Below are 59,376 nucleotides of genomic sequence, written 5' to 3'. Positions count from 1 at the left end.
GAGGAAGTATACAAAAAATGACCGATCTTGAATCTTGGTTCAAATGTCCTACTTTATTGCATGGCGAATTTTATATAACAATCACTGACTGTCTGGAACCTACTCTTGACGATATTGAGTTTAGAAAAACTGCTGTGGTTAACTTGAGTAGTATAACGTACAACAAGACACCTGTTCTCTCTTATTATTCCGAGTGGTTGAAATTAGTCAGAGTTGTAACCTGGTTTAGAAGGTTCATCGAATTCCTGATGGTACTTCGTTTACCGAGTTGTGAAGGATCCGTTCATCTAGGATGCTTAAAGGTCAAAGAGCTTGAAATTGCCAAGCGTAAGATTTTATTGATGGTTCAGAGAGAAGTGTATGGAGAATTACTTAGTGAATTTAAAAACAGCAGTAAAGTAGTAAGCCATGGTGATCTGAAAGGTTTATCATTGATAATTCTTGATGGGTTACTCTACGTTAGAGGTCGACTAAGATACTCAGGTTTCCCAAATGCTTTTAAACATTCAGTAATTTTACCCAGTCGACACTTAGTGACGGAAATGATAATTAGACATTGTCATAAAGAACAAGGACACATAGGAAGATCATTAGAAAAAGGGTATGGATGTGTGTTTACTTGTTTGCAAACATGGGCAGTACATATTGAAATGATGTGTAGTTTGATTACTGATTCATTTTTAATGGCTCTATTACGTTCTATTGGAAGGAGAAGGAAACCTCCAGAGATTTACAGTGACAGTGCGTCAAGCTTCGTGGGGACAGTTTCTGAGTTAAGCAAGTTTGTGCAGCAGTCGAATCAGAAGATAAACATTGAATTGTCAGCGAGGTCCTCATCCAACAGCATGGGTGGAGTTTGGGGAAGAGTGATTAGGTCTATATCACGACTGTTATTGTTGATCACCAGAGAGCAGGTGAAGCAGGTCTCCTTGAAGCTTTGGATTAGTCTTTGTTGTTATTAATGTAGTTAGGTCGAGTAGGCGTACTGTTGTAAGTCCTACTCGTTCCTATGGTGTGATATGTTATATAATGAACCATGACCGTAGGCATCAAGGTAGCTTGTGTGGTATGGAGAGATTTTCGGGGCCGGTGTAAGATCCATTTCGAAGGTTTTCTGTGTGGGTGAAAATCCTTCCATGTATATACTTGTACTTTGTTCCTATTGATCCCCTTAGTTGTACGTTGTTGTATTTTGATTACATTTGAATTGCTAATACTTGTATTTTTTTATTATAGTTTTTGTTTTCTTACGCATTCACTAAGTTTGTGTTTCTTCCTGAACTTCATCTGTGTTGTTTTACTTGACACTTGTTCTTGGCGGTAGCCATATTGATTTGCTCCTCCTTTTGTGTGTGTTCTATCCAGTCAGGATAGAATAACGTTCATTTGTTTTGACTGGTAATTTTCCCTCATCTTCTATCAACTTCTTTATTTACTGTAATTTACTGTAATTTAGATTTGATTGATTGAACAATTATTGGTTGAATAGCCGGGTGGTAATATTTGTTTAGGTAACGATTTACATTTAAATTTATGATGAATTATAGAACCGCTATTTACCCAATTACTTGCTTTGATTTCGACGGGAAAGGGCGCGTGTCTAAAGTCCCCGGTCGGCTATTCTTCAACATCCAAACCGAAGTTTGGATTTTACACCGATCTCGTTTAACCATATCTTTTGTTCTTCAGTCTTCCCTGTTTGAACCTTTATTATATGATTTTGATTAAAGACTTATCTTTTGTTACCTAATTTTCAATTGCATGTTGCCGAATCACTGACAGTAGGGTCGTGTTTGACTAAGCTCAAGGCCACGTCGTGGTTCAGTGCGTGATTGTTAACTTCTTGATTGTCTGCTTGTGAGGATTGCTGGAATCCCTGCGGATAGATATTTGATCCCATCTTGTTGGTAATATTTGTATTGATTCTCAGGTATCAAACCCCTTAGTATTAACTGTGTCTTTCATTGTTGAGCGCGCTACTTTGCGTTAGGGAAACTTCTGACTGTATAGCACAGGCTGTACCGTTTGAGGTATTTTGTATTTTTGATGTAATTCGTTCTGCTTTCTTAATTAGAACCGTTTATATTGAGCACAGAGTTTGTGTTTTGATATAATATAATACGAGTATCTCAAAAACGCGTTGTGAGCTATACAGAGGAACGTGGTCTGGTCTAATCGAATAAATTTGGGTTTGTCAGTCCGTTGTTCCAACCGACTATTGGTCGTTCGGTCGCTACACACTCTCTGGACTTCACTATTTTCCACCATCCAAATCTACTTTTGTAGCATCAATTTTCAAACCACAAGATCATTTTTAGCTTTACTTTTGGCTTGCCTATTGTCAGGTGACGATTTGTACCTACATCAACTCTTACCAGATCTTCAACCGGTGAAACTGTTGTGGTTTTTACTGAGCTATAGAATCAGAACACAATAATTACCAGGCTGTGTAGAATGAAAATTGATTAGAAATTTGTGAATTTATCCGAATAGCACAGATTAGATAAACAGGACTCTGAAAACGTTTTAATCAATACCATGCAACCAATATCTTCATAAAACAGTCGTCTTACAATTTTCGCCTAACACAAATTTTCATCATTATTTATATAACGGATGCCTTTGGATCCTGGTATATTAAGCCCAACGCTTTCCCGAGACTGATCGAGATTCTCTAAAACTTCAGTAGTAGTCTTAAACAAGCTTTCCCAGCTGCCTTTCAACTGATTACTGAGAGGTACCAAAGAGCTTGGTTTTTGCTTCATCTTTGGGGATTGATTTACCAGTAAACTTCTGCACAAAACACGATACTTTAATTTGTTAAATTTAAAGCAATGGCCCCACAATACCCACAGGAGCCGGTCTACTAGAGATTGGCTTGTTACTTAGTGATACCTCCACCAAAATTAGCCACCAAGCGCATGTTGTAAGTGGTGATAGTCCCTCTTTCATTCATTATCTACTGAGTCATGCGATACGGTTATGGTTGGAAACCCCCGAAATAGGAGTTGTGGTATACCACAGACGTCGGAGTGCGATGTCTTTGTGAAAGACGGTCTATCAGAAAGATACCTAACGGGGAACTAAAGTGTGATATTTTCCTGATGTTTGGCGACCATAGTTCAGTGATTGTTGGTGATGAGGACGTGCCTGGCTTATATTTTCGTCTCGGGGTCCATGAAACTAAATCCTATGGGTTAAGATATAGATAAGTATTATGGCTTAACCTCAGGGTTAATCGAGGGCCATTCTGATATGAGAATTATTTAAACCATTTGGAGACCAGAGGGTTCTGACTGTTCACTTTCACAGGATATCAAACGGGAACTCGTATTACATAAAAAAGTAGATCAATCCGTTTGTTTGGGCCTTGATCTTATGTTCGCTAACCAAACAGCTCAAGTTCCTCAGTCATTCACCACATTTCCATTAGGACATGGTACTCATGCAAATGAATTAAACCCTTATTAGCATGGTTTTTTCTGCGGCGCTTGCTTACCACCTAGGCACATATTCATTCTTCTAACTCTAGGGTTAGTCGCTCAAATGATCCGACGACTCAATTATTTTCCTATGTATAACTTCATGTACATTTTAATCTTATTCATCTGGCTCGCTCGTTTGCTTGCTCTTCAGCAATAGCCTTTTCATTCTTGCTTCGTGTGCCTGTGATTTTGGTGACCTGTGTGTGGTAAAATAATAAACGTGATCAACGCTTCATATTCGCCTTCTGATTTACACACCGTTTGGAGTGGTACCTAGTAACGATTAACAGGACGAATAGTATACCAAGTTTAAGCATAGTAACGAATATCGACGACAAAGCCCTCTATGAGGCGTAGAAGGAGTAAAGAAGTAGGTAATACCGGTATAACTTAATTTTGATAGGAGGCAGTTTTGTGGTACTTTGTCAAAGGCCTGACTTAAGTCAATGAATGCTAAGTGTATGGATAGCGTTCAGTCATTTAGCATATGGACATTCACAGGCTATTAATAAGTTTGTGAGACATGAACTACTTGTTCTAAAACCATGCTGCTTTGCAGAAAGAACCTGGTTTTCGTCTGAATAACTAAACAGCACTTGATTAATAATTTCCACAATCTTAGCAACCGCACTGTTTAGGCTTATGGATCAATTTTTCTCAGGTTTTTGTCTTGTAACTCCTCGTGGGGCAGGACTCACTATGTTGTTCTTCCAGTCCCTTGGAAATCCATCTTGGGTTACAGATAGATTAAAATATATTCTCGAAAGTTTTGCAGCGAACTTTGGTAGTTCCTTTAGTAATCTAAGATGTATGTTATTGGGTCCCAGAGAATAGCTCATATAAAGTTTGTTTAACAGGCCAAAGACATCCGGTCCTTTATTGATCACAACATCGCGAGTGTGACGTGAGGGATTATATGAAGCGAAGGGAGAGGCACTTCTACGATATACACATTACGATGATGGCCTGAGAATACCCGAACCTTGTTGCAGTCGTTTTACACTGATGATGTTCCACTATCCTAACGTAGTGCAAGGAGGTCGCGTTAACTCTTTATCTTCTGGTTTACGTAAAAATATAGGCGTTTTCGCGAGTCGTACAAAATTCTTGACAAATTTTTTTTCATAGAATTTTTCAGAGTTGCATAATGCGGACGAACGGATATTTCTAGCTTCCTGATGTTAAGGTTTTGTCTCACCAGTACCTAGTAACATAAGTTTCTCCCACACTCTTCGTTTTCAGGTGTATGGTCCTGCCTAACGAACCATGATATGGAGTTTCCAGCATTCCTTGATATAATTCAGAGTAAATGTGATATTTAAATTTTATGCCTAAATTTATATGAATCTCCCTAGCCGTCTCCATAGAGGATTACGGATCAATCGTCTAATCTACTGAGGATTCTGTGATGCCGAATACATCCACCCTGGTAGAGGCTACTTATACACTTACTTTTGGTTGCTTTTTGAGCATGCTTCAGACGTTTGTGTAGCAGAACCAAAGAACATTCAAATAGCTTCGCCTTGAATCTAGAGCGGTTACTGCATCATACACTACAGAAGCCTTACAACCCGAAAATCTACAGTTCTGAGGTCATTTTGGACGGAATCTAATATTACATTTAGCTATTTATCAGACCACTATCTTTTCATACAGCCAACTAGCGACATGTCTTTTCGAGTAAAAAAATTCCTGATCTCTTTGGTTTATGATCGTTTCGTAGCATTAAATACCTTCTATTCAGAAATTTAAATACCACCTTAAACAGTCCGGCTTTGCTTTCTTTCAAGTCCATCGTTTGATTATCTATTCTAGGGTGTCCCCAGACATACCTTAAGGTGTTAGTTGCTCGAATATACCTTTTACTGACCCAATATCATGCTGAACTCCAGTTTCAGGCACAAAGGTTTAGCCTTTGTCGACTTTGTGGAAGATAAGTGATCTGCCACCATATCCGGCCTATGGCTTCTCAACTAAGATTGAAGAGTCTGGCTTTTCTTTCGTAATGTTAGACGGTGCTTAATTTTCTTTCGCTCCTAACTTCCTCAGTTTTTACTAGGGTTGCAATCGAAGTCGACTTACACCCAGTTTGAGATCCAGAAGAGACCTCGATGACTTGGTTGATCGAGTCTTGTTTTTCATTATTTTTCCTGCTGGAAATAGGTGTGGCCCTACTGTTGGTTTTGGCAGGTGGCAATAGACTTTGAGGACTAGGCAGAGAGGAAACCTTCTCTACCACCCTCTTGCTTGAGTTTTCGTTTCTGCCAGGCCTCTTCGAAGGTGGTCCTTCACCGTTCAGCCCACGTAAGTCAATCATATTTACACTGTATCTAAAGAGCAAGTATCATCTAAATAATCTTCTGAGAGCCAGTGAAATCTCATTTAGCTGTGGGCTTTTGCTTGTTTTCACTAATTTGATAACTTCTGATAATCCGCTCGCTGCACCCAAAAGTGCTACTGGCATAACCACATAAATATGGATGTACTACAACTTTTAGAAGTTGCAGTTGTTAGGTTAATTCACACTCCTTGGTATCAGCCTTTGCATTTATCAGACTATATACCACCGTTCATCGGGTATCGATAAGTCAGGCATTGACAGTTAACTTTTTTGCTCTGCCTAGCCATCACTCAAATATTTTCAGACAATTTGGGGGAAAAGCAAAAAGCGACGAAAGCTTATAACTAAAAAGTTGGGTAAGAAGCAAAGGTGAACCAGGTACCGTTAGGTTTGGGATTTGAGATCATTCATGAAACTGTTATACTGGAAAGAGTGCAAATACAAATCGAAACCTTTGTGAAAGGCTCAAATGGTTCAAATGGTTTTAGATGGAGTAAAAGCTTTCGTTTAACGGGCTTCCTTATCTAGTAGCTGCAGATTACCAATGCCTCCAGGCAGGAACTAAGGTATATTATCGATAAAAGAGGAAAAAAACTTAAATCCTAGCGAGAAAATATCCTTAGTCTCTAAGAACACGTCAGTTTTTCTCTTAAAGGATTCCTGGGAAGTCGCTTAGACTATCTCAGCCGGCAGAGAATCTTAGCATTTGACTACTCTTAAGGAGTAAAAGGTGTATCTACAGTTCGTCCTTCTGTATTATGTCTCCAATTTCCGGGTGTTACTCCTAAAGTTTGTGTTGGGACTAAGCTTAAGTAGGTAGTTAAGTGGACGTCCAGACGTATTTAGGATTCTGCAAGCCATTAGAAAGTCACATTTACAACGCCTTTACTACAATAGGTGAAGGTTCTGTGATTGGAGACTCTCATTATGAAACTTGAATTTGAGTCCCCGAACTGATTTTGTGGCTCGCCGTCTTATACTTTCCAGAGTGTCTATGTCCATTTGAAATGAGGGAGGATGGACTATGTCTCCATACTCTAAATGGGGACCAATGAAACCTTAAACCTTCCCCTTGCGATAAAGAACGGTTGTCTATCTGTCCACTGCAGTCAGTAGGTTGGTTATACAAGAGTGACTTTTTGTGAAGGTTCACTGCGTCGACCTCCTTTGAAAATTGGCGCGATGTAAGCCAGCTTCCGAATTTTCGGTAATATGCCTCAGCCTGGCAAATGTGAGAACATCACTCTAGGCGGTGTTTCCAAGATTGAAGCTGCTTCCCTCAGTATAGCAGAACGAACCATATCCGAATCGGATGAAGTATCTTTGTTTAGGTTCTGTAGTTTCCGGTACACCAAGTCAGCGTTCAGGTTCACTTCGACAAGTCCTGTGAAGTTGTAGATGAGGCTTTTGCCAATACAATTAGTGTGGATCTATTGAAATGTCTGAGAGTACTGTTTAGCCAGAAGATTAGTAGTGCCGCCGTAGTTGTTGATCGGGTCTTTAGGACCTAGCAACTGGGAAACTCAATTTTGGCTTGTCGAATAGAGGCTGCATAACTGAATAAGTTTTACTGATTGGAGACAAACTCGTAGACAGGCTTTATTTGGTACTGAAACCTGTTTTTTCTTATTGTGTTTGTACATATGTCCCTCATTTGTTTGTATTGCATGTTTGCGCCGTTGTTACCAGCTCGTCTGTATTCCGCTCAGTAGTGTCTTTTCTGGCTTGGTAAAGAAAGAGTGCGGTTCTTGATGACTATAGGTTGCTTGTAGATTTTGAGGAGCAATCTGCCACATCATCTAAAGTTAGTACATACATGGTGAAAAACTTAGAATTGATGCGTGACAACTCATAAACACTATGAAAATTGACTAAGTGACAAGATATCCCTGGATAGGCCGCGATATTCGACGTTTACTAAGACAAAGGAAGAAAGGTTTGAATGTTACCATCTGCCTTGGCACGGCAAGTATCATGGAACCCTACAGGTCGGTAGAAATTAAGTGCATAATTAAACTCTGGCAATCTCAGAGAAACGTGTAATGCAGTTGGCACAATCTACACTCAAGAAGCCTGAGAGACTATTCTCATACACAAGTTACAGGAAAAGGATGCCGCGTTGGATTCTGAACCCAATTATGAAAGGGAAAGGATCTGAAATGGTAGATGACGATCAGAATAAAGCAGAGTCTATGGAAAACTATTTTGGGCCAGTTTTTACTTAGGTGTCTCTTCTAGATGAAGAACTAAACCCAAATACAAAGTCAACAGACCGTCTGCTAACTGTAAAATTTAATCGAGACCATGTACTTGAGGCTCTTAGCACTTTAGAAATGAAAAAATCAACAGGCCCGGATGAACTGCACTCCCAAATCCTGAAACAAATCGTACAATATATTGGAGTCCCACTAACTGTGATATTCAACATATCACTTGAACAAGGTGTATTACCTACCAACTAGAAAGACGCAATCGTCACTCTCATACATAAAACCTGACAAAGGCAACTCACATCGAATTACAGACCTGTCGGCTTTACCAGCGTAGTAGACAAAATACTGGAAAAAATATTCGAAAAAACCATTATGACACCTGTGGAAATAAACAACTTGTCAAACAGCGAATAACGTAGTTTCAGAAAGGATTTATCTTGCACAAAAATCCTCCTTACAGCAAAAACCAATTGGTAGAAGCTGCAGACAACAAAAAACCAGTGTGTGTTATCTACATAGACTTCAGCAAAGCATTCGAGAAGGTGCCAACGAATAGACTGCTATTGAAGTTAGAAAATTTTAGCATTGCCGGACCTCTCTTAAAATGGTTTAAGGATTTCCTAGTAGGTCATAGACAAAAAGTAAGAGTAAATTCAAAGCGCTCCACCTGGAGACCAGTAGTTAGTGCAGTACCTCAAAGTTCTGTCCTAGATGCTTCACTTTTTATACTGTATGTAAATTGTCTCAAGTATAGCTGAGTCCCCAATGTTACTATATGCTGACGATGTAAAAATCTGGCGAGAAATAACTGGGGACACATACACGCCCACTTCAAGCAGACTTAAGGATTGTGATTAACGAATAACGTAGGCCATAGGCCTTATTTCCTTATCACACAAATCTGAATCTTCAGATTCAGATTTGCGTAGCAAGGACAGAAGGCCTACGGCCTTTGTTATACCTTTTCTAGTATGCTTCTGTGAGTGTCCAGTCTTCTCTTGAAAGAGTCAATTGAAGGTGCGGACACCACTGCTTCAGGCAGCAGTTTCCAAGTATTGATGACTCGGTGTGAAAACCGGTATGCCACGGGTATTTTGTTCGTCCTTGGCTTTTCTACTCGCCTGCTTTGTCCTCTGAGGTGTCCCGATCTAGTGGGAAGAAAGAGAGATAATAATTTAGGTTCAAGATCATTTCTCAGTATTCTGTACATCAAGATTAGATCTCCTCTTAGTCTGCGATAGGACAGAGTAAAGAGGTTCAGTTTTTCAAGCCGCTCTTTATATGATAAACCCCAGAGTTCCGGAATTGCACGCGTAGCTTCCCTCTGTACTTTTTCTAGTATGTCCGAGTCACCTTTTAAACAGGGGCTTGCAGCCTGAACGCAGTTCTCTAACTTAGTTCTCACTAAGGATGTGTATACTGTGGTGAACATGGTAGTATCAAACTTAGTGAATGTCCTTTTTAAAGCCCAGAGGGTTCGAAACCGCTTAACTGCGACCTCCCGGCAATGGGCCGTCGTCTTAAGATCATCGCTCACTGTCACCCCTAGGTCCTTATGAGACCGGACTGCGGGTAATGATACATCCCCTATGTTGTACGTATTAACCTTTGAATCCCCCAAGTGCATGTAGACACACTTTTCCGAGTTGATAAGCATCAGCCACTCTTTAGACCAGTTTATCATATTATTCAAGTCCGCCTGAAGAGTAAATGCGTCTTTGTCTCCAGTTATTACTCGCCAAATGTTTACATCGTCAGCGTATAATAACATTGGAGACTGTACTATACTTGTAAGAACATTAACGTACATTATAAAAAGTAAAGGACCTAGGATGGAACCTTGGGGTACTCCACTAAGTACTGGTTTCCAGATGGAGCACTTGGAATTTATTCTTACTTTTTGCCTACGAACTGCTAGGAAATCCTTAATCCATTTTAAAAGAGGTCCGGCAATACCAAGGTTTGCCAACTTCAATAGCAGTCTATTAGTTGGCACCTTGTCAAAAGCCTTACTGAAGTCTATGTAGACAACATCAACTGAGTTTCCGTTGTCTAGCGCATTAATCCAGAACACCCTAGCTATAAGGAGGTTCGTTGTACAGGATCTTTCCTAGAGAATAATTATGGAGAGAAGTACACTCTCATATTCGAGAAATACATCTAACAGATAAAATTTATATCTAGAGAAAGACCTATTACTTAATTTCTTACTGATAAAGCCTGTGTTAGTACTTAGTGCTAATGCGTGTAATAGCCACATGTAGTACAAAGGCGCGGGAGTTAATGAGTGGGTGTACATTCAATTAAGAACTGAAGTTATGGCTGACCTTCCTCCTACGCAGGATATTGATGAAACACATGATTACATATCACAAAAAATCGACTCCTCCATAGTTTGGGGGAGATTGCTTCCCTTAGATAGCAGGTTCCCTTCAATTGGTTTGGTGGCTTTCAATAACATTGGCCCTTATCAATATCGTTAGATTTGATCAATGAGTCTTATACATTCGGTCGTGGTGATGACTGCTCCTTCAGATTTGTTCTCGATATGTTTGACGGTTCATCACAGTTCACAACAGTTAGTAAACTCCACTTCAAAATAGTTTTGGTATATAAACTATGTTCTTTACGTCCACTAAGTAATTCATTTACAGGAATCAACGAGTAACAGTCCTCTGGTTTTTATACATGATCTTAGCAGCAATGGAACTTTTGTCAATGGGTCAAAAATTGGACGTGGCAAGAAGCAACCGTTAAATAACAACGATGAAATCTCAGTATCTCTAAAAAATTTAAAATGTTTGATCGTATTTTAACTTACCACTTCACTCTTAGGCTTTATATTTTCTGAATCCAGTTCCGCTCGTGCTCTCTATCCAGCTGAAGTGACAGATAAATATACTGTTTCAAAGCATATCGGACGGTTTGTGTACATTGTATTTGTATATCAACTATAACAGAGGTGCCTATGGGGAAGTTAGGTTGATCTTTGATAAGGAATATTGTGAAAAATACGCAATGAAAATAGTGCAGAAGAAACACTTTTCCTTAGCTTCAAAATTTGGCAAGGTATATTTCCTGATTTATATTTTCTTTTGAAAAATAGCCTTCCACTAGTTCAATCGCTTCTGAAGTGGATATATTAACTCGTTTAAATCACGTAAGTCTGGTGGACTTGGTTTTATAACGTGTTATTTACAACCTTTCCAAAGTTTACTCATAGTTCAAAATTTTTACAATATGCTCATGTATAACCTCATTCATTTATATATGCCATTGGTTGACTAGCTTTAGTAACAGTAATAATAGTCTGTCTCCGGGTTTTCCTTGATGTCTAAGTATTTTTCCTAGCCAGTTATCATTACTAACTTTACATACAAATACAAACCTTTCACACCAGTCTGCCACTGATTTGTTAATCCAAATAACAGTAGTGCTATGTACATTTACTGCTCTCAGCCTTGTGGGATAATGCTTATTAGCTAACATTGTGGTTGTTGGACACTTGTTTAGTTGCTACCTACATATATGCAACTGCATAAATATTTATCCTAGTTTTCGTCATTGAAAGTCAAGTTTGTGGATGATTAATCCATTTAATTTAATGATACAGGATATGGATCAATAGTTTATCAGTGTCTTCTAATTTGATGACGTTAATTGGATCTAGCTATTTGGACAAGTTAACCTCAATGATATTGAAGTCAAATACGGATTAAAATTCGTATTATTAATTACCTGAATACTTAAGTACTGTTTGTTCTTAGCATAAGCTTAATCTTTCAACCAAGTATCCAGACAAGTAAAAACATCTGCGTTATTAAAAAGTCATAGGATTATTACTGTACCCTAAAACGATTCCTGTTACGAAAGACCGATACTTTGAAACTAAAACCTCAATTTATTTAATCCAGACTGGTCAATAACAATCTGTCAGAAAATCTTACGCATTTAATGTTGGACGCTACTTCAAGTTACTTGTGGAATGCACATTTGATTTTGAATCTTGCCCCAAAAGTTAGATCTGTAAAGCCCCTGGTCTTCGATAGTGTTGAACAAACCATCTACATGATAGTGTGAAATGCTAAACTTGGCTTTGAATAGGTTTATATGTACTTCTTGTGAAATATCCCGGTAATTAACGAGTCGTATTATTAGTGTAACGTACACCCATTAAAATCACACTTGTACCAAGTAATACATTGAATTTTCGTTTTTCTTTATTGCAAGTCATATTTTTACTATCTCATGGTTTAAAGGCATGATTTTATTTACATCTTGAATATATTGCAATAGTCGAGAAGGGTATACAACTTTCCAGAGTTATAAGTTATTTCATCTTCTAACAGTTAGATATGTATTTGACATTTACACTGAAATTGTCAGATTCTTCGCGATGTTTAAAATATTCTTCAGGTTTCATTTCGGCCTGGATTTACTGATTGACCAAAGATACATAAAATCAGTCTAATTATGTAAACGTATCAAAATAGAATGTAGGTAAAGCATAGCTGTGGCGCATATATATCTGTGTTTCTTTGTACTAATATTTATGTGTTCAAATATATAATAGGTAAAAGGCATAATATCGGTATATGTACTCTAATACTGTATGGTTGATATACATTCAACTATATTCTGTTCCTAATCTTTTTGCTCAACAGGAAAATTTTGATTGTAAATATACTTTTTTCTCTACTCCAATTTTTCCCGTTAATCTGTTCTTATTAACATTTACTCTTATTCGTAGCCATGTATCATTCAAATCTACGATGTTATAGATACGACAGAAGCGATGTACATGGTTCTTGAGCTGTAAGCAGATCGGTTGTCAAACTCATTTTACATTTCAGTGTTGAAGGTGGTGAACTCTTTAATCGTATTGTCGACCTTGGTCAATTAAATGAATCTGATTCCAAGTTTTTATTTCTTCAAATGGTTATAGCCGTGAAGGTAACCAGTTAATTATATGTACACTCCTGGTGGTATCTTGACGATCTAATTTTGTTTAATTAAATTAAAAATAAAAGGTTTAATGAATGACCAATGTGCAAACTGAAACTGTTTTAGTTTAAGAATGAACTTGAAGTGCTATCACCTCTAATGACAGTTAACGATGTGCATATCTTATATTTTGATAGTTATTTGGCTTAGTTCATTTACTGATAATATTTTCATTCACCTCATCTAAGTCACACAAATCCTATTAAAACGGCACCAAAAATAGTATACGTTACACAATATATGTATGCGAGCCGCATTACTACCCAAGCACAACCAGGTGGTTTTCTTGGGAAATCACTCCCCAAGCCTTTAATCTCAAAGTCTAACCCAAAAAGCAGTTAAGCAATATCACCTATGATAAAAGGGATATATATGTAACAATCTAGTTACTGAATAATGATACAGTAAAACAATAATTCGATAAAATCAGTTCCAACGTTTACAACATTTATCCCGTCATAACAATATCGTCGCTCAGTACGCTATTTGTTCTCCCATGATCCTGGATTCCATCCTCGCCGTTGGTTTGGAATCGGTGTTTTACTCCTCACCTAGACGAATTTTGCTTATCCACCAACCCAGTTTAGTTGCATAATATCCCGGTAATTAACGAGTCGTATTATTAGTGTAACGTACACCCATTAAAATCACACTTGTACCAAGTAATACATTGAATTTTCGTTTTTCTTTATTGCAAGTCATATTTTTACTATCTCATGGTTTAAAGGCATGATTTTATTTACATCTTGAATATATTGCAATAGTCGAGAAGGGTATACAACTTTCCAGAGTTATAAGTTATTTCATCTTCTAACAGTTAGATATGTATTTGACATTTACACTGAAATTGTCAGATTCTTCGCGATGTTTAAAATATTCTTCAGGTTTCATTTCGGCCTGGATTTACTGATTGACCAAAGATACATAAAATCAGTCTAATTATGTAAACGTATCAAAATAGAATGTAGGTAAAGCATAGCTGTGGCGCATATATATCTGTGTTTCTTTGTACTAATATTTATGTGTTCAAATATATAATAGGTAAAAGGCATAATATCGGTATATGTACTCTAATACTGTATGGTTGATATACATTCAACTATATTCTGTTCCTAATCTTTTTGCTCAACAGGAAAATTTTGATTGTAAATATACTTTTTTCTCTACTCCAATTTTTCCCGTTAATCTGTTCTTATTAACATTTACTCTTATTCGTAGCCATGTATCATTCAAATCTACGATGTTATAGATACGACAGAAGCGATGTACATGGTTCTTGAGCTGTAAGCAGATCGGTTGTCAAACTCATTTTACATTTCAGTGTTGAAGGTGGTGAACTCTTTAATCGTATTGTCGACCTTGGTCAATTAAATGAATCTGATTCCAAGTTTTTATTTCTTCAAATGGTTATAGCCGTGAAGGTAACCAGTTAATTATATGTACACTCCTGGTGGTATCTTGACGATCTAATTTTGTTTAATTAAATTAAAAATAAAAGGTTTAATGAATGACCAATGTGCAAACTGAAACTGTTTTAGTTTAAGAATGAACTTGAAGTGCTATCACCTCTAATGACAGTTAACGATGTGCATATCTTATATTTTGATAGTTATTTGGCTTAGTTCATTTACTGATAATATTTTCATTCACCTCATCTAAGTCACACAAATCCTATTAAAACGGCACCAAAAATAGTATACGTTACACAATATATGTATGCGAGCCGCATTACTACCCAAGCACAACCAGGTGGTTTTCTTGGGAAATCACTCCCCAAGCCTTTAATCTCAAAGTCTAACCCAAAAAGCAGTTAAGCAATATCACCTATGATAAAAGGGATATATATGTAACAATCTAGTTACTGAATAATGATACAGTAAAACAATAATTCGATAAAATCAGTTCCAACGTTTACAACATTTATCCCGTCATAACAATATCGTCGCTCAGTACGCTATTTGTTCTCCCATGATCCTGGATTCCATCCTCGCCGTTGGTTTGGAATCGGTGTTTTACTCCTCACCTAGACGAATTTTGCTTATCCACCAACCCAGTTTAGTTGCATAATGTTCTCTTTTCATCCTCTCGTTTCTAAAATCAGCATTCCCCTCCCCTCAAGAAAGCAATGCATAGGGATTCTTTGGGAGATACCATAGAATAATGATCGTATGAGGGCATTTTTTGAGGGGAATGAACTCTCTTCACCGTCGCCTTAACCAGCCCATTTACGAGCAAAAAGGACTTATTTAGAGCACAATACATTTTCTTATATGAGTTGGGTGTTGAATATTCATTTATTCATTTGACACAACTTGTATCCACTAAATTGTTTAAAAGTGAAATGCGACTATACTGCTATTTTTTCACCTGAAATTTCATCGACGAAGATAATCAATGTACTTATCGATATTATGTTGATCAGGTTACTGACTCATGAGTTTGCATAACTCCTGTTTTGTGTTCATTTTTTTATTCTCCTAACTAAATACTTACGGATATCATTATTAACACTAATTGGTTAAATAGTTTTGTGTATATTTGCAAGTATCTTGCCTTTTTTTGTTTATTTGTAATCAACTTTTTACTATGAATGGGTATTGTTACCAAACCGTTTTATATTAATATTATTATTGATAGCTATTCTCACTCTCTTTCTCTTTTCAACCTCCTTTTTACTTCTAAAGTACTTACATGATCATGGAATCACTCACCGTGACTTAAAGGTAACATTGAACTCATTTATATATTTGTTGATTTTTTTTTAGTTATACTACAGTCAAGTAGTTTTTTTCCTAAATATATCATTTGTTCAAGTTTTATGTCTAAAATCACCAAATTTTAGACTTGACATTGTATTTTTACAACTTCTTTGTCCTACTGTTTTCAGTAAGATTCCTATTAATGGCTTTATTCAATATCATATGTTTAGTTCCATATGAAATTTTCAGTTTATTTATTTATTTATTTCAACACATAAATATTGGTACAAGAGGGCACCAAATATATATGCGCCACACCATATTTGTGTATGTGTGGGCTGTGATACTGCCCGGGTGCCCAGACCAAAGCAGGTGGTTTTCTTAGAGGGCCACACCCCGAGCCTTTGACCTAAAGGTCTGATCCACAAGGCAGTGGAGCATCGTGAGGAGATGCAGTCCCATTGTAGCCGGTGACCAACGATTGGTTCATACGCCATTTGTTCCCTCAGGACACTGGAGCCCATGTGCATCATTGGTTTGGGATCCGGTTAAAGCGCCGGATATTCGCTTTTCGTCTTCTCATTTTCGTAGACAACACCCCCGCCACGAGAAGGCAGTGAGTAGGACTTCCCTGGTAGTACTTTGAGTTAATAGCTTGTGAAATGTGCCAGTTAAGTATTGTGATTATCTTGGTTTTAAATTTTTCGGTAAACACAAGTGATTTGAGAGTAAATAAGGAATTTGCGACATCGTTCGATTTTTTACTGTTATTCAATAGTGTACACTGAATGAAAATAACAAACTTTTTGTTCAGTAAACTAGCAAATCGAATAGCGAAAACTGGTATCACCTTGAGCTCACATCTAGGTCAAACCTTAAATATTTTGTTTTAGGGGATTTTAAAGAACAGTCTCTTGAGAGTACTTAATAAGCAAGCTAGAACTTCATTTTCACTTTATGGACGACACTTCTATAATTCTAAAAAGCAACGATGGAATACGGAACATTTTGAATAAGTTTAGCAAAATTCACTTAACAATCTTTTTCCAAAAGGAATGATCAATCTGGTCTATGGGTTACCTGCACTATCTAACATCAATTATATAGATTATTAAGTCTCTTCAGTCATACGTAGTCAACTTAGATATTAAATATCATGCATACTTATGCATCATAAATTATTACGTAAAAATAACACCACTATCTAATACAGTTTTATATTTCTGAACATGTTAAATCCTCATAAAGATAACTATGTTGTTAATTAGACACTCAAGAAAACTGTCAATGATAGCTAACTGTGGTGTTCGTTAATACCTATACAACTGAAATGTTTCGAATATAACACATGATTTAAAACTTCTGTCGTATTGTTAAAACCATAGATAAACTGTCGCTTTGGATAAATTCTTCATGCTTCGCTTATTCGTACAGAGCTCATTCATTGTTCAATGGTCTACCAAATTATTATCCTCATTGATAAAACAGTAAAAAATCGTTCTATACTACTCTGTTAATTCTACTTTTGTTTTATAGCCTGAAAATATTCTCCTCACAAGTAAAGCAAATCGATGTCTTATAAAAGTGACTGATTTCGGTGTATCAAAACTTGTTGATGAAGGGACAATGTTGCGTACATTTTGTGGTACTCCAGACTACTTGGCTCCAGAAGTTCTTAAAACTGCTGGTTGTGGTACATACACATGTGTTATTGATGTATGGTCACTCGGTGTGATTTTGTACATTTGGTAAGTTGTATATATTTGTTGTAAACTCAGGTTACCCTTATCCTCGTGGTGTATTGATTAAAACATATTCTTTTCAGTTACTCGGTTGCCTGTTTGAACCCTGATGATAACCAGCCTACCTCCATACATCATACACAATAATTATTGATAATATATCACCAAATCTTTCTACTATTTCTACTACGAATCAGTCAAAATCTTAAAAACTGAAATGCTAACGACCGTTTAAACTATTTGGAATATTTATGAAAGCTCTATAAATTCTAAATGGGGTTTAAAACAAAGAAAACAGAAGTAGCTTTTCATATTTTAAATAAAAAATACATGTATGTAGTAAATACAACTCTTTACCTAATAACTCATGGTATTAATTCAGACTGTTCTATCCCAATATTTGAAACTATTCTTTTATTTTCAATATAGACTGCATAATTTCACGTATGTGAAGATCATCTAGAGATATTTTAGTTCACCAATTTGACACTAATAATCACAAATCATAAAAACTTGTTTGACAGAACTTACATATTTCATTTTCGACAGTAACCCATCAAAACTATATAGGTTCATCGTTGTCAAGTGGTTTCAAATAGTCCGAAAACCCTGTCTAACAGTTGACACTCGTCAGCTAGGTTTAGCTTCAGTCTTGAGCGAACTGATGTTCATTGTTACATTCAAACCCGCGTAACTGAGCATCACAGACATTACCACTGATATGTTTGGTCTGCAACTGACCTCCTGTAGGACTAGACACATTGCAACTCCATCGGTAGAATTTGGTTGGCATTAAAGAAGATTAGACATACATGAAACTGCCCACTACTTAGTAATCAGTTAATTGTACTTATTGGAATGTTTTGGCTTTTCATGTCAGATTTCCATTCACTAAATGTTCACTTTTAGTTTAAAATTAGTTTTCATAACGCTCTCGCATCTTCTATAAGCTCTCCACACAAGACTTACAATTGTCTCCCAAACCTTAATTAGGGGTGTTTTCACCCCTGGCGTGACTCAGTTTAACAATAAATAACTTCGTTTCCTGTCTCAAGTTATTTTTTCCAAACTTTTAAATTAACAAATGTAACATCATGGGGCTGGTGGTGGCTGTGCATCCAACAGTCGTAGCTGGTAAGAATTTCACAGTTTGGTTGACTGGTTCATCACATCTTCGCATTATGTAGCTCTTAAACGCTACTTTACTCACATAGTATTTTATCACAGTCAATCAGTGATTCGAAGGCACTTACGATCGATTACTAACAATCACCGGTATATAAACTGTCGTTTTTATTCACATTTAGATGATTTTCTAAACACTTATTCGACTGTCTTTTAAGAACACAGAAATAGTGGTAAAAAGGGACAACGAATACATATGCGCCACACACATCACTTGATTTGTGTGTGGGCTGTAATACTGCCTGAGTGTCCAGACCGAAGCAGGGGTTGATTTCTATCTTACATATTATCGACTTTAATAATCAGTAATTTATAAATTGCACAAATCTTTGCGAATTTCGATCACTCATCGGTCAAAACAATACTTCACGGGTTCTAACTCTTCCATCCGAATTCGGTTTGACTAACAGAAATGCTACAGCTCTTCCTACACTCGAACATTGTAGTTCGGAGAAGATTATAATATGAAAACAATATTCAACTAATAAGGTGACATAATATAGCGAAGTTGCATTGACATAGACACGTACAAAGTATTTTTATGCACAATGATAATGTTATCACATCCGTAAGCTCAAGCCAGAACTATGCGTACAAAAGAAGTACGTCCTATGGTTATTGTTACCTTGGTCCTAATTTAGTATTATTATTACAGCATATTTCTCCCTCGACTTATATCTCATATTCTCATTCATTTATTCATAATTACTCATGATATCACAATTCATTATTCTTCATCTCTATTACCTTTAATTACCTACAATGGTTGTAACAAAAACATTTTAATCATCTTACTATATTCACATTATAATTCGTTATTATTTGTATTACGTAATCTAGTATTATAATCTGTCTATTACATCATCTTGGTTATTCCTTATTCCCATTTCCTCACGGAACTAGTAATTGAACAAAACGTTTTCATATATACACGATTATACATAAATATTGGTACAAAAGGGCACCGAATACATATGCGTCATACAAGTCACTTGATCTGTGTGCGCTATGATATTGTCCGGGTGCCCAGACAGAAACAGGTGGTTTTCTTAAGGGACCATACCCCAAGCCTTCCACCTAAAAGTTTGGTCCACATGGCAGTGAAGCAATATCAGGAGGTACAGTCGCATGGTGACGTAATTTAATTAGTGTTCATTTTTATATCCTAAACCTATCCACACATCTTACCATTTTCATTATTGTTACCATTATATTATTACACTTGTTAACTTCTTTTGGGAAATTTATTCAGCATCCACCCCTATCTACTATTAATGTTTAGTTTGTGTTATATTTCTCTTCCATCACTGAATTCTTAAACCACCCCTTCACTCATACGTTTCCACTCACTTGACTCCCTTAAATTATATGAACTCTTCAAATTCTATCCAATTATTACGTAACCCATCTTATCAGTTTTTAATTTCATGAATCTTATATAAACCCTTCATTACCTCTAAATTTATCACACAATTGATCTTATCTGTCTTTGAACTTCACCCAACTATTACATCACTCATCCTTAATGTTTCCTTGATTCTAACACTAAATAACCTCTGACCTACTCTTGCATATATATCATTAATAACCTTTGTCATTCCAATCTTTTGCATTCACTTATGTCGATTGTTTCATACTATTTCTTATCTTATTGTAAAATTCTAATACACATTTGGTTGTAAGCAGTTGATGAGAGACCACGAAATAGAATGCATGGTAATTGTAGAGTATCTGATGAGAAAGAGTATTCTTCGTTCATATTAATTTTGTTTTGTATATAATGGGAATTTCTTCAGCAAATATTAGAAAAGGAATGGTGTATGGGACAAGCTGTGAACCACATATGGAGAAGTTCGAACGCTTCATTTCTATCTGAAATTTTTGCTGATGATGTTGTTCAGAAGAACAATGAAAGCTCCGCGACCAAACCATCCAGCTCGTTCAGAACTTTGCATTCATATTGTCTTTTGTATATTTATAATACATCAATTTAAGGGAAATTACTTACTTACGTCTGTTACTCCCAATAAAGCATGGGTCACCGTTCAGCATTCTCCAATACACTCTGTCCTAGGCCTTCCTTTCTAGTTCTATCCAATTGTCGTTCATTCTTCTCATGTCTATCTCCATTTAAATTAAGGCAAATGACGGATTTTAATTCTTCGAATGTTTACCGTATTTACTAAGCATATCCATTTATGATTCATTGTTTTATCACCTTTTACTAATCATTTCATATATTTACTTCAGTTTAGTGGGATATCCTCCATTCACTAAACAACGTCAAGATTTTGATTTAGAAACTCAAATTATTAATGGTTTATATGACTTTCCCAAAATGTTCTGGCATGGAATAAGTGAAGAAGCTATAAATCTTATTAAACATATGCTTGTTGTCAATCCAGTTGATAGGAGTTCAATTTATGTAAGTTTCAAAGTGTCTGTATTGTGGGAGGTTTTTTTGGAACCATAATAAATGAAATCATAGAATAATACAATTACGTATTGTTTTTTCCACTAAAATTATAACTTTAAAATAAAAGTAGTCTGTCAATCATACGAAACATACAGCCTGATTCATGTTTACAATGTTCCAAGTTGCCACAACATATCAACACAATATGATGACATTATAAAAAAAATCCTAGAGTAACAGATGTGTCAGTGGTAGTAGGAAAGGTTAGTCATAGAGTATGTGATTCGAGATATGGAAGATTCACCGAAGGGAGTTAGAGAATCCTGATTCCAAACCAATGGTGCACATGGGCTCCAGTATGCTAAAGGAAATAATGGTGTACGAACCAGTTGTTGGTCACCGGCTATCATGGGACTGCATTTCCTGATGTTGCCCCACTGCCTTGTGGTTCAGACCTTTGAGTCGAAGGCTCCGGATATGGCCCCCTAAGAAAACCACCTGTTTCGGTTTTGCCACCTAGGCAGTATCTCATCCTTCACACAAATCGAATGATTTATGTGGTTCATATCTGTTTGGTGGCTCCTTGTACCAATGTTTATGTGTTTAAATAAATAAAATAATGTAATTCGAGAAGAAAGAATGCATTTAAGGAATAAATGGTATACAATAATTCTGAAACTCGAGAACTAAGGCTCGATAAAGAGTGCATACACCTCCGCCACAGCAACTGCTTTTCAGTTATGTTGCCCATCCCCAACCATTTGGTTATGGTAATCACGTGGACCTCAACTCGTTACTCTTCATCTATCAACACAGTTCAGTTCAACAGTCAATGACTATATATATATATATATATATATATATATATATATATATATATATATATATATATATATATATACGCGACTAGCGATAACAGGAAGATCTGATGGGATAAACCACTGATTAACATGTAAATAAATATGTTTTCCACCCCTATATTGTCTACATTTTAGTGTCGAATGAATGAATAAATGCAGTACCGTTCCAATGTTTACAGCATTTGACTATGGGCAAAGAGAACTCCCAACTAATCAGTACAAATAATGTTCACCTGATCATATTATTAATGCACCTTTGTAGTTAATTTCCTATATTTTTTTTTAGCAAATTGTGATGTTTATTGAATGCAATTAATTATTTTCAGGATGTTTTAGAAGATCCTTGGCTTATTGATGCTGAAATTCAAAATGAAGTTCAACAATTGATAAGTCATGCAAGTAAAACTACTGTATCTTCTAATCACTCTCAATTAAATGTTTCAAAACAAATCTATCTGTCATCATTATCACAAGGAATTTCATCAAATAATCATTCTCCTGAAACTACCAATCCATTTGATTGTCATTCAAATAAACCTATTGATTTGCTTTGTCCCAATGATGCCCATCCCAGTGTAGATGAACATGCAGCAGATGTCGAAAATGACAGTAACAATTATACTGATGAAAGGAAAGAAAGCAATCAATGTTTTTTAACCGACAAGGTAAGTCTGACATTACTACCATCAAATTCTACAATTTTTATTTTCCATTACTCCATCTATGCAGATAGGGTTTAAAATCAGTTGCAGGATGTTGGCATTTACGATGTATATCCATCCATATTTTGGATTGCTTTGATCAATGAACATCATACAATTCGTCTACCCTAGTTCTCACTTAAACCTGTTTTTGTCTCTGAACTTTAACACCAATTGTCCGAATCTGGTTCCTCTAACACGAGTCCTAATCAGTTGCTTGAATGAGAAGCAAACTTTATTGACTAAAACCGAATAAATATACATCTTTCTCCCTTAGAAATGAGAACATTATTTTCACTCAATAGCGTTCGCTTACCTTTCGGCCTATGCATGATTAGCGAGACGTATCATCTCCACATATTGATTTCATATAAATATTATTTTATTGAGAGTTGAAGTGAAGGTTGTAGGTACATGTATGAATGCCCCCAAGTGCCCTGGTACGGCCGAGAGTGGGGATAATCCGCTCTCCCTCTCGAAATGCTCTCACATGGCCACGCGTATATAACCTCTGCCAGGGAAGTCCTACTCACTACCTTCTCGTGGCGGGGGTGTTGTTTACGAAAAATGGGAGGACGAAAAGCGAATGTCCGGCGCTTTAACCGGATTTCAAACCAATGGTGCACATGGGCTCCAGTATCCTGTGGGAACAAATGGCGTATGAACCAATTGTTAGTCACCGGCTTCCATGGGACTGCATCTCCTTACGATGCTCCACTGCTTTGTGGATCAGATCTTCAGGTCGAAGGCTTGGGGTGTGGCCTCCTAAGAAAACCGCCTGTTTCGGTTTGGGCACCCGGGTAGTATCACAGCCCTCACACATATCAAATGAGATTTGTGTGGCGCATATGTATTTAGTGCCTCCTTGTACTAATATCTATGTGTTAAAATAAATAAATACATGTATAAATAACCATAATTCGGACTGTGCGCCATACTTTATTCACACTATATTTGATGTAACAAGTAATCTTAAAATAATTTTCCTTAAAAGCATTTTGATATTTGAATTCTCAATGTTGTTCTCCCAAATTCTAATCTTCTGAATTCTTCATCTCCCTTTTTTTCTCTTTCCAAATTTATTTCACTGGATTATACTCCTTGAATAACATCTTCAAACCCTAATGTTTCTGATTACTGCTTATACTGTTACTACTTCTACCACTATGGGATTTGAATCGACAACTGCATCTTTGTGCTAATGTGGTATGGCAACTCGAACTGATGTACGTACGTACGAAGTTCCACGTTGCTACTGGCTGAATTCGCAATGTGTTAAGTTAATTATCAGTTGTTTAATTTATGATATCATGCATATAAAACAGTGGGAAATGTTCATTTGTTCATCTATGATTTGGTTGATGTAATGTACTGTGTTACTTACTTATTAAGTAGAATATTTTATCTTCAAATTATGTGTATTTATCGTAAGTTCTACATGAATTCATATCATTTTGTCGGCGGAACAGTTGTATAGTTTGTTATTGAGTCGTAAGTGGTGTAGGAAGTGTATATGCTCAATCTCTGAACTATATTATTCGTGGATTAGGTCGAGTAGCGGAATCCATTGCATGTTTTTCTTCTTATCTGGTGGGACTCGTCAGTTGGATGTACCTACATCTCGGTGTTGACGATTATATTGAAACTCTAATTCAAAACTTGTGTAGTTATAATTGAATAGCTTTTGATATTAGACAAGGGAGAGCTAAGTAATTTTAATCTTTCTGTTATATCCCGATAAGAATAATGAATGGTAATTTTTGGGATCCATTTATGCATCAAGATTATGAGTGTATTTTTATCGTATAATTGTTAAATAACTAAACTGTTCATATTCATATCCCTCTTATCATGAGTTTTGGTTTGACCTATGAACGATTATTATACGATTTATCTTTCTTGAGTTATGGCCTGTCTATTGATTACTATCTCCCTCTTTCACAGCCACAATTAACTAAATCTTGTACAAATGTTATTTTATATTTTATGGTACGATGTGGTCTGTCTGGTTGGTATATAAACCCAGTATGTTTGAAATGCATGATTCATATCACAGAGGCTGAGATTGGTGTTCTGGACTCAACTGGCTGAGCTAGGCGGAAAGCAGGATCAATTAGGACTCTAGGCTGCTCGCGCGTGTTTTATACGTCACTGGTTCGATTGATAGTTCGCTGCTCTCTGATTGGCGGTATCGTTGCGTTATACATTAAACAGGGCACACAGGTTCACAAGTTGTAACACTTTCGATTGGACCAGTGTCTCAGTAGATAAAGCACTAAATTTACAACAATTTTAGGTTTTAAAGTCACTACTGTCACCTACCTAGTTCACACATTCGATAGAGTAGCCCTCACATATAAACAACGGATGACTTGCAGCTGAATACACGAACTTGTAACTGGTAACCGGGTTGCAACAAAACATATACCACAATCTGTCAACCAACATTGATTAATTATTACCAATCAGTAACCAGTGTCATGTTTGTCCAGTCTATTAGTCTGTTAGTCGAATTTTGTCGATCAAGTTGTAATGTAGTGACCAGTGTAAGTGACTGGATTTTACGTGCTCTATGTTTCAGATGTTAGGTGGTTGGAGTTAGTCAGTGGGAAACTCTGTTGGACCTACATTTTGTGTTAGTTGACACTCGTGAGCATGGTGTACCTGGAATCTTGAGGAATCTGGTGCTTCATGTAGGACTGGAACCCAGTGAGTGGTGGTTTGAATAACTCAATGTTAATGTTTCACACTGAAGCTAGGCGACCTACATTCGAATTCATTAGAGAGCACCGATTCCCTCAAAACTACAGATACATCCTTCTGATGTGTCCCGAATAGTATGACAACTAGGTCAAGTAGGATTTCCTGTAGGCTACCTCGAACCACCTACAATCTTTGATATCCTATCTGTTAACTAATCATATCACTGTTCTTGCTCTATATGTAATGCTTGTCTTTTTTTATCTTCCTCTTTCCTATTCAGGCTGTGATCAGAAAACGTCCTACATTAAGTTCACTAGACTCTGTATTAAAATCTCCAAAAGTGCTTATTATCTCTTCCAATGAAAAAGCCATAAATGATCAAGGTGAATCAAAATAAAACAAGAAATGGAAAGAAACTATTCACGAACAACCAACCAACACTCATTAGATTATCATTTTATATTCCTTTCCAAATTCCTTCTATTTAGATTCTTTTTTATTTCTTTCATTATTTTGCTTTCTCATTAATTTTATTTGTCCATATTTTTGGTGCCCTTAAGATATTTCATTAACTTATCAATTAGTGAATAGAACTAATGTCGTTTAATTTCAAGTTTTAATCCAATTCTCATTGTAGATATACCTACTACTACACTTACTACATCGTATTTTGCGCTCTCCCTTATTATAAGTCCTGTCTTATTTCACTAAAATATTATTTTCTGTAAGTCGTTTGTTTATCTACATATTTCGGGGGGCGGGAGAACAAAGTTTTATTCCACGCCTGTTACTAGCCATCGAGGAGCATAGGCCGTCCATTAGCAGTCTCCTTCAAACCCTGTCCTGGGCAATCTTTTTCAATTCTTTCCAGTTGCCATTCATTCTTTTCATATCTGCTTCCATTTCCCGACGTAGTGTGTTCTTCGACCATCCTCTTATCTGCTTCCCTTCAGGATTTCACGTTAGGGCTTGCCTCGTGATGCAGAAAGCTAGAAGTGAGCTAAAATTAGTATATTAAGATATTAGTTACGATAATGATTCTAAAGAATAATGTGTTGAATACGTTCCTATTTCAGAATATTCACATTATCTCTTCAGGTTTCTAGAAAACAAGGTATGCCATTTCATATTTCGTATGTTTTGAAGTAATTAATATGAAGTTTTCTATTGTTCAAATGTAACGAGGAATATATCAACTCCTTCAAAAGTTCAGTAATAACTTGCTGATAAATGTCAAGTAGTACCATACTCATGTCCAGAGTTCCCTGTTGGTTACCGCATAACATCTAACTTTAAAACTTGATTTTTTTTATTGAACTGACGATTAATTTTCTGATTTATTAGTTGAATTCATGACTTGGTTAAAGCTTGGTTGGGGTCCGTGTGACTATCGTAACCAATGGTTGGAGACTGTGGGTGACATGGCACAGAATCGATCACAATGGCGTCGGTGTATACACTCTCTATCTTCCCTTAAACTAAGAGATTAAAATCGCTTCATATATTTCCTTCTATGAACTATTTCTTTCTTTCTGTGCTATATCCTTATATGCAATTTTTCTTTTATATTTTACCACCACTGGAATAACTGCTTCTATGAATCCGGTGTTCATCTTGTTGTGCTAATGAGGTATGGCAACTTGAACCGATTCACGTATGTGCCTGGTCCCACGTTGTAGCTGACTGACTGACTTGGTTAAAGCTAGGCCACCTTGGAAAACCTGGAATGTTTGATTGTCATTATGTAGGCAAATGAAAGAAAAATTCTCAGTATGAATGTACAGTCCATAAGGAACCTTTAAATACACTGACGGTGTGTTATATGCCGATGAGAATAATGGATGGTAACTTTTGGGATCTAGTTCTGGACTAATATGATACATATACTTTTTATTGTGTAATTTTTAAATAAATAAACTATTCATATTCCGCTTATTATAAGCTTTATTTTGACCTATGAACTATTATTATACGATTTACCATTGTTGAATTATGCCCCGTCTATTAATTACTAACTCCCTCATTGACAGCCACATGTGGCTAAATCTTGTACAAATGTTATTTCCTATTTTATGGTACAATGTGGTCTGTCTGGTTGGTATATAAACCCAGTATGTTTGAAATACATGACTGATATCAAGGAGGCTGAGATTGGTGTTCTGGATTCTAACAGGCAGGGTTAGGCAGGAAACAGGACTGATAAGTACTCTAGACTGCTCGTATGAGTTTTATGCATCATTGGTCAGGTCGATAGGTCATTGTTCTCTAGTTGGCGGTATCATTACGTTATATATTATTAGGGCACAAGGTCACTCACCAACAAATACAGGTCAAGACGAACAGCGTACCAGCAGCTCCTGTATCAGTAGTCCTCAACATACACGAGCGGAGAGAAGCAGCATTCTTAAATACAACACAGAAATTACCAACACAATCACACTTGATAGACGAATTCTTAAAAAAGGTGGAACGTTTCACGTTTGTTGTTATCATCATCGATGAGTGGTTCGTTTATTATTGAATCAATATTTACGAATATGTATACACTTTTACTGAATCGATCTACTCGGAATGCCTGAATTCACTTATTGTGACTTGTCTTTTCGTGGTGTATTGTTCAGGAAATTTTTTAACACACTCCATCATTCAGAATGTAGGTATGTTTAATCTATGTGAAGGTTTGACAATAAATAGATGGTTAACTTGTAACAAATAATGCTGATAAGTGCATTATAAATAAATTATGAATCTCAATTGACTTCAATAAATACTGATATACACTGAACAAACTTGATGTTTACAAAAGCTGTGCTATTTTTCTTTGTTGCATATGTAATCATTTATGGGTATTGGTCAATTGGTTGATTAGTCCGATTCCTACCACCCAGTTTACCGCTCACGTTAGTTCATGGGATAAGTCCCATTATCTAAGAGGTATGAGGAGGACGTGTAAGTCGGATTTTACCTCCCTTGATGTTTACAAACAACGTCATATTTGATTTACTTAAAAATTACGTAATTTTGATTCTTTCAGAGATTATCGTGAAAAAAAATATTTCTTCTCAAAGATTCATAGTACTTAAAAAAGGAATCAGAATATGTTGTAATATCAGATGAACCATTCTCAGTTAACTAACACTCTTATGTGTTTAGTAGTGTTTATAACCAACAGATCTTGTCTCGTCATTAGATTGCTCTTTCATATACTTTTAACAATCATCGTAGCGTAAAGTAATGAAAAAGACATTGTTGAGAATGAACTGACTTTATATGATTGTTTCATATGCACTGAAACTTGTCACCTACATATAAAATCTTTTACAGATATAATCTGAGATGGTGGAGAAGATTTGTAGGTCAGATGGATGATTTCGACGGAGTTTTGTTCTTTGAGATAGGTGGTTTGGTTGTGGAGCTTTTGTCTTTCTTCTCCTTCACTTCTACCTGAAGTTTGTGCTGATGATGTCTTTCAGAAGAACGATGAAAGCCAAGCCCCACAATCAAACCATCTATCTCAAAGAAAAAAACTTCATCCAAAACAGATATACTCTGACTTTTGTGTACAGAAGGAAAAGTTTATAACTCCTTACCGTGGTATGATGATTATGGTTTTAATCAAATAATTATCATCTAGATAATTCCCTAAATACTCAAACTGTTAAGTTTGTTCATGTTCTCTATCATTACACTCTTCCCGTCAACTTTATTTTGTGTATTATTTCATACTACTTATTAAGATTCAGTAGTCCTAGAAATTTATACGCAAATATTGTAACGCATGTTTATCGTGTAATATTCTAAAATATTTACACATATTTCTAGCATTTATTGTATTTATCATTATAATTACTTTATCTCAATCATCGTAGCGGTTATTCGAAATCTCGTGTGATCGTTTAATCCTTGTTTAGACTCAACGATTTCGATATTTAAAACAATTAGTCCCTTGTATAAATTCCAATGGAGCAATGAGAAAACGGAGTTGATCTGAGAAATGTGATGTGTTTGTCAAGGCATTTTATATAGTGTTTGCTTTTGGTTCCATTTTTGCTTGTTAATAAACTGTTATCAAGGTCGGACATAGCTATCAGCTGTCATTTGCATTATCGTATATGATAATTATTCTTTATGTCCTCTGCCAGAGAAGTCCTACTCACTGCCTTCTCGTGGCGGTGTTGTCTACGAAAATGAGAGGACGAAAAGCGAATGTCCGGCGCTTTAACCGGATTCCAAACTGATGGTGCACATGAGCTCCAGTATCCTGAGGGAATAAATGGCGTGTGAACCTATCGTTGGTCACCGGCTACCATGGGACTGCATCTCCTCACGATGCTCCATTGCCTTGTGGATCAGACCTTTAGGTCAAAGGCTCGGGGTGTGACCCCCTAAGAAAATCATCTGTTTCGGTTTGGGCACTCGGGCAGTATCACAGCCCTCACACAAATCGAATGATTTATGTGGCGCATGTGTATTTGGTGCGTCCTTGTACTAATGTTTATGTGTTTAAATAAATAAATAATAAATAATTCTTTATGTTGTTACTACAGAAAGACCTTTTCATTTCAGACTTACTGACGCGCTGAGCTTCATGGATACATCACTAGTTGAGGTTTGTAATTAATTTACGTATATTACTCAATAAAGAACCGCTTTCTAGACAATCTGGTGATTCCCGGACTAATTAAAACCCATTGAACACAAGTTGGATAGAAAAGATTCGATTCAGAGGGGGTGTTGTTGTATTGTGATCATGAAAAAGAAAATGCTTCACAGATACACACAAGGATTTACACAGGTGTTGGTCAAAGAAGCACGAAAAGCGCTTACATGATGGGAATTTCATGAATCCAGAATCATTAAAGGATCCTTCAAAACAGAGAAATGGATTACAATGAAGAAGAACTGGACAAGTGGACAAACAGTATTACAAAATTTCAGTGCAGACTTCCTTCAAAATACTGACAAACTCAACCAATGCAAAATAACACTCAGCAACAGGTACAAAGCCTTACAAGATCTACTAAGAGAAGAGGAAACTACCATGGAGAATTACCAGAATAGGATTAAAGAGGCAATAACTTTAACGTGTCAGGAGGTGCTAGGCTGCAACAAGCATCATCACAAGGAATAGATCTCTATCGACACCCTGGACAAGATTTAAGAAAGGAACAACAAGAAGACAGCAACTAACAACAGTCAGTCAAGAACAGAGAAATTCAAGGCACAACTGAATACACAGAAGCAAACAAGCAAGTGAAGTAGAGCATTAGATCCGACAATCAGAAATACGTGGAAGAGTTAGCAAGGAGAGGGGATAAAGCTGTAAGTGAAGGAAATATGAAACAACTATATGACACGATGGAGAAACTGTCAGGGGAATATAGTAAGCCAGAGAGATTGGTCAACGACGAAGAAGGCAAGACGATAACCGAGATTCAAGAACAGAGGAAGGAGTGTGTAGAACACTTTGGGGAACTATTGAATATACCAGCCTTAACGAACCCACAGCACATCTAAACAGCATGCACAGACCCTCCTATAGATATCACTTCATCAACGATAGAAGAAATCAGGATGGACACCAGACAAATGAAGAGTGGGAAATCAGCGGGACCTGACAATATATCAACTGAAGCACTGTAGTGAGACAGAATTAATTGCAAACATGTTTCACACTCTATTCAGGAAGATTTGGGAGGAGGAACAAGTGCCACAGACAAAGTGGTGAGAACGATATTTCATCAAGATACCAAAGGAAAATGGCTTGAGCAAATGTGAAAACTACAGAGGCATCACACCACTAGCAATGCCAGGAAAGGTTTTCAACAGTTTTGTTGAACGAAACGGAAGATTTAGTAGACGCCCGCCTTCAAGATAAAAAATCTGGATCTTATAATCACCTATTATTTCCATCAAAATTATGTAGCCCATCTTCTTATTGCGAGCAATAGCGACGATAACTTTACCTACACTCTTCATCACTAGTTCTTCAACATATACACATGAATATAAACTAAATTGTGTCTTTCTCTTCATTAATGATTTCCAGTTCTGTTTCGAATTATCAAAACGAGCTCACTAAGTATAGTGTGTTTTCAAAAACAACTTGTCGTTAGTTTGGACCTTCCTCTATAATCCTAAAGTCATTTTCAATATCATAGTTGCCGTGATAATTTACTACTCTTTCTGTATGATATCGTTTCTCTCCTTTTACTTACCTACTTACGCCTTTTACTTCCAATAGAATATAGGCCGCCGACAAACATTCTCCAACCCACTCTGTTCTGTGCCTTCCTTTTAGTTGTTTTTAATTATCACTTTTCGACCTTTGATGAGCAAATGTATAAGATTTGAATGTCCTAGTTTCGGATATATACTGTTGAGAAGTCGTATACATGGACGAAATAGCTGACTAGTGCTCTCTGGAATCCATTGATATTCCAACTGAGATCAGTCTATGAAAATTACCATCTACATAACTGTAGTCAGTTAAGTTTATTTTTATTAGTTGTTTGAGATGATTTACGTAAATATATTCCATTACCGTAGATTAATTTCATTCTCAAACCGCATCAATAAAATGGTTATTATCACAAGGGAGTTTGGTGGAGATTTTAGTAATTTAATAGTTGAATTGATGAACCATCACCATCGAAACCTGGAAACACTGGACAGCCGCTTTGTCCTAGTGCGGGACTCCTCAGCAGAGCTCATCCACAACCCCGCCCACAGGATCCAAACCCAAGACTCATCGGTCTTGCACGCGGACGCTTAACCTCTAGACCATTGAGCCGGCCGGTATCCAACGGTGTTAATGTCTAACTTCAACCAATCCGCGAGCGGGATCTTGGATGCGAACTGTTGAAGAGTCCCATACTAGGACGAAACGTCCGTTCAATGCATCCAGGTTTTCCATGATGGTCTAGCTTTAATTAACTCATGAATTCAACTACACAAATGGTTATTTCTTCCATTTAATTTGTCTATTTTGTTCTCATTATTTTTAATGAATATCGTTACTCATTTGTTATTGGTCAACAAACTTGCATATTATCGTTCGATATCCTTTCTTCACTTATTAATCGTTATTTTGTTAATCATTTTAAAGGTTAAAGGTGACTCATTTGTTCCACATTGTCATTAGGGTCAAGGAAATAATAACTATTGCCTTACCATCAAATAGAGTATTAGAGTTATCTTTTGTCATTGTTACTTAGATAGGAAGAATTTGTTAGTTAAACAACATTCTCTAAACTGATTTGACAACCATTTGAAGAAGAAGAAGAAGAAGAAAAAGTTAATTCCATATGGTTGTGCGTGTTTGATTAAAAATTCTTATCCGCTAACAAAAGTTGAATAAATTCAATACTGTAATGTTGTAACTAAACAATACATATCAAGAAATAATTATCTACAAGTGCTTAAGTGGTCGCACGCGAAACCAGTAGGTCCTGGGTTCGAATCTCGCAGGGGGCGAGGTCGTGGATGCGCACTGCTGAAGAGTCCCACAATAAGACGAAACGGCTGTTCAGTGCTTCCAGGTTTTCCGTGGTGGTCTAGCTTCAACTGACTCATAATCTCAACCATTGAAATAACAAGTTATTTATTTTACTTAAACACATAAACATTGTGTTGTGAACAGGGAAATAAGAAGCCCTGACAAACTACGAAAGCTATTTTCTTGGGATGTTATTTCATTTCATTCAAACCTTGTAAAACACTTATATTTATTTTTGTCCCTATTTTATTCTACATAACATGAGCTTTCGTTCTATGTAACATTCACTGCCATACCCTTTTTTGTTCCGAAAATATTGTAATTTAAACATAATATTTTGCATCTTATTTTCTACCCTAATTCCCAGTTTCGGGCATAATTGTATTTTTCCAAATTATCGTACGTTGTGGTCAGGATATTCATTTATTTATTCATGTACGTTTTTGCACTAATCCGAATTCAGAATCCAGGGTACTCAGAGTGTTCCAACTGTCTTGTCTCCTCTCACTTGAGTGCTTGCCAGCTAAATAGTTCTCTCTCTACCCCATCTCGAACTCACGCGTACTAGACTCAAGGTTAAACCGTTCAGCCTATCGCGCCAAGGTCTTAATCTAGACTAGACAGATCAAGTCCAAGTCATAACAAAGTATCGACGGGGTAAAAGCGATTCAAGGTCATAACACATTGGTACAAGGTGGCACCAAATACAGAAGCGCCACATAAATCATTCGATTTATGTGAAGGCTGGAATACTGTCTGAATGCCCGAACCGAAGCAGATGGTTTTCTTAGGAGGCCATACCCGGAGCCTTTGACTTAAAGGTTTAATCCACAACTCAGTGGAACAACGTCTGGACATGCAGTCACATGGTAGCCAATGGCCAACAATAGGTTTGTATGCCATTTTTTCCTTCAGGATACTGGAGACCATGTGCACTATTGATTTGGAATCAGGGTTCTCCAACTCCCCTGTGTGGATCCTCTGTATCCACCAATCCTGTTCAAGCTCCGGACATTCGCTTTTCGTCCTCTCAATTTCGTAAACAACATCCGTGTTACGAGAAGGCAGTGAGTAGGACTTTTTTTGGCAGCGGTTGTATGCATGTGGCCATGTGAGAGCATTTCGGGATGAAGAGCGTACTCTCTCCACCCTCATCCGTACCAGGGCATTTGGGAGTTATCTATAAGTTAAGTTCAGTCATTCATTTGTAATGTTAATAAGAATTTTAGTTCAGAACTATCTAGAAATATTGTGTATTGAATACAACTGAAAATGTATAGCATTGCATACCAACTAATTTGTCTAACAGTTACTATTCGTTATAAGACTTGAATGTTTGACTGCTACTTGTGTCGTTGGTACTCGACAACTGTTCAGTGTTATCGAAGTTTAAGTAGTTATTTAGTTGATGTCAGTCTATGATGAATATCATTTATGATATCTAATTTATTTGAATCATTACAATCTACTACATGAAAATAGCCTTGAACTTCATATATTCCAAGAGTTCCTAGTGTCTATTGAAGTATCAATGTAAAATGGCAAATAACGTAAAAATTTATTTTCATTTTGTGATATTACAACAAACTAACTCCAGTCGACTACTGTTTATTCTTAATGCATCACATACCTGTCTAGTGTTCAGGATATGAGTGGCGAAGACAAACTGTTATTTAGGGCTTGAATATTAGGCAAGGAAGTGATGAGTAATTTTAACTTTCTCATTGAACCGATGTCTCAGTAGATAAAGCACTAAATTTACAACAATTTTAGGTTTTAAAGTCACTACTGTCACCTACCTAGTTCACACATTCGATAGAGTAGCCCTCACATATAAACAACGGATGACTTGCAGCTGAATACACGAACTTGTAACTGGTAACCGGGTTGCAACAAAACATATACCACAATCTGTCAACCAACATTGATTAATTATTACCAATCAGTAACCAGTGTCATGTTTGTCTAGTCTATTAGTCGGCTAGTCGAATTTTGTCGATCAAGTTGTAATGTAGTGACCAGTGTAAGTGACTGGATTTTACGTGCTCTATGTTTCAGATGTTAGGTGGTTGGAGTTAGTCAGTGGGAAACTCTGTTGCACCTACATTTTGTGTTAGTTGACACTCGTGAGCATGGTGTACCTGGAATCTTGAGGAATCTGGTGCTTCATGTAGGACTGGAACCCAGTGAGTGGTGGTTTGAATAACTCAATGTTAATGTTTCACACCGTCAAGCTAGACGATTGATCTTTGGGTTCACTAAAAAAAGGACTAACATATGCCTTCGGTATTTTGTTTCGAAAGTAAATATCTGAAAAAATCTAAGGACTCACAACGAATCAACTGAGTTAAACAGATAGAACTCAAAATTAATAAAATTTGAATAAAGCACATCTCATTATTTTTGCTGGTTATAGAATATTGATATAATTTCTGTTACATAACCTATGATCATTTATAAAGTTATATTCGATCTAATATATATTCATGGTTACTGTGATATGGCAACTCGAACTGATATACATAAGTACGAAGTTCTACATTGTTACTGACTGACTGACTGATGATTACTGACAATTTACAGATTTCATATTCATAGTTTCTTCCATTTTCCTGATGAGAGCAATGATAAACAATTGAACAGAATACTATGAACTCATTTTATTTTGTCAGATTCTCATCAGCTACTTATAATCACAAAAGAAGTTCATTAAGAGTGAGATGGTGGAAAAGATTTGTAGCTCAGGTGGATGATTTTGGTGGAGTTTTGTTCTCTGAGCTGGATGGTTTGGTCGTGTGGAGGTATATATCTTACACTTGTTGGTAGAACATGCTGGCGAAGACACTCATGGAGAAAATATAGTTGTTCTCGAGTGGAAGCCTGCCTTTTGGCGAAATTCTCCCATTTTCGAACAACGAGAAGCGTATTACGCTCATATGATTTTGACCAAACCATCCAGCTCAGAGAACAAAACTCCACCAAAATCATTAAGAGTGAATATCTATGCTACACTGAAGTGTAGATTATCACCAAATTAATATTGTAATAAACAAGAACACAAATGAGGACAATCAAAATCTATGAACCATACTCGATGCTCAATTTTTGTTAAACTATTCATTCTAATTCACTTGATATTGTTTTACTTGAATCTTCCCATTGATTTTTTAGGACTGAAATTGATCAGTCTCTTTGCTTATAATGTTTGTAAATTAAGGCAATATCGAGGCAATCCGCATAGGATGCACATATGCCAATAAGAGACTGATCAATTTCAGTCCTAAAACATCAATGGGAAGATTCAAGTAAGACAATATCAAGTGAATTAAACTTCACCCCATTGCACAAGCAAGTAGCTATCAGGACTCAGTAGCTAAGTGGATAATGCGATGGCATTTGAAGCGAATGGTACTGTGTTCGAATCCCACAAAGAACATCAACTCTGAGATGCAGGTACATCCAGCTGACGAGTCCCAAACAGGACCAAACGCGCGTCCTGGATCCCACTGCTAGTCACTGTCCATCTTTGCTTATTCATTCTAATATTGTTGAATATTCGTATAAACATACAATAAGTAATTCAAAGTAATTAGTCCTTTTTTCTAAATTTCGATAGAACAATGAGAAGATGGAGTTGATCTAATGAAAATATGATGTATTTGCGCTATACATTTCGAACAATCTGGTCCCACATATACTTTTCAGGACATTTTTTGATATGGAAATTAATAAAGGTTAATTCAATAAAAGTACAAGTAAAATAACAAACGGGAGGCGAAAGAATAAGAAATTGTCGCGTCATTCTATGGCCTGGGATAACGCGACAAGTAAAATAACAAACGGGAGGCGAAAGAATTGAATTGACCTTTATTAATTTCCATATCAAAAAATGTCCTGACAAGTATATGTGGGACCAGATTGTTCTAAATGTATAGCGCAAATACACCATATTTTCATCAGATCAACTCCATCTTCTCATTGTTCTATCGAACTAAATAATTCATTTGCAAAATGTTAATCAATCGTTTCAGACTTTATTGTTCCTTCATGTCTACACATCAATCATTTTCTGTTTTCGTTCTCTCTTCTTAGATCTTCTTAATCTTCTTAATGACTGCCTTCTCTAGCTATGAGTGTTGTTTAAGAAATCGAGAGAACGGAAAGCGAATGTCCAATGATTGAACTGGATTAGTCAGTCAGTCAGTAACAACGTAGAACTTCGTACGTACGCACATCAGTTCGAGTTGCCACACCACATTAGCACAGAGATGCAGTTGTCGATTCAAATCCCATAGTGGTAGAGGTAGCAAGAGTATAAGCAGTAATAGGGAAGATTAGGGTATGGAGATGTTATTTAAAGAGTATAATCCAGTGAAATAAATTTGGAAAGAGGAAAAAAGGGACATGAAGAATTCAGAAGATTAGAATTTGGGAGAACACAGAGAGTGGATGCACCTGCGCCATTGCAAACGATTTTGAGCCATGTCATTCAGGGTCTCTAACCATCGGTTGCTATCATCTCGTGGTCCCCAACCAGGTAGTCTACACCTACCAACATGGCTCAGTCCACTTGTCAGTGACTTCATGGACTTGTGCCATGTTTTGGTTTGGCCGCCCCTAGCTTTCTTCCAACCTACTCCTATACCACTGAACATAGCACGTCGAGGCAGTCGGTCGTTGGGCATACGTAACACGTGTCCCAGCCATCTCAACTGATGAAGTTTCACTACTTCATTAATTGATTTGCCATCCTTACCTGGTACCCGTTTCCTAACAACTGTGTTACTTACTCGATGGTCCCATGATATACGAGCAATGTTTCGAAGACACCTATGATCGAATACTAGTATCCTACGGATATCCTCTACTCTTACCGGCCATGTTTCACTGCCATAAAGTAGGACGGAACGAACTGCTGCGCAGTAAACCCGTCCTTTGGTTGATAGACGGATATCTCGCCTACGCCATAAATGACGCAAGTTGGCAAAAGCTAGTCGAGCCTTCTGTATCCGTGCTGAGATTTCGCCACACACCAGACCACAAGGGCTGATGAGACTTCCAAGATAAGTGAAGCGGTCGACACACTCAACTACTTCACTCCCTATCACTAGTTCGAGTGTCGATGTAACCCAATCCTGAAGCAACATTTTGCATTTCGAGGGAGAGAATCGCATCCCGAACATGCTTGCATTGTTGCTTAGAGTGGTCAGAAGACTCATCATTTTGTCAGCGTCTTCGCCAAATAAAACTATGTCATCTGCATATTCTAAGTCAACAAGTGAACCTCCCGGTAGAAGTTCAACCCCTGGAAATTTAGATGACGAGAGTGTTATCTCTAAAAGTATGTCGACCACAAAGTTGAACAAGAATGGGGAGAGTGGACAGCCCTGACGAACACCACTTGAGGTAATCAATTCTAATGACAGTTCGCCATAAGCTCTCACTCTACCAGTTCAGTTGTGTTCGAGTAGAGAGTCTTTATAAGGTTAATGTACTTCTTTGGTACTCCTTTCAGTGACAAACACTGCCATAGAACCTCACGATCAACATAGTCGAATGCCGCCTTAAGGTCGAGAAATACTACCATTGTGGGGCGTCTGAATGTGTGTCTGTGTTCTAGAACCTGACGTAGTGTGAATATCTGATCTATACAACCACGTCCAGGTCGAAAACCGGCCTGGTTTTCTCTAATCTGCTCTTCACGAGCTTTGGTTAGGCGTCAAAGTATTATTGAAGCTAATACTTTAGACACTATATTAGTCAAATTGATTCCTCTGTGATTGTCACAAGAGGACTTTTATCCTTTCTTATAGACTGGCACAATCAGTGATTGAGACCAGTCAGATGAGATTACGTCCAGTTCCCAAATTCTACCTAAGACCTCGGTTAATCTCATTGCTAATACTGGACCACCATCCTTAAAAATCTCAGGAGTAAACCTGTCAGGGCCTGCTGCTCTCCTTCGTTTCAGATTTCCTATGGCTTTTTCAACTTCGTAAAGGGACGGAGGACCTACATTAACTTGCCATTCAGGTTGACTAGAGATCGTGGGAAACCGAAGTGTGGCTGAAGGCCAGTTGAACTGATCCCTAAAGTGTTCTGCCCATCGATCCAATCTCCTGGATTGAGAATGAATAATATGTCCATCTTTCTCTGAGATTGTTTCGCTAACAGTCGGTTTCCTAATACCGGTTTCCCTAACAAGTCTGAACAATTGTCTGCTATTACCTATTGCCACTGCCTTTTCCATCTCTCGTGCTTTCGCTACCCACCACTGTTCGCGATCATTGCGTAGACTTCTTGTCAGCTTGCGCTTAAGCTGACTCCGCTCTTCATTATGTCAGAGCCAGGTGGAATGAGTTTCCGAGCATCTATCAGTGAGATAGATGCTGCTGAGATCCAGTGTTGCTCCCTAACCTTACAGGTTACCTTACTGGCAGATATCACTGCTGTTTCCACAGCTTTTCGGATATCATTCCATGCTGCCTCAGAGTGGGCATCATATACATGGCTGCCTAACTGTTTTCCTAGTTGTTCCTGAAATATACTCTTAGCTTGACTATCATTAAGTAGGCCCCTAAGAGGTTTCCTTGCAGCGTCTTTCCTACGTCCAGTAAGACGCAAGCAAATACGCGCTCGTACTAGAGCATGATCTGAATCTAGGCATGTGCTCCAGAATGAGCGACAGTCTTCTATCGAGCCCCTTCATCGGTGGCTGATAGCGATGTGATCTATTTGGGTCCAACGTTGGGACGAATTCGGGGGTCGCCATGTTAAAAGATGTTTTTCTTATGCTTAAAGTTAGTATTTGCAAGGAACAGGCGGTTATCTGAGCATAGCTGCAACAGACGGTCGCCATTATCTGTTCTTTGAGCCACGACACCATAAGATCCACTTAGGTGTCTTTCCCTATCGCTTAGTTTACCTACTTGAGCATTAAAGTCACCGGCCACTATTACTACATCCGAGCGCTTAGCTTTTCGGAGAAGGTCCGAAAGCTTTCTGTAAAACTCATCTTTTACATCATCTGAGCTGCAGTCAGTGGGAGAATAGGCAGAGACGACGAAGAGGCAACGACGAGTGTCCCTGTCTTTCCGGATTCTTACTGTTCCGTTTAGTCGGACAGCGCACAAACGACTGTCTACTGGGATCCACTCTAAGAGAGCTAGTTCTGCCCTAGGACTCAATGCTATACCTACGCCGGCGAGGCCACGGGAAGCAGAATCAGGGCTTCCAGATACACGAAGCGTAAATCGAGTCGGTTCTTTATTTTGGCATGGTGAGGTCAAATGAATGACGCTACTTGGATCCTGTATGCGCGTTTCGGAGACGCAGCACACATCGATGGCGTGAGATTCTAAAGTCCTAGCTAAGAAAGCCTGCTGTCCTATTTGGCACAGTGTTCGTACGTTAAAAGCTCCTACGTGTAGTTTAGAGCGTGGCTTCAGGAGACCAGGGATAGCGTTCCACGTACTCGAATCGTTTGCCCTAGCGGTGCGAGGTGATAAAGAGATGTGAGGAGGGTTAGTCATGGAGATAAAAGAGGTATTAGGAGGTGTAGGAAGGATTTGAATGTGACCAACTTGGTCTCGTGTGCTGTTACGGGTATGAGGGCTGATGTCACTTCCCGGCTGCCCACACCGTGGAAGGGTATTTCTTGAGGAACCTGAAAAGGAAATTGGATTAGTGTTGGTCTTAACGACCTGGGAGCGTGACCGCAGAGCCCAAGGGACAACTGCTTGAGGCTGGTCGCGCACGGCCTTTTTGTGGAAGGTTTTTGACGTGTTAGCTCCGTTTTTCAAATGGCCTTACCGCCGGAGACGGAAATCCGTGAGGTAAGGTGAGGTGTGACATTTTTAGGGTCGACCTTTTCTAACCCCACCCCTCCTTGTGGGAAGGCAGCATCGCTGTCATGCTGGATGTCCGAGGGAAACACCTTACTGCTGTCACACCCCTCTACAGTCAGCAGTACGACTTCGCCCTCAGACCGTGAGTTGCTGCTTTTAGTCTTACCGTTCTCCAATCGACCTGCCTGGCATGGTAGAACCTACAGGAACATATGTTCCAGCCAATATAGCTCGGTTGGGTCATCACGATAGGCAAACCCGACCACCGCGTCAAGGTAGCAGCTTCGGTCGGGATTAGTGGACACGGAGGATCCACACAGTGGAGTTGGAGAACCCAGATTGTAAACCAATGATGCACATAGGTTCCAGGATCCTGAAGGAATCAAGTGTTGGCCACCGACTACATTGGGACTGCATCTCTCGATGTTACTCCACTGCCTTGTCAATCATACCTTTAGGTCGAGTGCTCCGGATGTAACTCCCGAAGTAAACCGCCTGTTTCGGTCTGTGCACTCGAGCAGTATCATAACCCAGACACAAATTGAATGATTTATTTGACATATGTATATTCGGTGCCTCATTGTACTAATGTTTATATGTTTAAATAAATAAATAAATCTGCCACCAGATATTTCACTTTCGATTGATGATACATACTACTTATATCTATCCACATCGGTAGCATACACTTCAATATAAAAGAGAGAATTTCAGCACAACATAATTATAACCAAAAGATCATAGACTGTAGATGACTGATGATTGATAAAAAAAAATAATGATAAAGAGTAAAATGAGTTGAATTCAATCAATTGGATAATCACTTCTAAGTTTCAGATCAATAAAACACACACACACACACAATATACAACTGATTAGTAGAAAAATATCTAAAGTTTTTTTCTCTCACTCTATTGATTTATACATTATAAATCAATAATTATCGATAATCAATAAAGTGAATATATATAGATAGATAGATAGAGAGAGAGACAGGTCAAATACACCCTACAATAAAATCAATTTGATTATTACTATGACATGAGTTCATGTAATGAACAATACAAATTTTCATTGAAATTATAAATATAGATTTTTATGTTAAATAATCATTGAAAATATAGTTAAGATTATCAGTAAATTGGAAGTAGATTACTATGGAAAGCTTGGAAGTAATGAACGGCTGTTTCGTCCCATTGTGGGACTTCTCCACAGTTCGCATCCATTATCACACTCGTAGGATTCGAAGTCAGACATAAACACTGTTAGATGCCGGCCGGCTGAATCAGTGGTCTAGAGGTTAAGCGTTCGCGCACAAGAATGATAGGTCCTGAGTTCGAAACTTGTGAAACGGGATTGTCGATATGCACTGTCAAGGTGTCCCTTACTAGGACAAAACAGTCGTCCAGTGCTTCCAGGTTTTCCATAGTGGTCTAGTTTCAATCAACTCATGACCTCAACCATTGGAATAACTATAATATCCAAAAAAACCTTTCTGATATGAAATATAGAAGTATTGGATAGTCATTTCGTCCTATTATATGATTCCTCAGTATTGGTTGTCTAACTTAGATTGATTTGTGATTCTAATGAAATTCAATGAATCTCTACAATCCCATATTGAGAATAAAAGGTTACCATTCTGTTAATGACTATCACTAATAACAATACTTTTCTAATCTAAAGGTGGGTAGTAAAATACCAACCGTGAATCTATTTAGAGACATATGGTCAAAATTTGAAGGAGGTCTAGCAGTAGAAGTCTGAAGTCCGAAGTTTGTGCTCATGATGTCGTTCAGAAGAACGATGAAAGCTTCGCGACCAAACCATCCAGCTCAGAGAACAAAACTCCATCAAAAAAGAGGTCTAGCACTTTATAATATGATTTTGGAAAATGGCGTTTGAAATCAAATTCACTTATTTTTATTTAAACAACATGAACCATTTTACTGCTCTAACTATCCTACAACATGATTTAAATCAGTATCTTCTAGGTGATCAAAGAAAAGCTTCACCGATAAGGCTCTATTGTATCCAACATTCATTTATTATTTCAACGAATTTTAAATCCAAATCATTTCAAACACTATAAGTAGTGATACAGTCCCATAGTTCTCGTTCTCTCTTCTTCAATCTTCTTAACGTTCCTAATCACTGCCTTCTTGTGCCATGGGTGTTGTTTACGAAATTGAGAGGACGAAAAGCGAACGTACGACGCTTTAACCGGTTCGGTGATTTATCAGTCATTTCATATATTTTGTTCAGATCACTGGATTAGTTGTTAATTTGGTAAAATTCAATGAATATATCTTAATCGCACGTAAGTTGGATCCATATGTGTCATACAAATCAAGTGATTTGTGTGTGGGTTGTGATACTGCTCGAGTGCCCAGACCGAAACAGGTGGTTTTACTAGGGGACCTCACCCCGAGCCTTCGGCCTAAAGTATGAACCACAAGGCAGTGGATCAACGCCAGGAGATGCAGTCCCAATGTAGTCGGTGACCAACGATTGGTTCATACGCCATTTGTTCCCTTGTGATCCTGGTAGCACATGTGCATCATTGATTTAGAATGAGGGTTTCCCAACTCTCGTAGGTGGACCCCACGTTTCCACCAACCCCGTCAAAGCGTCAGAAGTTTGCTTGCAGTCCTCTCAATTACGTAAACAACACCCCCATTGCGAGAAGGCAATGAGTAGGACTTTCCTGGCAGAGGCTGTATACTCGTGGCCAAGCGAAAGCACTTCAAGAGGGAGAAAAGACTTTCCCCCTTTGGCCGTACCAGGGCATTTAGAGAATTGATAGTTTGGTCATGGAACTATCAGAGAAGAAAAGTTTACATAAATCATCCATGTGAGCTATAAATAGTTTCCACTATCTCAAAACTGGAAACCATTCAAAATGTTCCCACATACCTAATTCTTAATGGCCTTCATTTCAAACAAATTTTTTTGTCAAACTATGATTATATTGTAAGTTACATCGTTAAAACAGAATTTTTGAAAACATCTAGATTTTCGGTAAAGATCAATATGTACTACTCACACAAAAGTAATAGTCCTAGCCTTTTTGATTATTATTTGATTCATTGAAATAAAAATGTAAATGACAGAAAGGTCGTCAGATGCATGGAGTTAGTCGACAAAATACCCTATATGACCTAGTTTGTCGTGTTGGTTACATTGATCAACAGATCGTCACTTGAACATTTAGGGGCTTTTGCTCCCTGATGGATTTTAACTCGCGTTATCCATCATCCCGAGCTCCCAAGTTTGGGGAAAATCTGGGGTATTTTGGGAAACCTCCCGAAGTCAAGTGACCTTCACCAATGTTTGGGGAAACTTTGGGGAAATCCTCAAATTCAAATGACCTTGACCAAAGTTAAAGGGGAATTTCGGGGAAATATTGGGGAATTTCCCCAGGTCTGCGGAAATTTCGGGGTTTTAGTGCCATTTCCCCAAAGTTTACTATAGCGGCTTCCCCAAAATTTCCCCAAAATTGGGAGCTCAGGATAGCTTCAGACTTTGGTCAGTAGTTGTCCATTCCCTTTTTAAACTTCTTTCTTTTTTATTCGCTAGTATTTCTTGTTGAAACAATAGTATTAATCTGATATGTCCATTCATATATATATTCATATTAATTGTAAACAATAAATTAAGACCTTTGTGTTTACCAATAATTAGATTAACTTTTATTCATATGTTTATTTCATTAGTCATAATCGACCGGAATAGGTGTATTTTTGTTTGGGCGTGACTACATTGTCTCCGTTTTAAAGTATCCAATATTTTAAGTTTATTTTCATTTCACATACTATTATTATCAGTTTCAGTTTCAGTTTGGAAAGGATAGGAGACCTGATGACCTGAATTAGTCCTGGCAATGATGGTCTCCCAGTTGACCCAACTTTCTTTTGGAGGAGTCGATAGATGGAGCTTCAGTCATGTGTTGAGGTTGTAGTGACCTACTTTTATTAACAGAACGCGATTGGTATAATCGAAACAATTATTATTATAACCAGTTGTACCAGGGATTGTTTTACTGTACTTGTTTGTTTAACTGTACTAAGAATATACATTCTTCCGTTGATTGTGACCTTGCACGAACTTACGTTTGCTCAGTAGTTCCACTTGTACTCACTTGGCACGATCCTGGTATTCTTTCGATACCACGAGATCGCCAACAAATACATCTCGACTACAGCCATCGACTGCCTTCTGATATTTGGCCTACTAGGGATCTTATCATGTAACTGGCACGTAGTCTTCCTGTAGTGGTGATCATAGTCAGCCACGACTCGACGCCGCACAACAAGGTAATGAATTCCACTCGTTGATGGGAAAGTCGATAGTCATCTGACAAGTAATTTGTTCTGGGCTTACGAACGTTTTTGGAGTTTGCTCGGAAATTCTCTGTTTTGGAAGACAAGAGAAATGAGGGCATCTCAGGTGCAGATTTATCACTAAATAATCCGAAAACTGTAATCAAGCCACCTCTAGTTCTTCGATATGACAATGTGAATAAGCTTAGCTTAGCCAGTCAAGCATCACACAAGAGCTTCGCCATTCAGGGAATCAGCTTAGTTGTTGTTCTCTGAATCTTTTCCAAAAGCTCACTGTCTTTTTTTAAGCGGTGGCTGGTCTCTTGTATGCAGTACTCAAATTTCGGACGGATGAACACTGTATATCAAGTCAAAAATGTTTTAGCATCGACACGAATAAAAGGCCCTACGTATTGACCATAAGGTAGTGTACAGTAGTTTTTAAGTCTTGGTCAACGATGACTACTAAGTCATTGTGTGTCTGGACAGTTGGTAGCTCAATGTTATTCATCACGTATGTAACTGTACCTTGATGACCAATATCAGCAACTACCAAGTCTGGGACTATTCAGATAATTTCTTCAGGTCATTTTAAAGTTCTAAGCATTAATTTCTCACTGAATAATTGTTTTAAAAACACTTCATCGTTGATGTTATTGTTAAATCACAATGTAATCAAGCTATTCTACTGTATTAAAATGACAGATCTTAAATTTTGATTCATCTCTACTCCAATGACTTCACATTATCTACAGGATATGTGAAGACTATTATGGATTCAATTAAATAGTTTTTTCTGATTGAGATCATGAACCGATTGATGTTAGACCACCGTGGGAAAACCTGGATGCACTGGACGTTCTTTTCGTCTTATTGTGGGACTCCTCAGCAGCACGCATCCACGATCCCGCCTCGCGGGATTCGGACCCAGGGCCTTCAGTCTCGCGCGCGAACGCGTGAAATGGCTCCATCTCTCTTCCCTCAGTTGAAAATGTTATTACAGGTGATCTCAACAAGGGATAGAAGACAAACATGATAGATAGATTGATTTATGAAGTTATGAATCTCATTGATCGAAGTGGGCGAGACATGTACTTGTAATAACATCTAGCATAAGAATAGGTTGAAAAAAGGTTAATGTAAGACATAGTTTAAGTCTATAAAGTATTCCATATCGGAAGATGTAAATTTAATGATTAAACTATACAAGCTGACGGTAATGTATGATTGTGAAACTTAAGTGACATTGTTTAAAACAGGTAACATTAGTTTAGATTTATGTATTTATTATCTTCCTTAAGATTTTGAGTATTGATACTCTAATATTTCATCCAACGATTTCATTGACATATTGCTAATTATATTTTGCATTGTTTAGTTTCTCACTATCATTTGCACTAGTATTTTTACTATTACAACTTCAGTCTTTAGTAATAAGGATAGTAGGTTGATGAACTTATGTTAATCTTGACAGATTGCCTTCCAATGAAGGTTCACTTTCTCCTTGAAAATATTCACTGATGGGGCTGATACCACTTGTTCGGGCAAGGCATCCCAGTCATTGACTGCTCGATGAGAGAAACGGGACCCCACTTTAAGTTTATTAGATCACCGTTTATGAACCTTCTTGCTATGATCTCGGAGATTATCGGTGCTGTAGGGAGCAAAAAAGATAAGACATATTAACACCCAAATCATAATTAAAGATACGAAATACCAGTATAAGGTCACTTCGCGTCCTATGATACGACAAGGGTAAAGGATTTAGGCGTTTTAAGCGCTCATCGTAAAGGAGTTTAAAAAGACCCTCCACTAATTTTGTTCCCACACACTGAACACGCTGAAGTGAGTTAGTATCCTTTATCAGACATGGGCTAGCTGCTTGAATACAATACTCTAAGTGTGGCCTTACATAGGTAGAATATAAAATTCTAAACATTTCTTTGTCAAAGCATTTGAGTGCTCGATGAAGTGACCGTAACGCGCAAAAGCCTTTGATAGTAGCGGTGTTGCAAGTCATGAAAACAACTCTTTTGACTTTCATCTTAAATTCCTCTCTTATTGTATTGATGTATTACAATCGTTACTTAAGTCGATGCCCTATTTGTGCTATGATTTATACTGATTATAACTAACTTTCAAGTCAGTGGTCTAGTTGGTTAAGCGCCTGGCGCGACACTGATAGATCCTGGGTTCGAATATCGCGGGGTGCGGAGTCATGGATGAGCATTGTTGAGGAGTACCATACTAGGACGAAACGGCCGTCCAGTGCTTCCAGCTTTTCCATGGTTGGTCTAGCTTCAATTGACTCATGATTATAATCAGTGAAAATAGAGATATAGTAGCATACTTCTACAGAACTGAAAAATTATAATTTTGAAATCTACCGGGCATTAGTCAATTTTAGCATTTAATAAAGAGATAATGACAAGTTCAAAGATCTTAAAATGATTCATTTATAAGGTCAAATTATCTTTTTCTATAGTTGTCAATTCTTGTTTTCAGGTTATTTCATGAGAATATTAATCTATGGGACTGAAATGAAATTTCAGTGGTTATGATGTCTAAAACAGGCTCAAAATAAAGTGACTTGATTTTTCCATTTTTCACCACCAACCTTGAAAATTGGCAAACAACATAAATTTCTATGATTCATTCCAGTCTGATGAAAGAACATAGAATTCTCTAGAACAACAAATTAACCAATCAACGTAAAGTCATGTTAGCAATTAACCAATAGGATTTCGATAATGGATGTTCAATAAACTATATATAACACAGAAGGCAGCCATATTTGTTAGATTCATTTCAAATTTTCGTTGTGTTAGGTGTATCTTTGCTTTATTACTTCTGAACTCTGTCAAAATGGTAAGTAATTGAATAGCATTTTAATTTATGTATTACAGCGTGAATGTATCAGTGTACATGTTGGTCAAGCTGGTGTACAAATGGGAAATGCTTGTTGGGAGTTGTATTGTTTAGAACATGGTATTCAACCTGATGGGCAGATGCCAAGTGATAAAACTATTGGAGGTGGTGATGACTCGTTCAACACATTCTTCAGTGAGACAGGAGCTGGAAAACATGTACCACGAGCTGTTTTCGTAGATTTAGAACCAACTGTAGTCGATGAAGTGCGAACTGGGACTTATCGTCAACTTTTTCATCCAGAGCAATTAATTACTGGTAAGGAGGATGCTGCTAATAATTATGCTCGCGGTCATTATACAATTGGGAAAGAAATAGTGGACTTAGTTTTGGATCGTATTCGCAAGTTGGCTGACCAATGTACTGGACTTCAAGGGTTTTTGATTTTCCATTCATTTGGCGGTGGCACTGGTTCCGGGTTCACATCTTTGTTGATGGAACGTTTGAGTGTGGATTATGGCAAAAAATCGAAGTTGGAGTTCGCTGTGTATCCTGCACCACAGATTGCTACAGCTGTAGTTGAACCATACAATTCCATTTTGACTACACATACAACATTGGAACATTCTGATTGTGCTTTCATGGTTGACAACGAGGCCATTTATGATATTTGTCGGTAAGTTGCTGTTTCAGTGAATCAAAATTTTTTTTAGACGAAATCTAGATATAGAGCGTCCAACCTACACAAATTTAAATCGTCTAATTGGTCAGATAGTAAGTTCCATTACTGCATCACTGCGCTTCGATGGTGCGCTAAATGTGGATTTGACGGAATTCCAAACAAATCTGGTCCCTTATCCTCGTATCCACTTCCCGTTGGCTACCTATGCACCAGTGATTTCAGCTGAAAAGGCTTACCACGAGCAGTTAAGTGTTGCAGAAATCACAAATGCCTGCTTCGAACCAGCAAATCAAATGGTGAAGTGTGACCCTCGTCACGGCAAATATATGGCGTGCTGTATGTTATATCGTGGGGACGTTGTCCCTAAGGATGTAAATGCTGCTATAGCAACAATAAAGACTAAACGTACTATCCAGTTTGTGGATTGGTGTCCGACAGGTTTCAAGGTAGGCATAAACTACCAACCACCAACAGTTGTTCCCGGCGGCGATTTGGCAAAAGTGCAACGTGCCGTCTGTATGTTGAGTAATACAACCGCGATAGCCGAAGCTTGGGCGCGTCTAGATCATAAGTTTGATTTGATGTATGCAAAACGTGCATTTGTACACTGGTATGTTGGTGAAGGTATGGAAGAAGGTGAATTCTCTGAAGCCCGTGAAGATCTGGCCGCACTTGAGAAAGATTACGAGGAGGTTGGTGTTGACAGCGTTGACGGTGAGGGTGAAGGAGAAGGTGAAGAGTATTAGGTCTCACTTCTTTGGATTGTTATGTTTTTGGTTGTTATTCGTTCCTAATATACTTATCTTATAATTACTTGTGATTTTTTCGTTTGACATTGTGAATAACCCCAGTCAGTGCTGTTGGGTTTTCTCTGTGTAGCATTCAAACTGTTGATAGGACTAGGGCTTAATATGCACTTTTGATTAAGGTAAGTTGCTTAAAACATATTCACTGTGTACAGAGGTACTGCTGAATGTGGCTAAGTCGTCTCTCGATTGAAATAAGGGATACTCATTAGGGGTTTCGTTGTGTTCCTCAGTAGACTCAAAAGTCATTTGGTAGTGCTACGGAACTTGTCATACTTAAACTAGTTAGAATTTTTCTTGCACTCCGTATCTTATAGCATCCAGCTATTTGGATTCAAGAACTCGCGTGTTGCGTAATTATGATACCCTACTTTCGAGACGCTCATCAAAATCGAAGTTGACTTGCATGTCTTGTTATGACTTCTACCTATATTCAGTTCATTGGTGGCCTATCCAGCCTTCGGCATTAAACTCGACACTGTTTTCACTTACTTAACATGTCTTTCAGTTTTTGTATGTTTACTATCCTCAATTAGCCAAACCGCATTCAACGTTGATAGAATAGGTTGTGGTCTTCTGACTTAAGCCACAGCAAAGACACGATTATTGTTTCTGTAATATTTCTCAATTTTTGTTAATAGGAGTATGGCAATGTTAACTGATTACTTGTTGTTTAAGATATCAATAGTAGTGAGGCATTCTCAGTGACTACCCGTACGGCCCGTGGAGGTTGTTGGGTTTCGTTGTGATCATGAACCAATCTAAGTGAATCATCAAAGATCTGGCAACTTTGGATGTCTGCTTCGTCCTAGCACGGGACTCGTTGGCGGTGCTCAACCGGAGACTGAACCCTGGTTCATAGTGGTTGTCTGACTTATACCATTTGGGGACCTCAGTGAAATACCCGGTAGTGTTAAATTTGAGTAGCGAAAGAGTCGGAATAATTGTGCTAGAAATGTTAACTAAGCACTGAGACTAGGATTTGAGAAGACGGAATGAAAACGTATGAATGAAAGGATACTGGAACTTAAGACCTTTATTAATAAAAAGGTGAGTGTCTCCGAGCAACTGTAATCGATTCTGAGCGAAGTTACCAACCGCTGGTCGGGGCTGATAAAATCTATAAGTATTCATTGTAAAACATTTTACCTACACCTTTGGGCTTTTATTTATTCGAGCATATAAATATTGTTACGAAGGGGCATCGAATACATATGCGCCACACAGTTCACTTGATTTGGGTGTGAGCTGGGATACTGCCCGGGTGCCCAAACCGAAGCTCGTAGTTTTCTTAGGGGGCCACACCTAGAGCCTTCGACCTAAAGGTATGATTCATAAAACAATGGAGCAACGTGAGGAAATGCAGTTTCATGTTAACCGGTTACCAACAATACGTTCATACATTTGTTTTCTTAGGATACTGGAGTTCATGTGCATCATTGGTTTGGAATCAGGGTTTTCCAACTCCCCTTTGTGGATCTTTCGTATCCACCAATCCAGTTAAATCATTGGACATTCGCTTTTGGTTCTCTCAATTTCGTAAACAACGCACTTGTTACGAGAAGGTAGTGAGTAGGACTTCCCTGGTAGTGGTTGTATACACATGGCCAAGTAAGAAGATACCATACGAATGGATCTTTCAACAGTAATTACTGCTATTGTACTATTGAAGAATTTCATTGCTTCAAAACTAACATAATTCTAATTATATCACGATGAACTTTCTAAGTCAATTAATATTGACTATATTTCCGAGGTATTTTACCGTTTACTTCACTTAGTATCTCAAAAGTTAAGTTAATCAATACTATATTGAATTATGCTTAATGCGAATTATAGTTAAACCGTTGCTTTCATGTATATTATCTGTGTTTTTGGATATTTATAATCAGTGATTTGGAAATGTATTTGAAATCACTATTGTTATATCTTTCAAATTGATTTGTGTATTAGGTGACTGTATTGTATTATAGTATTGAATGCTTACGTAAATTCCATATTTACTATTGTGTGAAATGGTTGTTTATATTATATCGGAATACAATTTCCTGAAAACTATCGGATTCCAAGATAGTGGTCTAAAGATTAAGTACTCATTTTCAGGTCTTAAAGTGTTAGGATCGAAGTAGTTAGTTGACAAACATTCTCAACTTAGAGGAATCCACATTTCACAAGCACGCAATGGAAATACTCTCAGTGACGCATTTTAAATTATACCTCTTTCGAAATGCATCCCCGAACATTACCCAGCCTGGTTGTCAAAAAGATTACAGACATCAGGTAATAGCTCAATTTTTCAGCATCCGGTCAATTACATCCACTTCGCTTCAGCAGAAACCTCCTTGAAAATCATACATACAGTTAGAAGAGTCAGTTTAATAGGAATGCGAATGAAAAACTTATGTACAACATTAGCTATTGCTATCCACTAGTTTAAGCCTAACTTTTGCATACAAAACCAATATGTTCAGTTCGTCATTCTTCTATGATCTTAACCTTCCTTTCTATATTGCATAATCTACCGTTTTTATTCTATTATTTCTACTCTTTTCCAGTTATCTTCACAACTACCAATTATCAGTGATTAAAACTTTTAGTAACTCTGTTCTTAATAGCCGATCATCTTACTACTTTTTCACTAGCCGACTATTATATAACTTACTCTCAATATAAGATTTTCGATTACGGTTATATAGCTTAAGTAAATGAAATTGTCGAAAAGAACATTTTCTTTTTTCGCTTTCTTCTTCGATGACACTATGGGCTTTAACAGTCAAATTAACATCACAACAGAGTAGATGATGGCTTAGATTGAAATAGACCATTCTTGTTTTCATGATGAGATCATTGACTTCATCTGTCAGACCATCTCTAGTATATTTTCATACGTTTCAAAGTAAATATAATATGATTTTAATCAGAGATATTAACACCGTTGGATACCGGCCAGCTCAATGGTCTAAAGGTTTAGCGTTCGAGCGCGAAACTGATAGATCCTGGGTTCGAATCTCGCGGAGGGGGGGGCGGGATCGTGGATGTGCACTACCACAGAGGAATTCAATACTAGGATGAGATGGCCATCCAGTACTTCCAGGTTTTCCATAGTGGTCTAGCTTTAATTGACTCATGAATTCAACTATTAAAATAATATGATTTACCAATAAATGTTACTTGACTAACTTGATTACCTAACTAAATAAACCTTCGAAATAAATTGAATGTTAAATCCTTTCAAGGTAAAGTAGGAATTGTAAAAAGTAAAACAGTTTTGGAAATCGAAATGATTCCTGAGTTTCATGAATGAATGAACAGAAAAAAGAGAGAAGTTGTACACCATTTGAAAACATTAAAGTTTGTAAGTGCTATTACTAAAGTTTGACCTGTTAATTTTAAATAACTTGAGCATTGAATAGATTGTTATTAATATTTTATGATATGTGTTACTGATATCGACAGATATAAGTAGTATGTATCACTAATCAATCGAAAGTAGAATGCCTGACGGTAGAAGATCGAGAAGAAGAGAACTCAAACAGAGAGTGATTGGTATAGAGACGAAGGAACAATAAAATCTGAGACAATTTATAAACATTCTGCAAATAAAGTATTTACTATATAGTTCTCAAATTTTACTAAGAAATTATGTAATTGTGTATTTGAGTACATTTGATTGTACCTACTTGTGTTCTCGTTCTTACTTACGCCTATTACTCTTCATGGAGGAGTATATGCTAACTACAACCGTTCACTATCCAACTCTGTCCTGGGAAATCTTTTCCAGTTGTTATTCATCCTTTTCATATCCGCTTCTATTTCCTGACATAATGTGTCCTTTGGCCTTCCTGTTTACCATTTCCCTTCAAAATTCCAAGTTAGGTCTTGTTTTATGATAAAGTTTATTGATTTCTTCAATTATTTCTTTTCTTTTCTTCTATTTTAACACATATATATTGGTACAAGGAGGCACCAAATACATATGCACCACACAAATCTCATTCGATTTGCCCGGGTGCCCAAACCGAAGCGGCTGGTATTCTTAGGGGGCTACATCAGGAGCCTTCGACCTGAAGGTCTGATCCACAAGGCAATGCAGCATCGTAAGGAGATACAGTCCCATGGAAGCCGGTGACTAACAATTGGTTCCTACGCCATTGGTTCCTTCAGCATACTGGAGCCCATGTGCACCATTTGTTTGGAATCCGGTTAAAGTACCGGACATTCGCTTTTCGTCCTCTCATTTTCGTAAGCAACAACTGCGTCACAAGGAGGCAGTGAGTAGGACTTCCCTGGCAGAGGTTGTATACACGTGGCCATGTGAGAGTATCTCGAGAGGGAGAGCGGACTCTCCCCACTCTCGGTCGTACAAGGGCATTTGAGGGTGATTTCTTCATTGTATGGTCCTATCCACTTGTAACATTCTCGTTCACTACAATATTACTTTTTTTATTATCAAAATTACAGTTTGATTTGTAATGAAGTACAGTGTTATTGTACTGTGAAATTGATCTCTTTTTCTTTTGTACTAAAATTGTAATAACAAATACACGCATAATGTACAATGATAACTCATGTGATAGTGATATAAATAGTATAATGCATATCCTTAAATAATCAGTAATTTATATTAACTTTTTTTTGTTTTTAATGATCATATGATGAACTCGGTTAATTAATGTGATATTGAGAAGGCAATTTCCTTTTACGGTAATGGATAAGGCAATTAATGATCACATAGTTGTGATGAATGATAATGAAAGTACATAGTGTTTATTGTTTAATAATGATTAGTTGAATTCATAAATCAATTGAAGCTAGACCACTATGGAAAACCTGGAAGCACTCAACGACTGTTTCGTCCTAGTATGGGACTCCTTTGTGGTAGTGCACATCCACGATCCCCCCCGCGGCATTCGAACCCAGAATCTACCAATCTCGCGTGTGAGCACTTAACAATTAGACCACTGAGCAGGATAAGACAACTTCTAATCATATAGTTGTAATGAGTGATAATAAAAGTACACAGTATTTGTTGTTCATTAATGAATAAATTGAATATAGTTAGTAGTATTGTATTGAATAAGGATACGAATGAGGACAATCAAATGTATTTGAATACAACATTACCGAATCTCTTAGTAAAATCTGAGAATCATATAGTAAATTCTTCATTTGAAAAAATGTTAATCAATCGTCTCAGACTTCATTGTTCTTTTGTTTCTATACCAATCGTTCTCTTTTCTTTGATCTTCTTAACTTTCGGCCTCCAGGTACTTCACTTTCGATTCATGATATATATTACTTATATCTGTCGACATCAGTAGCACATACCACAGTATTATAAAAAAGTGAAGGTATATGCAAATTTCAGATATGATCAATTTCTATGTTTATACTGTACTTATATATAGTACTATTATATCAATCACAATAGAGATAGCTTCTTCTAGAATTAGTGCCAGAAATGACAGATTTCATGGATAACTTTCTAAATAATATATTTCTTTAGAACTAATTAAATGATTATGTACTATTACATAATGAACATAATATAACAATATGAAAAGTTTACTCTTGACATAGATTGCATTCAAAAGATAATTCATATGAAATTCCGCTTCTTTATACTTAGTTGAAAGTAAATATTCAATCAAATCATGGTGACTATCTCCAATAGTTACTTCCTGGAGTTCTAGTGAGAAGTCGTAATCAGTGGAGTTCAACCGGGTCTGTTTTAAGATAATAATTCATTGAATACAATGGTGGATATGTTGCTCAAATTCGTGGATTAGTTGAAGTTAGACATTAACACCGTTGGATGCCGACTGGCTTAGTGGTCTAGTGGTTAAGCGCTCACGCTTGAGACTAATATCTCCTGGGTTCGAATCTCTCGAGGCGGGATCGTGGATTTGTGATGCTGAGGAGTCTCACAATAGGGTGAGTTGGCCGTCTAGTGCTTCCAGGTTTTCTATGGTAGTCTAGCTTTAACTGAATCATGAATCTTTAATTAAACACAAACAACTAGGTAACCAAATACTTCTAATACAACCACCAAATAAATTATCATCCAAATCGAATCTATTCAATTTATTGATTAGGAGATAAAAAAAAATTCCGTCAATTAACCATAGAGATAATATATTCTTCTCATAATTTAATCGATTTTTAACTAACTTTAGATTGGTTACTATGAATTAATTTGTCTAGTTACAATAATGATTATATTTCCTTGAATTGAATTGAATGTGGGTGTGAAAGGTAGGTAAGTATTTCATGTTACCAATGATTAAAATTCAAAACTCTCTGTATGTGTATGTCTATCGCTCGATTCTGATTATTATTAAACAATTTTTAGTCCATTCTATATACAAAATTTGTTTTCATTAATTAGTTGTAAGCCAAAAAAAAAATGTGACTGAAGTTGTTTCCAATATACGTGTATATATATAGATAGATGTATAAATGTTTAAAATAGATCGATTGTTTCTATGGAATGAAACAATCATGAAATAAGCGGCTTCATTAACTTTGGATACATTCAACAACAACAAAGCAGAAGACTAGTCTCTTAGACTGTTGAACTTACATACTTACTTACGCCTGTTACTCCTTGTGAAGGAGCATAGACCGCTTACCAGCATTCTCCATTAAACCCTGTCCTGGGTAATCCTTTCCAGCTATTTCCAGTTCTTATTCAACCTTTTCATATCTGCTTCTGTTTCCCGAATTAATGTGTTCTTCGGACTTCCTCTTTTACACTTACCTTCAGGATTCCAAGTTGATGCTTGCCTCATGATAAAGTTTGATGATTTGCGTAATGTATGTCCTATCCATTTCCATCGTCTTTTCCTAATTTCTTCTTCAGCTGGAAGTTGGTTTGTTCTCTCTCACAGTAGGCTGTTGCTGATGGTATCCGGCCACTGGATGTTGAATATCTTGCGTAGACAACTATTTATAAATACTTGTATTTTTTTGATGATGGTTGTGGTAGTTCTCTAAGTTTCAGCTCCATACAGTAGAATTGCTTTGACGTTCGTATTGAAGATTTTGAGAATGCGGCTCTTGCTTTGCCAATTCTCGCCTTTACGTCTGGATCTGATCCTCCTTGTTCATCGATGATGCTTCCCAGATATATGAAGGATTTTACATCTTCAAGAGTTTCTCCATCATGTGCTGGACTTCGGACTATAACTAGGAAACATCAAAGCTAAGAGGAAATATTTCTATATGTATGTCTAGATACTCTAACAATAGAAATACTAACAACTATGTGAAGCCGATTGTCATGTAGAAAAGATTCTTAAACACATACGTTGTATTATTAAGGTACTATAGTTGGTTAACGTTGATATGAAGGCGTTTAATATGATAACTAAATACGGAAGGTATCATGTAACCCTATAAAAATTGTGAATAATAAAAAAAGTTGACTTATGAATTCTTAGTAGTTGAGATCATGAGTCAACTGAAGCTAGACCACTATGGAAAACCTGAAAGCACTCGACGGCCGTTTATATCCTAGTATGGGACTCTTCAATAGTGCGCATCCCCAATCCCGCCTCGCAAGATTCGAACCCAGGACATATCAGTCTCGAGCGCGAACGCTTAACCTTTAGACCACTAAGCCGGCCGGCATCCAACAGTGTTAATGCTTAGCTTCAACCAATCCACGAAATTGAACAACATATCCACCATTGTCTTAAGTGAGTTACTATCTATTTAAATAGTCTAGGATCTTCGGTTCTGATAGAGAATTCCGTACATTTAGACCTCAAGAGTCAGAATCCAATTGTTCAACTTCGTTCAGTATTGATAAGTCATTGACACAGTAGTAAACAAATATTTTGCTTTTTCCTATACTGAAGATATTGAATCTGTTATCTGCAATAATGTGTTGAACATCCAACCAATGGACTATGAGAAGAATTACACTTCCAAACCTCCAAGCAGAACACCTGAAGGGCAAAGAAGTGATGATTTCTTCTATTTAGCCTGATGACTACTCATTTGATTAAATCATTTAAACCATAGTGTATCAAAATCTGTAAAACTCATTAGGCACGCTGTAGTGAACGAGAACACAAGTGGGGACAATCGAATGTATTTGAATACAAAATTACAAAACGTCTTAGTAAAATTTGAGAACTATACAGTAAACAGTTCAGTTACAAAATGTCCATCAGTCGTCTCAGACGTCATTGTCCCTTCATTTCCACACCAATCATTCTTTGTTCTCGTTCTCTTCTCTTCGATCTTCTTAACCTTCTGCCACCAGGCATTCCACTTTTGACCAATGATACATTCTACTTATATGTGTCGACATCAGTAGCGCACAACACAACGTAAGTAAAACATTTTGATTCAAAGCTAAGTGACCCTCGATTTAAAGGTGGTAAAACATATACTAAGACAATTAAGGCTATATAGAAATATCATATACCAAACACGTAGTAAATACTCATTATTATTATACAAACTAATTCACCAGAGAATAGCTAGCCAAATTTCATATTACTCTTCTCTTGCCTACTTTCAACGACACTAATGTCAGTCATTTGGTCAGTAACAAGTAACGTAGAACCTACCATATCAGTACAGCTAGATGAAATTGTCATGAGAAATCCTCGAGATGTAGAAGTGGTAACAATATCGGTGGTGGTAGAAAACACTATACATCGATAATGTGATCCAAGAAGAAAAAATAATTTATGGGTTAAAAATTATGGGATAATTTTAAAACTCAATATGTGAGAGAAGACAAAGATTGAGTACATCTGTGCTAATGTTTGAGATTCTGATCAACATCACATAATGTCTCCAACTATTGGTTACGACAATCGCCCGGACCTTATTATGTGAGAGTGCGTTTATCTATACGGCTCAGTTCAGTAGTCATTAACTGCATGAATTTGTGCCACATCTTGTTTAGGCGGCCGCTAACTTTCTTCAAATATACTCCAACACAAGTCATCATGGTGTGTTTAGGTAGGTGGTGGCTGGGCATAGGTAATAAATGCCACAGCCATTCCAGTCGGAAAAGATTATTAGTGGTCTCTTGTATTTATGATCATATTGCAATTTGATCTCTATTTTGGTTATCAGTATTGGATACCTGTTTCTACCCGCTGCGGATTGGCTCCAGTGGTTACGGCTTCTCACCAAAACTCCGAGAATTTCCTCATGAAGCTAGTTACTAGTGAGCACATGGCAATTATCAGTTTGGGGGTCATAGAGATCATTAAATTTTTGATTGACATCATGAACCTATTGATGTTAGACCATCCTTGAAAACCTGGAAGCACTGGACGGCCCTATTGTGGGACTCCTCAACAGTGCGCATCTACGATCCCGCTCGCCGGATTCAAACCCAGAGCCATTGACCTTGTGAACCTCTAGACTACTGCGCCCGTATCCAACAATGTTATATTTTATTCTACTCTTAATTCACTTTTTAAAAAAATTCTTTAACACTATCATTGTACAAAATATTTTCTATAAATATTTGAAATAATGAATTTTTTTATTTAAAAGAAAAAGAAAAAGAGTTACAGTACAAAAGCCGATGAGTTTAAGAAAAGTTATCATGCCTAATTTACATTTCATCACTATGGTAACATCAATGTAAACGACTGGTTTATGGTTAACAGTTGAAAATGTAACCATGGTAACAGATAATAATTTGTGTTTGTTTGTTTATTGTTGATACTTTCATCAGGAAATACACATAATATGAATAAATGAACAAGTGAAATTATGCCAATATAATATGTGTACGCGCCCGTGTGCGTCTGTGTGCGTGTGTGTGTGTGTGTGTGCGCACGCGCTCGTGCTAATCAAGCTTATTACCATTATTATTATGGCGATGATGATAGTGAATGTAAGAGACACACCAGCCTTTTGACCTGAATTGGTTTATTTATTTATTCTGTAAATATGAAATGTGTGAATATTATTGATGATTGATTTTGTATAATAAAAAAAAACACACACACACGAGATAAATGAAG

At 37.2% G+C, this 59,376-nt stretch overlaps 1 protein-coding gene across 3 annotated transcripts; it reads left to right on the top strand.

Annotated features, from left to right (window-relative positions):
- The first annotated feature begins 10,304 nt into the window (after nt 1–10,304).
- Nucleotides 10,305–54,818, top strand: CHEK2_2 (Checkpoint kinase 2). 3 transcript variants are annotated; one of them, XM_035731079.2, is made up of 13 exons: nt 10,305–10,478; nt 10,523–10,647; nt 10,694–10,838; nt 10,875–10,962; nt 11,000–11,108; nt 11,146–11,199; nt 12,790–12,854; nt 14,365–14,464; nt 15,728–15,766; nt 17,279–17,490; nt 20,920–21,094; nt 22,272–22,610; nt 25,630–27,958. In XM_035731079.2, exons 1-13 carry the CDS (start codon nt 10,358–10,360, stop codon nt 25,744–25,746), a joined length of 1,689 nt encoding a protein of 562 aa, XP_035588502.2. In that variant the 5' UTR covers nt 10,305–10,357; the 3' UTR covers nt 25,747–27,958. The 3 variants fall into 3 exon arrangements, with proteins under 3 accessions (XP_035588502.2, XP_051065928.1, XP_051065927.1); XM_051215427.1 differs by lacking the exons at nt 10,305–10,478; nt 10,523–10,647; nt 10,694–10,838; ... (8 more) ...; nt 22,272–22,610; nt 25,630–27,958 and adding exons at nt 47,500–47,884; nt 47,923–48,560; nt 48,598–49,298; nt 50,789–54,818; XM_051215426.1 differs by lacking the exons at nt 10,305–10,478; nt 10,523–10,647; nt 10,694–10,838; ... (8 more) ...; nt 22,272–22,610; nt 25,630–27,958 and adding exons at nt 47,500–47,884; nt 47,923–48,560; nt 48,598–54,818.
- Nucleotides 54,819–59,376: the final 4,558 nt, after the last annotated feature.

The sequence above is a fragment of the Schistosoma haematobium genome, chromosome 4, assembly GCF_000699445.3.
Source record: "Schistosoma haematobium chromosome 4, whole genome shotgun sequence".
In the NCBI taxonomy this organism is placed as follows: Eukaryota; Metazoa; Platyhelminthes; class Trematoda; order Strigeidida; family Schistosomatidae; genus Schistosoma; species Schistosoma haematobium.
Note: the sequence above shows the minus strand (reverse complement) of the source record. Positions and strands in the feature narration are given on the sequence as shown.

Bases quoted from the DNA above. Each gene is read 5' to 3' on its own strand.
- CHEK2_2 (XM_035731079.2), top strand. From the start codon at position 10,358: ATGGCTGACCTTCCTCCTACGCAGGATATTGATGAAACACATGATTAC. The intron at 10,479-10,522 runs GTTTGGTGGCTT...CAATATCGTTAG, and splicing joins TAGCAGGTTCCCTTCAATTG to ATTTGATCAATGAGTCTTAT. The intron at 17,491-20,919 runs GTAAGTTGTATA...TATTTACTTCAG, and splicing joins GGTGTGATTTTGTACATTTG to TTTAGTGGGATATCCTCCAT.